This window comes from Colias croceus, chromosome Z, assembly GCF_905220415.1.
Source record: "Colias croceus chromosome Z, ilColCroc2.1".
In the NCBI taxonomy this organism is placed as follows: Eukaryota; Metazoa; Arthropoda; class Insecta; order Lepidoptera; family Pieridae; genus Colias; species Colias croceus.
Window position 1 is genome coordinate 1,650,711 of NC_059568.1, and position 71,230 is coordinate 1,721,940.

The following is a 71,230-nucleotide window of genomic DNA, read 5'->3' on the forward strand; positions in this document are numbered from 1 at the left end:
TAATTTTAATTTTAATATAAATATTTGTTTATGAATTTTTTTTTAATATTGTAAAAATTCTTTTGTTAAATTTTTAATTAAATAAATTACATAAAAAAATGTTTCAAAATTACAATGATTACCTATATTATTTTTTATTTTCAAAATATGTATATGAATGCGGATAGCGGTAGTTTTTAGTCTGGAATACGGAACATTTTATTTTTAGAAAGAAAGAAGGAAAAACCATTTATTCCAATACGAACAAACACACAACAATAGCATTGTAAATTATGAATAATAGGTAATAGAAAACATAAATTTATGTATGGTTGCTTGCGCCACTCAGGATACCTGAGGCATAATACCTTAAAACTGATTTTCAGTGACATCTTACGACACCACATTGTCAGCTGCTTTACTGGATAATAAATAAGTAGATATAATTCCTGAATAATAATAATTTTGTCATATCCATCACGGAGTTCAAATGAATTAAATCGCGGGCGAAAACGACTCTGACGTTTATCAGCTATATAAAAGTAACAAAAAAAAAGTATTATGCTTATTAAAATTATCTTATAATGATCATGCACTACCTCGAAATTCTTTTAACCATTTTACCGTTTTACCCATAAAAATGGCAAATTCATTTTCAAAATACTGGCAACATACGTTGAAGTTTTGTATTCCTTCGTATATGTAAAATTATTATTTGTATACAAAATTAAATAAGCCAAATAATCTACAGAGAACCTGTAAAACGATATTTTATCTTTTTGTTTGTTTTCGGGAAAAAATTTTACAGCGTTTTAATATCACAAGACAGCATTTTTTTACTAAAATAACCCCAAACCCCTTTTGACGTATTGCATGACACTAGAATCGCTATAGCACTGGCGCAGCGACGTATTTGCTTTTGATTTCGTATTTTCTTTGACAAGGGCGACGGGCGGTTGTCGTGCTCCATCTGTATTTTATTTTGTAATCTAAGGGGGGGTCAGTGTGAAGCTATCACCAAGTTTGTGGGGTCGCCACCCTTGTCCCACGGCCGCCATCTTGAAAATAGCGGTTTAAATGGTTTTTACGGTATATCTCATAAACTATTTATCTGATAAAAAAAAATTGTAAGCATTATTTCTTGCAAATTAAATTCTCTACAACTTTGGTCCCGTAACTTTTTGTCGAAGAACTATAAATAAAAAAGTTATGAGCGAAAATGTTCAGAAATTAGAGCTATTTATATTTTTCAATAAAACTTTTTTTTTTATCATTTTACAAGAAATGATATCAGACCATTTTTACCCGACTACGGCAAAGCAAAAGGAGGGTTATGATTTTGACAGGCTATGTATGTATGTATGTTCATCTGTTCCCTCGTAACGTCTAAACTACTTATCAGAATTTGACAAATGACATATCATTAGAAGCGTCTTAATTGTCCGCTGGTTATAGGCTATATGGGGTTTCACAAAATCTAATGTGGCGTCCTCTATCGGACAAAACATACAGAGTAAAAAAAATAAAGTTAAGATAAATATCCCGTGTTTGGTATCATTTGAAAGCGCTTTCCTTGTACATTTTGAATATATATATATTACTAGCATTTGCTCGTGACTTTACCTGTATTCATGGGCTGATTGCATATAATTCACATCTTTTCGTCCATAGCTTCTTTATTAGTTCATCAGTTTAACTTTTGTAAATATTATGCCCCCAAATACACTTTAACACCAAAATAGTACAAATAATATAAAGTGAAAAACCGGCCAAGTGCGAGTCGGGCTCGCGCACAAAGGGTTCCGTAGCAGCAAATATAATAAATTACAGTTAAATCAACCTATCTCAAAAACTATAAGAGATACTTTGATCAAACCAAAAATCGTTGAAAGAGTTAATTAGCATGCATCACCTCTATTTTTTTTAGAATTTTATACCCCGTAGTTATAAAAATAGAGGGGGGGGGACATACTTTTTACGACTTTGAGAGCTGATATCTCAAAAACCGTTCACTTTAAGAAAAATGTTTTTTAGAAAACTTTATATCATTTTAAAAGACCTTTCCATTGATACCCCACACGGGTATGTACATCGAAAAAAAAAATTTCATCCCTCAGTTACATGTATGGGGGGCCCCACCCCCAATTCTTTTTTTTACTATTTAGTGTCATATTTTTGTAGCGGTTCATACAACACATATTCCCATCAAATTTCATCACTGTAGTACTTATAGTTTCCGAGTAAATCGGCTGTGACAGACGGACAGACGGACAGACGGACATGACGAAACTATAAGGGTTCCGTTTTTGCCATTTTGGCTACGGAACCCTAAAAACTAAAACCCAACTACGACAATAACCGGCGCTGAAAAAGTATAAAACAAGATTTCAGAATACTGAACTGAACAAAGTTGCTAATGTAGTTGCAAGTAAATGGACACAGTAGACTCTACCAAGATGCCTTCGTTGTAAATTGACAATAATGTCATACAATACTATTCTGAAGTATGCAATATTCCACTATGTAAAGATAAATTTTCATGTTTGGAAAGGCGTAGTCACACGTTGTTGAAGTGCTACGTATATATATACAGGTAAATTAGCTTGGAGAAATTTTTGCATATGTAGTGGTGTGTATATTACTCAGATCTTAGAGTGCGTTTCCACTATATCGTTCAGGCCTATACAAAAATGTTTCGATATCCTAACATTACTATTTAATTTTATACTTATTCCTAGCAACACTTTTGTTTTCAATAAAAACAACTTTTAATTTGAAAGAAAATGGTTTTGACTTTATAAAAAAAATATATCATTCAATTTCACGTCCTTGAGCAAACGACAAGGCGACTACCGTGAAACAATAAAATATCGTGTCCATTAAAATTTGTTTCATAATTAATATTTGACCATAATAATTACGAAACAAAACAAATAAATAAATCGTCACTTGATAGTGGAAAGTGGAAAAACGCACAAAACCAGAATAAACCAGTTTACGCTGTCCGCAGGTGCCAGATGCAGTTGTTTGGTACCGTTAGAACATAAAGCACACATTTCATTCAAAAATTATAATTATTATGTACGTAGTTTAATTGATAAAGGAGAATGACCACGGGTGGTATCGGTAAAATTTGAGTTGTGCCACGTATTCGTGATATTGTTAATTCCTATTTGTATTTATAATGATCATAATATGTATCACTATTAAGTCTTAATTATACCGAATAAATAGAAATAATATTAAAAGTTCGTGTTTTGAAACATGTATGACCACGTATGGAATCGGTAAAATACTAATTGTGTCACGTGTTCGTAATATTGTTAATTCCTATTTGTATTTATCACTATTAAGTCGTAATTATACCAAATAAATAGAAATAAAAGTAAAAGTTTTTGTTTTGACACATATATCTATCTCTCTTGAAAGCGTCCTGCGTCTTATGTCATAGTTTCTATTTGAAATGAATCTTGAATGAATGTGTTCGACGCAATGTTCGACGTAATTTTTTTTTGAAATAGGTAATGTTTATTACGATTTACTTTTCACATTTGTCTTGTAAATTAAAATATTACCTATGTAATAAATGTAAAACTTAACGTTCATCGTTAGTTTAAACTCGATAAAGTATTTTTTGAAGTGTTGAATAAAACTATTGTTTTATTTTTATTGTCGCGAACTGCGGCTTATTTATATAAAAACTTTAATCGTTTCTAAAAGTACTAACATCAAGCTTTAAATTTCCTGATTCCTGATTTTATAATTAATATATATATACATATATAAAATAATAACTAAAAATAAAATGTTGTTTTATTTTATTTGCTGACCATACACTACTACAAACGCAAAAATTTCTCCAAGCTAATTTACCTGTAGGTATAGGTATATTATGTAACGTGTGACTAACGTGCGCCGGTTATTGTCGTAGTTGGGTTTTAGTTTTTTCACTTTATATTATTGTAGATTGTTTTTCGAGGAACAACTTATAGCTACAACATTTTTTCATTAAGTAAATGGCTAAGGTTTTACAGCGCTCCGAAGTGAGTACTATTTTTCAGTACTCTTAACTATACAGTATACATATATTATGTGTGTACTAATCATAATTTGTCATCAGTAATTGTTTTTTTGTTTTGTTATTATAATATTTTTAATAATTAATTTTGCAATATTATTAACAATTAATTATTGACTCTTTTCCCGACCACCGAGGAGGAAGAGTCTGGAAGCGCGTTTTTTTTATGTCGAAAAGCAGGGCTGAAATGTTCTGCGGTGTTCTTCCATTGTTCTGGAGTCTGGGAAAAGAGCCAATAGCCAATATATTATGTATAGTTAGAACTGAAAAATAGTACTCACTTTAGAGCGCTGTAAAACCTTAGCTATTGACGTAATGGAAAAATGTTGTACATAAAGTTGTTCCTCGAAAAACAATCTACAAAAATGGTCTGATACCATTTCTTCGTAAAATGATAAAAACAGTTTTATTGAAAAATATAAATAGCTCTACTTTCTGAACATTTTCGCTTATAACTTTTTTATTTATAGTTCTACGACAAAAAGTTACTGGACTAAAGTTGTAGAGAATTTAATTTGCAACAAATAATGCTTTTTTATCAGATAAATAGTTTCAGAGATATATCGTAAAAACCATTTCAACCGCTATTTTCAAGATGGCGGCCGCGGGACAAGGGTGGCGACCCCACAAACTTGGCGATAGCTTAACACTGACCCCCCCTACACATCAAAAAAATAAAATTGCGTCCTCTAAAAAACGCAAGGTTAGGCCTAAAAAATGTAACATTTCAATGGACTATATATAGATAGCATGCGCTAATTGCCGCTCCCCCGCACCCTGCATGTTGTCTGAAACGTATCTTCGTAAAAAAATAAGACATTAGATGTCTATTAGGTTATGACGTCGTTGTTAAGGATCAATCTAAGCTTGTTCAAGTTAATGATAGCAAGGGGCGAACAAACTGTCTATTTACGAAGTATTTTAATGTTTAACGTTGCAATTATTTTTGTTTAACTATAAATCAGTATCCGTTTTTCGGATTGACATTTTTCAACGAATTTTTTAATTTGTGGAATAGCGTAGTTAAATCACCAAGTTTAGTTTCCAAGTATTGAAAAGTTTTTTAAATAAAATATAAAATGATATTTAGACTAAAAAGATAATTAACTTACTTGCAAATGTCTTTGCCAAGACTCAGACAAATCAGACAAATCGGCTACGCGTTGGCCTAAATCCTTTAAAGTTTAAGGAAAGGTTTGCTTCGGCTTCTCGTAGTTTGACAGCTATTTATTCATCCTGTTTACAACCAAATACATTAAATTTAACGTAACATCAAAGTGGATTTAAATATTGTATAATTACTACGAGCGTTTTACACCTTTTTATTATATTATAAAACATAATCATGTAAAACGCTGATTCCCCATAACTTTCAAGAGAACATTGAATACAACTAATACGAAAACTGAGAAATGATTTAATCCACTTAGGTACATATTCCAACACTACATACTATAATTCTCCCATAAAAGACTAAAATTAATTATCATGAATAAATCCTTGGAAAGTAATTCAGAAGTTTGGTCAATTCGATAACAATAATTTTCAGCTACAAACACTGGTTATTTTGAATGCAACATTCGAATTATTGCAAGTGAGCCACATTGTTGTTGCCAGATTGCTTTCTGAGCATTTTGTTGTCACTTTCCAACTCGGCTATTTTAGCAGCGAACTCGCGCTGCTTAAGCAGGCGATTCTCTTGATGGAGACACATCAGTGTCTCCGTCAAGAGAATCAGGACAACAATATCGTTACGACCCGTTGCCGTCAACACGGTTATGTAGCAAGGGCGTGCGGCTAACTTCATGCGCCGTGTTGTTAGTGGTGTAGTGCACGCATGTTTTTCACGACCGGCAGTCTCCACACCAGTCAGCGTATCGCGCAAATGCGTGATCTATTATACTGTACTAGTAAAGTAAATAAGAAGTAATCACATTTTTGTACGTATAGGTAAACCAGAATCTGATGGCAATTAGGGAAATCAAAATTTTGAGTGTGCAACCCTAGGGAAAATGAACTGAACGATCTTGATACTGCTTATTTTTTATTTTGTCCTCAATATCATTAGTCGTACATTACATAAGTGGACAATACTGTACATACGTAAATATTATGTAGGTACATACTTACATGTATACCTAATATACAATTATACATATAACTTTTATACAAGTAATACTAGTTCAGGATACATCCCCCATTTTTGCAAGTGACTACTATCAAGCTGATTTTCCGTTTGTAGCTTTATTTTGATGAGACACCGAATAATTTCGTGTACGAAACTCTCGATTGTGGTAGCTAACAGAGATAACAAGGAAAAAATTTTTTGATTTGATGGTTCTCAAATATTTCTTTTAGCACTTCTTTCTCATTATTTACACATACCTACCTATATTTGTATATTCATTACCAGTATCAGTATGCGATGTGAAATTATCGATATAATGATAATGTAGATCAAAACTGCTTATGATTTTTTATAAAATAAAATAAAAATAAAATAAAACTATGTTTATTTTCGTAAGTATTAACAGATACAGACATTATAAAATTGACTTGGACAGCTTGGACTTGACGAATAGCCGTATTGGAAACTCCTGTAATAAGTTTTCATAAATTTATATTCTAATCAACAAACAATATTATAGTTACCTACATATAATATTTTTTAATTTAAAGTATCAAAACGGGTAAGTCCAATTTACCAATAAAATCTTCAAAATTGAAAATTGTGATGTGTTTGACCCTTCTTCATCGAATGTTTTTCTATACACATTATAAACAACACCTCTTGCTTGTGATCGCATCGGCTTTTTCGACATTTTCGAAGATTTTTTAGACAAAATCCTAAAAATTATTCATCAACTGCAAAAAAGACAAATAATTTGACAACCAATTTGATAGTTGTCAAATAAGTTGCCACATGAAAATCTTTTATTTCTTAAATATAAATATGCCATCAGATTCTGGTAGACCTATAACGAATGTACTAAAAATCTGCTCAATGAGTTTTAAAATGTTTCAATAGCATAATATTTAAGATGCAACATATTATGTATATATTATATAACAATTGCTTTTATTTACCACACAGCACCAAGCCGCGGGCAATTCCTAGTATTAAATAAAAAAAGAAAACAAACATAAAATATACTCACTCTTAAAACAGCGATATCCTCCTGCTTCTTTCTCTTTAAAGCCCTATATTATTTTTCAAATTTTTTTCATATTTCGGGGCGGTACCACAATAGTGTAGGCCATATTCATGAAACTGTCTTGATCTGCCTCTGCCTCTGCCTCTGCCTTTGCACGAAGTTCATTTTGTATGTACTGTTAAAAATACCCAAAATATTTTAGGCAACTACTAATGGATCTGTAGAACTGATAACTAAAGAATGGTTGAACGTATGTTATATAATCATTTTTGGTTTGTCACCGTATGGATTAGGATAAGAATATTTATTTATTTTCTATAAAGCTAGTCGTCGTTTCAGCCGTGGCACGTCCACTGCTGGACAAAGGCCTCCCTCAAGGTTTCCACCGCGACCGATCACCGGCGGCCTGCATCCAGCGGCTCCCTGCCACTCTGACCAGGCAGTCTGTCCACCTTGTGGGGCGGTCGTCCCACGGTTCATCGCCCAGTACCTTTCGATTTGGGAACTTTTTTGCCCCAACGGTTCTGCGGGCTATGTGCCCAGCCCATTCCCACTTCAGCGTGGTAATGCTAATCCGGCGAGCTATGTCGGTGACTCCGGTTGTCCTCATTTCTGATTCTATCTCGAAGGGAAACTCCGAGCATAGCCCTTTGAGACCCAGACCCAGGGTTAAAGACCACGCTTCTGTACTACGGTACAAAAAGGTGGTCTCTTACCCTGTCGTCATACGCGTCATCACTGGCAACACACATTGCTCGAAGGCTGTCTTCAGACACTGAGGGATTTTGGACAAAAATATGTTATGTAACTTCCCGAACGCTGCCCATCCGAGTCGGATTCGACGATTGACCTCATTCCTGAAGTTGGACCTGCCTAATTAGTCCGTTTGTCCTAAGTAGACATATTCGTCAACAACTTCGAGAGTAGAGTTTCCAACAGAGACTGGAGTGGGCACAACATGGACATTCGACATGATTTTCGTCTTATCCATGTTCATGCTAAGGACCACTTGTTGTGAAACTCTGTAGAGGCATTGCATTATGGTCATCCAGGGATTCTGCCGTATGCCGATTCTGGTGGCGTGTTCGTACTTCGTACAAGACTTCCGATGTACCGATAGTCAATACGGCACCGCTGGAGAGACCATAACACGGTCCAGGCTTCGATCGAATCGAAGGCTTTTTCATAGTCCACGAACGCTAAGCAAAGTGACAAATTATACTCCTCGGTTTTCTGTATAAAATGTCGCAGCGTGTGAATGTGGCCTATGGTGCTAAAGCTTTTACGGAAACCGGCTTGTTCGGGAGGCTGAAGTCATCTGACCTGCGTTCGAGACGATTCGTTAAAAACCTTTAAAAATTGGTTATAAACATGACTCAAGAGTGATAACGGTCTGTAGTTATTCAATAGGGTCTTATCTCCCTTTTTGAAGAACAGAACAGTCTTTTACGTCTAGCACAACTTCAACGAAGTGAATTTGTACAAATGTACTAATAACTACTGGTCCGATTTCAAAAATTCTTTCGGTGTTAGATAGCCTATTTATCGAGGCAGGTTATAGGTTATATATCATTACCCTAAGACCAACAGTAGCGGAGCAATGCGGGTGAAACCGAAGGGCACGGCTAGTTATTTCATAATTTATAAATTAAGAATAATTTATTCATATTATTTTAAGTTGTGATATTATTCTTATATCATACTAGCAAACCGGGCGAACACCGTTTCGCCACCAGGGAGCCCGAGACCTTTCCAACATATGCAAAATGCAAAACCGCGGAAATCGGTTGGTGCGTTCTGGAGTTATAGCGTCAGGAATTAAAACCCGACTTATTTTTATATAGTAGATTATACCTAAGTATGTATATAATTATTAATTACTATTTTTTATTATGTAAAAGCAGTACACAATGTCTGAATATAAACAAAACTAAAAAACAAATACTTATTTAGATGTTTTTTTCACTATCAAATCACAGAACCACCAAAGCACACTTGAACGTGGAATAATAATATAGGTAAATACAATAATGATGATGCGATAAAGCAATTATCGGTTACTATCTCGTAATTATGATTTGTATGATAAGCTGTATAAGTGTGAAATTGACTGAAGCATCTGGACATTTGGATTTGAGACAAAAAAAGAGATTGATAGAATGAACTAAAAGTACATTTTTCATTATTCAGGATAATAAGATAAATTCATGGTTGTTTTGATGGTAAAAAAAGCTGCTATTTTGTCGAGAAGTGTAATTTGACACCTGACAATCTTTAAGTTGTTTCTTTATTCTGTTTATAGAAAAAAAAATTGCTGTTTGATTAGACTTTTGTTTTTATAATAATAAAAAGAAGTTAAATTTTCAAGAAGTGTATCAATACTACCCTTGCTATCAATACATTGCTCTTTTATTAAGTTATAGTATCCTTATTTGTACTTTTTTTGAGGTAGACAAAAAATAAATTTAGATTTTTGTTGTTTTTACCCCCACCTTCAAAATATTCTCCATATCCAACGACAGCATGTCATCTTTGCCCAGGGTGAGCATGGCTAGGGCCACCTTAAACACAATCTCTATCCCTTCAGACAGGAACACGTTCACAGCTGCTGGCGTACATTGATGTGCTGAAACTCTGTGGAATGATAACCAATTAAAAAGGAGATTCTCAATTTGACTGGGGAGATATTTGGAAAGGAATAGAGGCAGGATCTCAATTTGACGGGATGTGGTGAAATTCTGTGGAAACATTTACAAATCGACTTCAAAAAAGGCAGGATGTTCTCAATTAGACCATATTTCTTTCGATATCCACAGCGCCTGAGAAAAGAGCCGTAGGTTATGATTACAGTAATGGCTTAGTTCCGAAGCTAAATAACAATCATTTTTCATATAATGTTTAGTATTATGGAAGTGACATATTCGACTTACAAAACGGACAAATTTTTATCTCTTTTAAAAAAGCAGTTCAAAACGTATATCCCATACCTGTGACTGGAAGTGCATATACAGATCCGGCAAAAGTTCCTGTACCAAGTTCTCCAGTTGGAACATTGCACAGCCCCAGCTCCGCCATGCTTGGCTTGAACATATCTCGCATTCTGTGCTGCTGCATTATCTTAACAAGTACTGCAAACGCTTCTTCTTCTGGCATCTGTAAACAATATATTTTGTTGCAAGTCTTGAATTGGATTTTATTACAAGTTAAAGATTTTAATTAATTTTTATATTATTTCTTTCCTTTGCTGTGCACAATAAAGCATTCATTCATTCAGTCATTTAACGATAACTATGTGTCTCTTCTTCTGGCATTTGTATACATTTATTCTTGTTATATGTGTCTTTAGTCTGATTAAGGAAAAGACCTTAGAAGTTAAAGATCTCTATAAATAGAGCACCAAGTGTCTCCTCTTCCGGAATCTGTATACAACATTGCCTTGAGTTTGATTTTACGGAAGATCTTACGATATTTATGCTTGATCACATCGTATATTGTTTCACAATCGACAGCTATATTTTATACAAGAAAAAAAGTAAAGCGCGAGCTATACGTTTACAAGCACAGATAACAAAAATAGATTTAATCTGTAAATGACGCGCGAGCTTCGTTTCACACACCAACACTTGTAACGTGTCTTGAGTTGGTCTTGAGTTTGATTTGACAACATAACATAAAAGTTAAAGATTTTAACACACTCTATGTGTCTGTCCATGACTACGCTTGTTGTGTAGTATTTGAAACATCCACAAAAATGAAACAGTACCACAGAATATATACTTAATAGTAGCTAATGCTAACAGTACATAAACATCGTCAAATACCCATTCATTTGCAATCTTTATTTTTATTTAATTATTGTTGCTGTTTATTGGCATCATAAGTAAGCGACTATTTAAGATATATATTATATGACCCATAATTCCGACTTTTATCTTAATGTCCCATTTTCTTTATAAAAATAATTTCCTTTATGTTTTAATTTATTGCTGTCTATATAACACATTAAAAGATGATTTACCTGCATCAACAGCAGGCCAACAATGAACCCGGACCCTTGGCAGTACCCAACTTCCCTGTCGTGCAGCTTACTTACCTACTTACGTTGAAGAGAGACTCCTGTCCCAAGCCATCTTTCTCTTTGAAGAAATCATGCTCCGGATACGTGCATGCTATGTCTCGACGTATCACCTTCTCGCACGCTGATTTGGCCTGTTGAATTAAATTATATTGACTTTAAAAAAAAACATGCTTTAATAAGATAAACTCGGTCGTCGAGTCGGTTACAAACAAACATACAGCTAATATAAGCGTGTTAAAAATAGTAAAAAAGACAAATTTAAGAGGGTTGTGTTTTGCTATTTACTTATATTATCTATTCAATCATTATAACCCACAACATCAAAGCAAGACCTTCGGAATATCAGATCAAGATAATTACCTTAATATACGAAGCATACAACCTCTTCTCTGGCGAGGAGTCCACTCCCGCCAGCAGCTGCCACACGATGCCTCTAAAATGATGTGGCACTCCCTGCCTCACGAGATCACGCACGAACTGGTTGCGTTTCCTCCACTCTGTCTCCCAGTTGGTGACCAGCCGGCCCCAGAGGCCCCAGAGATCCTCCTCTCCATTGCTCCCAACTCTGGCCTCTTCATGGCTTGAACTCGTCGCTTTAATGGTCGTTAAATATAGGTATAGTTTATGTAATTTATGTCGATAAAAACTGATTGAAGTAATCGCAATTTTCAGGAAAGAAAATATAATAATTATATAAGAAGAAAATCAACTTTCAAACACTTAAGAACAATAAAAATATATTAATTTTTTATGTACATATAAATTTAGAGAGCAGGGCAATATCAGTCCAAGACACAAGCAAGAGCAAAAACATGACAACATGACGTGTATGTTCCCATCCGTATGGATTTAGAATACTACCTAGAAAACTTATTTGATGGGAACTAAGCTGTGGGAACTAAGGCATTTCAAATAAAATTTCAATCAAAAAGGAAAATTTCATTCAACTTCACTCAACAATCAAACAACAAACAACAAATCACTCATCACTGGCACAATAATTAATAATATGACATTTACAATTGCCAGCTACCTTATATAAATAAAAATGTTATTGATTATGTAAGTAAAATATGTTTTTATTTTATAGAATGACCTAAATAAATTAAGATGTGTGTTTAAAAAGTTAAGTTTTGCTTCTGATTTTTATATTATAGCATTTGAATTCAATAAAACTAAAAATGAAAAATAAACATTCATTAATACGAATGTCAATGAAATAATCTATATATTTGACTATTTTACTCCTGACAACACTGACATACCTATCTGCTTGATAATACCAGTAGTGAGCGAATTATCTTTTTTTTTCAAAGATTTGTTTTCCCACAGAATCAGAAGTCAATATTTTACAAATAATTATTAAAATTAACATAATGAATTTTAAATATATTATTTTTTTCTGTAACAGTTAGGCCCAGTTTCGCCATTCTCCTTTCTTAGTTGAGGTCAATATCACTCATAAATGAATGAAAAGTTTAACTAAATTCGTAAATAATGTATGAATAAAGTATAAGGTGAAGACAAATATTTCTCCAACAACAATAACTGCAACTTTATAAAAATAATGAAAACCTAGTAGCTTTTCATCTCTAATAGTAAATAGAATAAGAGCCGGCGCTTGTTGCTATTTGATTTCGAATTTAACAATGGAAAATGCGCGGCGCTGCGCCTCGCCATATCTGCGCCGGCCCTAAAGCTTAACGCCAACTGTAGTACACAAAAAACCTGTTAGAGTTTTAACGGACTGTCTGTCTACTGCAATCTCGGGTATTGATCTAAAATCTTACCAGAAGCCAAGGATATTTGCGACGACGTGTCCGAATTCTTCCTACTATGCACCGCTGTCAGCGAGGGGCACTTGGCGTCCGCCTCGATCTTCTTGTTCTCTGCCTCCAGCTTGGCGAGCAGCGCCCGGTCGGGCGTGGGCCGGATGTCCGAAACGGTCTCAGGGATATCTGAGGATACGGATCGGGTTTACGATGCGACGTCTTAATGCAGTACTATTTGTGATGATGGTTGAACGACCATTACAGTTCTGTATTTTCTCACACTGGAATAAGCACTGCTTTAAGACATCGACGGATTGTGAATTTGATCGTGTAGAATAATAATGTACCTTAAATTTTCAAGCTTATACACATGAAAGTAACAAGACAATACAAAAAGATATTCATAAAAACTTATCGTTCGAATTACCTCTATTGTTCATAGCAACAAGTGCATTTGAATTGAAACGTTTCGTTGATTGATTTTGAGTAGTCGAATGCTTTAAACTTTATAGATTTATTCATACTAGAAAAATGTGTATCTCGTAAAAAGGCTAAGTAAAAAGGCTTCGCATTTAGAACGCATAAAACCCCTTAATTGATCATAAGACGGCAACTCCATGTTAGAATATTTTTCCTCAAAATCGCGGCGTAAATTCCTGTCTAATTTTGATAAAATATGGTAAACTAAAACGAAATCCCAACGATCTATAGGTAACTTCTTGATCATTTCACGAAATGGTCGCATTTCATAAAATGGCCAACATAAACTCAAAACAAACTCAAACAGAAGCACTTTTGAAACGTCAATACATATTATTTTTTAACATTTACCACCACAGATCTAGTTTTACCACCGATTCGGAAATCAGTATCTATGGAGAAGAATCGGCAAGAAACTCCATACCTAGTTGCTCTTTTAAATCATTTCAGCTAAGCATTTCAGTATTACAATTTAATTTTACAAAATATGTAAGTAACTGTACGTATAATATTATATTAACATAATATAATCATAATAATAATTAGGTATGCCATAGTTTGATCATCGTTTTAATCGTCAATGTTTCACCATTTGGCCAGCTAGATCGTATAAAATATAGCGAGTCCATAAAACAATTAGGTATAAATATAGTAGGATTGCATTTTTATAAAGCATTATTAAGCATTTTTTCTTCAATATAAGATATCCGCATTTTCCATAGTACTCGAACCTCTTCGAAGTAAATTCTTTGCTATGACTTTCTTCATATTGTAATTAAACGAATTATGAAGTTTTTAACTGCGAATAATTAAATTTTCGCCAACGGCCGCCATCTTATTACATAAACACAGCGCTTGCAGCGCCGCTACAAATAATAATTAATGTAATTATTTTACGATAATATGATCAAATAATTTTGATAATTTCATGAAAAAACCTCGCGTTTAGTTGGCCATATCGAGAAACGATTTCTTATCATTGATCTGCTCAAACCACATCATGATGTGGCCAATAGACATTCGATCATTTCATGAAATGCGACCCTTTCACGAAATGATCGATCATAATATTTATTAGATAGATATACCTAGTAGATCATATCGTTTTTACAGTGTGTTTATGAAATTGAAACACAGGGCATGGTTGTTTTAAATTTTGATTCCATATCCAAATCTATTTTTAATAATTTTTATACCTAGGTACGTACTTTTACTACGGTAGATTCGCGCCGGTCCCCCGATCCCGCCTTGTACTATCCTCGCAAATTGCTAATGCGCAGGAACCTTGTCACAGTAAAAGCCACGTGACGTCATCCAGAATTGAAAAATACAGCTTGCAAAAAAAGAAATGCGGAGAAAATAAATTTAATAGGTTAATTATAATTAAGTTTGACAGATTTGTAATGACATTTATTGTAAGATTACATTTTACGAAAAAAATTACATTTGATGACATTTAAATAATCTCACTGCTTGGAAATAGGTATCTATCTAAGAAATAAAAATGTTTGAGTGATTTTCAACGTTTATTAGGACAGATTATTAGTAATATAATTTGGTTAGATTTTGATACAATTTAATCAAAATCTAACCTAATTCTTCAATCCCACTCATACAATCTAAATCAGATTCAGAATTGTTTTCTAACTCTGAGTCTGTTGTATCTGATTCAGAATCGTGCACGGCTATTAATTATTTTCTTATTCATTGTAACAAAACTATAACAATATAACAAAACTTAACAACGATAACAAACAACAGAAAAAATAACAACAAAGAAAACAACAACAAGAAAACAATCAAACAAAAACGCGTAGGTACTCGTCCGTCGCAATTCGCATCAGCCAGAATAATGCTAACGGTACAGAGTGTCTAATGTCAATGTCAACAAAATACGTCACCAAAATGGCGGCCAGGCGCATTAGCAATTTGCGGGGATAATAAATCACCTAGCAAGGTCGCTAGCCCCTATTAAGGCCTTAATCTTCGATGTAATCTAATATATAAAAATCAATGCCACTTTTCGTTGTAATTCCATAACTCGAGAACGGCTGAACCGATTTCGATAATTCTTTTTTTATTATATTCCTTGAAGTACGAGGATGGTTCTTATGTAGAGAAAACGTTAATATGTACCACGGGCGAAGCCGGGGCGGACCGCTAGTTTTTTAAATAATGAAATAAAATGAAACAATGAAAATATTATTTCACCTTTACGCATATGAAGTTAAGGATGAAAATCGCGTGAAACGGTAATGTGAATGAATACAGATTATAATTTGCAATAACAAGTTATGTACCTATCTATGATGATGCGCTGCGCGGGCCGCTAGAATGTTCGACGTTCGATTTTCAATTTACCCCCGCGAGTATTAATATAAAATAAAATCATTTTTTATTAGGATTTAACCTAATATTAATTACGTTTTAATATTAGTTATGTGGTTAGGATAAACTGTAACGTGAATTAATTATCTTTTGGAATGTGAAATTACTATAGGCCGATGTAAAATAATTTAAGCACCGATGAAATAATATGTGATTGCTTAACTACCTAGTTCCTACAATAATGAAACACTTTGAAGTTTGACTTGTACTTCTGAATATATATTAAGTTTTAGAATATGAAATTGTTTTAAGCCGATTGAATTTAAGCACCGATAAAATAAGCGTTATAACAATTTCCTACTTTGTTAAACAAAGAACCTACATAATACGAACGGATTTGATTTTAGATTATGAATTACGTGTGACCAGTAATACCATAAGCTTTAATTATATGATAATTGATAGGTACGCAAATTGCCGGGTTTCGGAACCAAAAATAATGTAGAATCGCACCAAGCCGAAAAGCGGGTGGCTTCTACTACATTAGGGAAAATTACGTTAACACAAAATATCGATGTTCAGTAATAGTGAGCAGCAAAACAATGCACCACGTACCTTAGAGATGCTGCAGCACTCGATGAATTTACGCCAATTATTCGATTTGCTATACACGTGTTTTCAAGGGCTCATCTGCCGTGCGCAAGCGCCGGCGCACGGCAGACGAGCGACCAGGTCGAAGGCGGAAGTACTTACGTAGTAACTAATACTTAATCTGTGGGAAGTACAAGTGTCCGTCATAGGTGTCCGTGGGTCGACACTTTAGAACATCGTTTTGGTTAGGCTTCCATTATCAAGCAATTTTAAACTTCATCCAATTGACATACAGTTCAAATTATTTTGTACTTTTCAAAGACCTAAGGGAGAGTCTGTTCTGCCATCTTTTAGACAAAATAAAAATATTTCTAATGTTGGCCTCTCCGATGTAATCATTTAATATTAGATTTAATATTTTAGTTTTAATTATTTATTATTATTTCTTATTTTTTTTTAAACCTTATTTTTGTACATTTTAATTTTAAGCGAATACATTAATAAATTATTTCTTTCTTTCTGCGATTTCTTGTCAATGGTTAAGACTTAAGCATAGACAACCTCTTGATGTTGATTTGTTCATTGTTGTTTGAAATTTGAATTCAAAATGGCGTTTTATTAATTGTTTTGGTGGAAGATAAACAAAATCTGTTCTTCGTTTATCGTAGATTTTTTTACTTATTTGCTCAGTTAATGTACAGTTCATTGAATTTTTTAATTTGTTATATTTCTGCCAAAAGTGAAAGGAGAAGAATAAGTGTTATGTGTAAACAATGTTAAAATCTTTGTGTAGATAATAATTACCTATTGTGATTTTGTGACTAAGTATTTGCAATATATACCCAATGACTGTTCTATTAATTAAAGGAAGATATAAAACATAATAATTTTTACGAGAAAACTTCTCTATTACGTCATGTTCTGGCTGTAGAATCAATTGGAGAGGAGATATTATTGTTTTGTCCAAAGAAAACAACGACGTCTTTGACAACGACTTCTTACAATTCCAATATGGCGATCCGAACGGCAATGATAATTGGAAATTTAGTACGAGATTTTAAAATAGAAATCCCGCAAAATATTTCAAGGAAAAGTATAAAATGTGAATATAGTTGTATTCACATAATATTTAAGCCGAATTAAGTCCTACATGCCTAAATGAAGATATTCAGTAAAATTCAAAATTCAAATGGAATTATCCATTTTTGCTGATAATAGTGAGTTTTAATATTATATAAAAATGTTATTATATAGGTAATTATTATTATATTATAATAAACTTATTGATCTACATTGGTGTTTTATTTTTAATTTCCTATAAATTTGAATAAGGATGAGAATTAGTAGTGATGTTACCTAGCATCGAAAATTTTATCGATATCGATATGAAGTTTTATCGATAATGTGCACTCAAAGAGACATCACTAGCAACTTCAACTTTTAAATGTTGGCAGCAATGTCGATCATTTTTGACGTGAACTTTTCATAGGTTGGTATATAAGATTTAACCTAAGTAATACATGCATATGTGTGCGTGAGCTCGAAATCGAAGTACTGAGTGCCGTCTCGTCTCTTCCTATATTACTTGCTCTGTGCAAGTGTCAATTTGAGTGTCAAGTCCCGTCATGTTCAGTGTTGCCAACTTTTTTTTTCCGAACCCACATATATCATATTATGGTATACCTAGCATCTCATAGACACAGTTGACAGATATATGTCGTGGTCATATCGTAGATTTGATCATTTCATGATATGAGTGGCCATTTCACGAAATGGTCGCATATCGTGAAATGGCCAATTTAGTTTGGCCACATCATGATGTGGTTTGGGCAGATCAATGATAAGAGATCGTTTCACGATATGGCCAATTAACGCACGGTTTTTTCATGAAATGATCAAAATTATTTGATCATATCGTAAAATAGTTACATTAATCGTTGGTAGAGGCGCTGCAAGCTCTGTGTTTATGTGATAAGATGGCGGCCGCTGGCGAAAATTAAATTATTCGCAGTTAAAAACTTCATAATTCGTTTAATAACAATATTATGAAGAAAGTCATAGCAAAGAATTTACGACGAAGAGGTACGAGTACTATGGAAAATGTGGATATCTTATATGTATTTAAGAAAAAATGCGACTTAAATAAAATAATTTAAGAAACTACTACTATAATATTATTATAATTGTTTGTTTTTTAAAAAGCGATCCGCTTCTGGCACTCGCCGGCCGCTGCCGCGGCACGCTCGCTTTGCTCGCTCGGCTCGTGCGTTGTTTATCAAAGTCTAACCTAACCTAACCTAACTGTTTTCTATTGCAAAAACGATTCGCTTCTGGCTTTCGCCGGCCGCTGCCGCGGCACTAACTTAAATGACATTAAACAAGTTTTTAGAATATATTCTGAAATTTTTTAATATTTTATGGACTCTTTATATTTTATACGATCTGGCCAAATGTGGATGACCAAATCGTGAAACGTTGACGATTTAACGATCTGATCAAACTATGTTGGCCATTTCACGATATGCGACCATTTCGTGATATGGCCACTCATATCATGAAATGATCAAATCTACGATATGACCACGACATATATACTACGTACATACAGTTAGGAAACTAAGCGCCCCCCCCCCCCCCCCATGAAATTATGACGTATAGCTATAGGGCTGTTACTTTTTGATATTTAACCGACTTGAAAAATAAAGGAGAAGGTTATCAATTCGGCCTGTATATTTCTGTTTGCTTTTTTTCACAGTTGATTTTGTGGTAATTTGGAGATTAAAACCCGTTAAAATACAAAAATGGTGTAGCCTAAATATGAATTTACAAGAAGAAACAATCCGAATTAATACAGCTTGTAAAAGTAAACACGTTTTTATCAGTGCTATATTTCGAAATCTAGTTTTGTTATGGACGCCGAAGGCTATATTTTAATGTACCTAAATTATTTATAATGCTTGATATTTGTATTATACATAATATATTCAATAATTATTTTAAACCAGAATTTACAATACTTGTATGTAGGTAATAGGTATACCTACTAAATTATTTTTAAAACGATAAATTAAATTAAAATAAAAAACACAAAATATGCAAAAATGCAAAAATAAATTAAAATTATTATTATACGAGCATAGAACCTCTACCTTTTTGTTTTAGGAAGAAAAAGAAAATAGTTTGACAGGCTTAGTGCTTGATAAAGTGGAGACGCCACGTATCGATAAAAATACAATAATTATAATATCTATCTTTTTCTTCCCTAATATTTACGTAATTATGCACATAAATTTAAACAAGATTTTTTTAAGGTTTCCTTTTTTTATATTTTCGTGCTCTTCTAGATTGCGTAAAAATAGATGCGACCTTTAAACAGACTGGTCTCTTAATAGTGACTATTTGTAGCTATCATTTTGGTAGAAAATATGTCAACTTAATTTAAAACTCATGCTGCCATATCTATAGAAATTAAAAAATAGTCTCTTTTTAACTTGTAGTCAGATACGGTATTTACAAATATATTTATTGAAAGGGCTACAAACTGAAACAATCGATATTTATTTAATGTGAATTGACATCACTTTAAACTTTTTTCCATACTATATTCAAAATCTATGGATGTGTCACCCGCTACTATCGATCCCCCTCAATACCCTCGAAAACACGCTTGATGGGGGGGGGAGCCATTTCGAACATTTTGTATGAAGTTTCCTTACTGTATGTATCTGTATATTGTGTCATAGATGAGAAACATGCTGAATAAAATAAGCTAGTTTTTATTTCAACCAGTGTTTCCACATTGAGGGGAAATTCCCCTTTTAAGGGGAAATTAGCGTCAAGAGGGGAAAGAAAAGGGGAAAGACTATAAAAGGGGAAATTGCGGGAAATCGTAGATAAATCCTTTCGGAAGTTATTATTTATGGACTGTGCCGTGGACTAGTGTGTTATCGTAAAAAAGAAACTGCGATAAGCGACAACATAAGCAGTTGGCGTATAATAATTACCCTTATTTCAATTTTGTTTGAGGCCTAAAATATTATTCTGTGCCAAAATGTATGCGCTGACAGCGTTGATTTGAAATAAAAAAATAGTATACAACTCTAAGTTTTTATTTTATTTCTGGTCAGTTAGTAAATAAAACACAAATCGTTTTGTTATACTTTATTCATGCTAAGTCTAATGTTTTTCGATTGGCTTGTCGTTGCATTTGACTGCACAAACTTGAGTTGTGGTATTTCCAACTGATTTTTCATTAGTTGTACAGAAGTTGTTCCCGTTCTTTTCAAGCCAGATTTTACACAAAGGATTGATGCAACCGTAATGTGCAAAGTCAACAAATTTTGATTTTGTTGACGAATTTTGTGTAAATAATAATATTAACACAGCAGACTATAGAAGAAGAACGATAAATAAAAGATAAATTTTAGGTGGGGTGTGTGGTGTCAAAACTACAGCAAAATAATTTTTGAGGGGAAAAAATTCCGTGGAAGGGGAAATCTGAATTGCCGTGTGGGGAAAAGAAAACATTCTAGTGGAAACACTGATTTCAACATTTGTCGGGTAAAAAAAATTGTTTAGTATAATGACTACCTTCAAAAAACATTTTTCTCGAATAGGTATGACGTTTTTAATGAAAAGATTATAACTATTTGTATTATTTTAATAGAATATGTTTGTTTTTAGGTAAGTAAGCAAAAATGGACGAGGAACTTAAGAAGCTAAAGTCTATTCTCCGCGCTCTTGTTGTTTCAAGCCCGGTAACAGTGAATATGACCTCTTTGCTGAAAGACTACCGGAAGATGGTTGGCTCCCCACTGCCTTTGACCAAATTTGGCTATAGAGACCCCCTTCAGTTTTTACAAGAGCGATGCAGCGATTGTTTTATAGTGAGTATGATATATTTGGATTTTGGAGCATTAATAAAACAGACTGCTGTACTTTAAATTACAGTTAGGTATAGTGTGTAAGGAGTTCCTATTTAACTTATTCTGTTGGTAATAAATTATTTTGTTTCTATGTTACAGCTATTATTTATGAGTTATAAACACTCATAAAATACTACCTAATACGTCTGTTGTCAAGAAGACAATATATAGAATGAGAAACTAATTTCAATTATAATTTATTTTCAGTTTCTAGGACCTCCCAAAAATCCAGAATTAATGTTAATAGTACCAGACTCGTTGAAACATATTGATAAGTTTGTACAAAAGCAAAGGACATCACCATTTGTAAAATTGTAAGTTTTTTTTTAATTATGGCCATTTTATAGGTATTGTATTCCACTTCCACCATCCACTTTCCAATATTATAAGTATTGCAATAAAAACAAGATAAATGTATAGCTGCATACTCAATTAACCATTTATATCTATTAAAAATTTTAACTATTTAGAAAATATATTTTACAGTAGGGGTAAGAGAAGAAGTGTGTTAGAATCGAAATTAAAGCCAAATAATGTAGAAACAAAGAAAGAAGAACAACAAATGACTAAAAGCAGATTAGTAGAAGAGGAAAGAATGGTAATTTCATGTATTCTATTTATAAATAACTAGCTGTCCCGGCAAATGTTGTTCTGCCTTACTCTTCATCATTTAGACTTTAGAGGTATGAAAAATAGATGTTAGCCGATTCTCAGACTTAAACGATATGCACAGAAAATTTCATGAGTTTTATATATAAGATTTAAAACCATGTTTGACTGGTATTTTCTAGTATTTAATTTTATTGGAGTATTTAGAAATTAAATTCAATTTTTTAAAGTCAATTCATTTAGAAATTAAAGACTTTTTAATGGATTTTAAACGCGTTTTAATCATTATATTATTTTCCCGACGTTTCGAACACTTTACAGCGAGCGTGGTCTCCCCGTGACCGCATGACCGTTAAATCGCGTTTAAAATCCGTTAAAAAGTCTTTAATTTCTACATGTTTGTCTGTCAATTCACAATTGTAAGCTGTAAGTGACATTTGCAATAACTAAAAAAAATTATCAAAATATGTAACATCAGCCAGAAATACAGGAAATGAAAAAGCCAGAAAATGAACCGAAAGTGATGACCAATGGATATCACACCCCTGAAGTGGAACGCAAGTTGATTAACAACGTCTCCTTCAGAGAGTGCAAAATGCTTGTGCACGATATTGCTTTCAGATTCCTCCAAGAACACATATCTCACCATACCTAATCATGCATAACCTACTTAATATGAAAAACCGTCAAAAACTTTACTTTGCCAGTCTCCTTTTTGATGTTATTAAATTTAAAAAACCTTCTTATTTATATGATAAACTTTTATGGAGGACCTCCAAAGCCTCGAGTGAATGTAGGTCATGCACAAATATTTTTTCTGTGCCTAAATACAAAACAGCTGCCTTTAGAGGAAGTTTTAGATTTCTTGCTACGAAGTGCTGGAATGATATCCCGCCTCCTATTCGAAATTCTCAATCAAGGGACACTTTTAAAAAGAAGTTGAAAGCATATTTTCTCGTTGTTCAGAAACAGTCTACATAAATACCTATTGTAATTTTCTGTTTAATAATATCTACTATAAACAATAATTTACTTGATATTCATTAAAATTGTGTCCTTCTTTTACTTCATCTATTTTCTACGTTTTATATATTATTGTTCTGGAAAAGATGTCTTTAACTTCTTCTATCTACTTACTTGGCGTTGGCAATATAAATTCATAAATTACACTTAAATTCTTACACACTATTCATTTTTAATTACTGATTCGTTTCCTCTCAACTCACTCAGCCGATTTTCCGTCTGACTGGCAAACAATGATACATACTTCATACATCTTTTCAACCTTCTTACTTTATAATATAATACATAGCATAATTTAGTCCGTTCATTAAAATTATACCTACTCTTATTAGTCACTCCTCTCTACTTAATATGGTGCTGACAGAATAACAGCGTTACAGCCTCAGCTGTAACATTCATGCTGAGTCAGTATTCCCTTTCCCTGAGGTGATACAGATATCTTATATATAAAATTCTCGTGTCATAATGTTAGTCTGCATACTCCTCCAAAACGGCTTGACCGTTTCTCATGAAATTTTCTGTGCATATCGGGTAAGTCTGAGAATCGGCCAACATCTATTTTTCATATGTACCACGGGCAAAGCCGGGGCGGACCGCTAGTAATATAATATTATTACGTCTTCACATATTGTTTTACCCAGTTATACCTTGTTTTTTAAGTTATAAGTATTTTCTTAATGTACTGTATCATTTTTTGGGAATAAATGTGTTTCTATTCTATTCTATTAAGGATCTGCCGGCATTCCAAAGCAATCAGAATTCTTTACATGAAGTGGAGTCCAGCAGATCACAGGATCATCTTAGCTCTGGACGGCTGACATCATCTAGTGAGTTTATTTTTTTTTTCCTAGTTCTGGCAGCAGTTTAAGTACTTTTTGACATAGTTATTGATAGCATGTTTTATTGTTTATTTTAAAATATTATTGGCAAATTTAACTGTCAGATAAGTTAAACAGAATGTATGGAAATGTAATTAATAAATGAAATTGCCTTTTTAGAATTAAATTTTACATTACATGGTTGGCAAATATGGATGAAGAGTAAAATGTTGTAGATGTAGTAGATGATCTTAATTATCTTAAAGGTGCTTCATACTGATTTGTATTATAATAGTATCTTCATTAAATAAAATAGTATGACGTAAACTGTACTTATTACATTTTTTAAATATTTTCGTTTTATGAAATACTTTAAGCCCATACATGTGAACATGTTACATAATACATAATATATGCAATGTTACGGTTACAGGTGGTAGAAGTTTGAAGGAAGCGTTAGAAAAATTAAAAGAAGAGCTGAAAACTCTTATCTGTGAACAACCAGAGCCAGTTTGGTGTAGTGACTTGTTGGACATGTATAAGTAAGTTTTTTTTTAATTTATGTAGTTTTTATTCATATTTCAAGCAGTTTAAAATATAATTTTGTAGAGTTTTATGTTATGGTGAATATTATGGAAGATGTAACTGCAAAATTTACGAAATTAGTTTTTGGCACATTAACTTATGTATTAGTGAAATAAAATTTATAAGTATGTATTTTTATAAAATTATTACTTTTAAATCCAGTTAAAATGGTGATTACTGTTTACGATCATTTATATAAAAATTTACAAACAAGACAATTTTTTAAGAATAAAAGACGAAGTCGCATCTTTCGCCGCACTATGGCAAATTCTGAGCTCGCAGCCGTCTCAGTGATTGATTTCTCATTTGTTAAGTACTAGCTTTCCGCCCGCTGCTTAACCTGCTTCGTCTTAATAAATTTTATGCTAAAAGTCTCATCTTGTTTCATTCTTTTTTTTTAAATAGTAAACAGTAAGTGTAATTTTAAAGATTAAAGCATACATAGGGACATATGGACAGAGAAAGCGACTTTGTTTTAGACTACGTAGTAATTGAACACATTAAAACTAAAATAAAATTTAATAATATGTGTGTGTATTCAAGGAGTGTTTTTCTTTTATTAAATTTTCACTTCATCCTTTCTTCCAGAGGAAGGGACTGTTGTACTAGATTGATATTTTTTTTCCTTTTTTTCATGGTTTTTTTGTTTGTATTTGTTCAGGGAGCGTTACGGGCGCGATCTGAACTTCTCGCGGTTCGGGTTCTGGAGCGTGGCGGGCCTGGTGTGCCAGCTGAGCGGCGTGCGCGCGGCGCAGGCGGGCTACGGCGACTGGCGCGCGTGGCCCGCCACCGCGCCCGCGCCGCGCCCCGTCCCGCTCCCGCCGCGCCGCCTGCCCTCGCCCGCCGCGCCGACAGACGACGCGCTGCCTGGTGTCCCTTACGTGAGTGCAATGCATTAAAGTGTCAAGTTAAATACACATAAATATTTGTATACCGATTCGTTGGCGTCATAAGGCTATCATTTAATTCCTACTCTAGAAAAATAAGAATGAACAAGAAAAAGAAAACATTAAATACGGACAGTATTTAATTTTTTTTTTTTTTTTTACTTATATACAGAATATTTTGTTACTAAAATACAGAAGTGACAGAAATAAACAGTCTCGCAACAAACATTCATACACACGGTATTATAAAAATATAACACAGGGGATACTTTTTCTTCCTCTTTTTTTCAAATGGCAACTCCCGATCCTAGTGAGGACGGATTCTGGCAATGTCAGGTTTTGAACGGAGACGGTCTGTGATCAATATGTGACATTGACATATTTGACACTGACACACGTGATGATACTGACCAATGACTAAGGAATCCTATGGACAGGGCATAATGTTCTATACAAACAACTGATTATACAAATATCATGCATTTCGATACCGAAATAATTAAACGAATACTGTCTCTTTCTAACTAATGAATATTCTGCTAAGTGAAAATATATGACTATAGGTACGTCAGTCAGTGCTAATTCTATACCGTTTGACATTTGAAGTTAGCTCAAACTTACTGTGGCCGGGCGCCATTTTATGTTCTCGTTATTATATGATGTACATGCTCTGTCATTGCTCCGTAGTAAACATTGAAAAATATTGAATATTTTTGTGATTGTGACAAACATTTGTGTCTAAAACATATAGAGTGGTCAAGGACAAATAGTGGCATAATACCAAAGCGCAGTATTGTGGGATGTGGCTCCGGAAAGAATGAAAACTAGAAAAGTTTGTCTTTGCACCGGTATGTATACGTTTTGACTGAAATATTAGTTATTACTTTGCTGATTTACTTATTTTCATGTATATTGAATTGAGGAGTATTAACAGACTATGTTCAGTGTAAAATTGTTACCAAATATAGCTTTATTTTGTATATTTTCGTTCTAGTAAAATAATGAATTTGGGTGCTAGTGATGACTTATAATATCGACATCAGCAAAATGTTCGATGAAGACGTGCGTCTCCCAAGGCTGTGTCATTAATCTTAAGAATAGTTGCTTTGGTGAATACACTTCCAAAATAACAAATTAATTTTGCCAAGAGCAGCAGAAGGAAAAATAAAACACTTAAATTTACCTAATATGAATTTTAACTTAAGTAAGATTAATCGCTTTTATAGTAGGTACTTTAAAAATGTATTTATAAATAAGTCAGGTCAGGACTAAAATTATAATAACCTAAAAATTCATTTTTTGAAGGTTACCAAGAAGTGAAAATAGAAAAGGAGAATGGTTAGAAGCAATTGAAACTGAAAATATCAAGCCAAATGTAAAGGATATAATATCATAGTATGTTCCCTACATTTCCCCGAAAGTGCTTTCAATAGAACAATGGATATGATTAGTCTGCACGATGATGCTATACCAGTATGTCTGCCGCTGCATTCACACAGGGTGAGGTTTTTATCTGTAGACACGTGATGTCTTCCAATTTACTTTTGGTCTTTTTATTTAGATTTAGGGCTGTCATTTATAATCTAACGTGTCTCCTATTTTGAAGGAGGCCTGTGAACAAACTGAGATGGTTTTATATGATTTTTTGAGTAAAAACTTGGGTGATATTTGGTTGTTGAAATGTTATTGACTGAGGGAAAGTGCAATTTACTGTAAATACATGGGGTGTTTTAAGTTATTTTTCTATTCTTTATAAATTTATATTTATAAAGCATTTCAATGCCATAAAACCAAAAATATAAATTCAAGTTCCGCTATTGTAAGCCCTAATGTTGATATTAATTTCAAACCATCAGCGTTGCCCTTTTAATTAAAATGTATTGCATTTTAGTTTAAATGTAAAGTGAACAATGCTAGTTAATGTAAACTGTGACATTTCATTTCCAGGTACCAGTTGAGCCTCAAATCCCGTACTCAAAAATGAACAGAGTGTATCCGAGTGCATTCCAGGCTGCACAAAATAGTTTAGCTCTATAATTTTCTCTATTATTATATATTATTGTTTTTTTTGTCTATTATTTATAAATAAATAAATACAATTACTGTATATTGTGTTGTTCATCGTAATAAAATACTATTATATACCTATATTAGTATATATGTAATGAAAAATATATTTTTCATTAATTTGAATTCCCGCGCAATCTGACCGAAACATCAAAACAGTAATTTATAATTCTATGTTTGAGTCTAATCTGTGGTAAAGAAAACTTGAAGGTAATCTATGGATCTCACAAAAAGCGCTCGTCATTGTGGATAAAATTACTATTGATCCTTTATTGTGATTTAATTAAGAAACGACACAATTATAAACATTAAATGTTGTTTCTTTATTTACAGGTACGATCTTGTGTTAATACTAAATGTGAAATTCAACTAATGAATACTAAATGTGAACTATGTAAACTAATTACAATAAAACTTTATTTACAGAGAAACTCAATTGTGTTTTGTGTCGCCCAAAACTTGGGAAAATACCTTATAAAACAACATTTATTGTAAGAAGATGGAAAAATTAAAATTTATGTTCCAAGTAAAACCAACAACAGATGGAAAGTCAAACTTTATTGCCATAACCTCAATTGCCACGCAAGATGACAAAGTCTACTTAATCCCTGAAGAATATCAAACAATATCGTTTCATAAACATATCTTAGCCTCGAAAAGCTTCACCACTGTGAAAAATACATTAAAAAAACGATATCAAACCAGAAATGTTTGGATAAAAACTACAGAGGATATTTTAAAAACATATGTTGATGAGGACGGCAACATGATTTTCCAGGACCAATTTCTAGAGGAAAGTACCCAAGAACAATTATCTTTTGAGAGTAAAAAGTATTCTGAAGATCCTGTAATAAAAATTTTAGAAAAATTAGTTGAAGATCAACAGAACAAAGAAAAACAAAGTGTAAAAAAGTTAGCCGAGAGATTTGTTATTGAAAAGTTTGACGGAAGAAACTCAAGTGCATATGAGTGGATGAATGTATTTGAAAAAGAATGTACAAGGTTTGACATAATAAAAGATGAAGAAAAAATTGAAATCTTCCGACTATTTTTAGAAAAATCATGCACTGATTGGTATTCTTCCATGATGATAAAGTTAAGTCTACACTCCGAATGGTCAAAATGGAAATCAAGTTTCTTGCAAACTTATGCCAATAAAGGTTGGACATCTAGCAAGTATGCTTTATCGTTCAAGTATCAATCAGGATCTTTACTAGAGTATGCAGTGAAAAAGGAAAAACTTTTACTCGAGATAAGGAAAACAATGGATGAAGGCACCCTAATTGATATAATTGCTGCAGGCTTACCAGATTTTATAACAGATAAAATTAACAAAGAAGAAATTTTACATACAAGCAATTTATTCAATGAACTAGGCAAATTAGAACATCTGGTCACAAAGAAAAAAAATATCTTCAAGAAAAAAGAGGATTTAAAGCCAATTAAAGAAAAATGCAGTATATGTGAAAAATTAAAAAAAGGCATACGCTTTCATTCAGAAGATTCCTGTTGGTTTAAACAAAAGACAAATATTGAAAAGGATAAAAAGCAAATAAAACTTATAAACAATTCAGAATTAGAATGTGAATTACAGTGTGAAGACCAAAAAAACTAATAGTGCCGCCATTGATCAAAATAAAATTAGTACTCAATGAAAATATTGAAGTATTCGGAATCTATGACTCGGGGTCTAATGTCTCATTGATAAACTCAAAATTATTAAAGATAAAGAATGAGGATACCGGTCTCTCCAACAAGACAAATTTAAAAACGATTAATGGCGTTAAGAAGGCAAATGGAATAATTACTCTTGATGTTGGCATATTTGATTTAAAAAAAAAAATGAATGTTTTTGTAATAGACAAAGAAAATTTTGATTATGATTTTTTAGTGGGACTAGACTGCATAAAGGAATTTTATCTAGTTCAAAATGAAAACTTGGAAATTAGCCAGAAAATACCAATACAAAGAAATGAAATTGTTTCTAAGGAATCAAATAAAAGAAATACGGATTTTAAGAAAGTAAAATCCGAAAATTTAGTAAACTTCAACGAAGACTTCAGTGAAGAAAACTTCAAAATTTGTATTAACCATCTGGACTATCTGGAAAAGGCTTTGATTGATGAATTAATATCCAAAAATAAAACAGTGTTCGCAAAGGACAAATATGACATAGGAAAGGTAACTGATTATGAAGCACACATTGATCTGCTAGTAGAAAAATATTGCAGTAAAAGGCCATACCGTTGCACAATGGAAGACAAAAAAGAAATTGAGAACCAGGTAGCAAAATTATTAGAAAAAAATATTATAGAAGAATCATATAGCCCATTCGCAGCACCAGTCACATTAGCATTTAAAAGAGATGAAAACAAACGATCAAGATTGTGCATAGATTTTCGTGACTTAAATAAAATAGTGGTACCTCAATCACAGCCATTTCCTCTTATTGAGGACCTCATAATAAAAACAAGAGATTGCAATTATTTTTCAACTCTTGACTTAAATTCAGCATTTTGGTCTATACCTTTGCGTGTTTCAGATAGACACAAAACTGCATTTGTGACACAAGAAGGTCACTATCAATGGACCTGCTTACCATTCGGATTGAAAACTTCTCCAGCCATCTTCCAGAGGATAATGTGTAATATAATACGGAAGCACAAGCTCACAGAGTTTACGGTATGTTTCATTGATGATATTTTGCTATTCTCAAAATCTTTCTCGGATCATGTCAGGCACCTAAAACAACTATTTCAAGCAATTAAAAGTGAAGGTTTAAAACTAAAATTCTCTAAATGCACGTTTGCAACAGACTCAGTTAAATACTTGGGTCATGTAATACAGAATAACTCAGTCAGGCCACTGAAAGATAACTTAGTATCAATAAAAGATTTTCCAACCCCAAAAACTCAAAAAAATGTGAGGCAATTCTTGGGGAAAATAAATTTCTACCATAAGTATGTGCCAAATATAGCAATAAAATTAGAACCATTACATAACCTTTTGAGAAAAGGACAACCTTTTAACTGGACGAAATCGTGCCAAAAAACATTTGAAGAAATGAAACAAATATTGTGTTCTCAACCAATATTAACAATCTTTGACCCAAACTTACCTATTCACATATACACAGATGCCAGTATACTAGGAGTGGGAGCTGTCCTAAAACAACCACAAGAAAACAGCGAAGAGAAACCAGTAGCATACTTCTCAAAGAAATTGAATCAAGTACAAAAAAGAAAGAAAGCTGTTTATCTGGAATGTCTTGCAATTAAAGAATGTGTAAAATATTGGCAACATCTATTGATAGGTAGGAAATTTATTGTCTTTTCCGATCACAAGCCACTGGAGAATATGAACATAAGGTCAAGAACAGACGAAGAATTAGGTGATCTGTCATACTATTTATCACAATATGATTTCCAAATTAAATATTCTCCTGGAAAATACAACACTGAAGCTGATTGCCTGAGTAGGAATCCAGTCCTCGAACCCCATGAAAACCAAGATGAACAGTTAAAAATAGTTAACACAATAACACTAGAAGACATCTTAAAAGATCAAATAAAAAATGAATATATACAGTGCAGAAAAGATAAGTTACAAATAAGGAACAATGTTTACTACAAGAAAGTAAACAAAAAAGAGAAAATAATTATATCGGAGAAATTCAGCTTAGAATTTATGAAAAATGTCCATACAGATCTTGGTCACATAGGAATTAAACAGATGCAAAGAATGATTAGCTCAGTGTATACAGCAGAAAACATGTCAAAAAATATAAAAAGTATCTGTGAAAATTGTATAGTATGTTTAAAAAATAAATCAAGAGGACAAAATAAATATGGATTGATGTCCCACTTGGGTCCTGCTACAAAACCTTTTCAGATATGCTCTATTGATACCATTGGGGGTTTTGGAGGTTCTAGATCAACAAAGAGATACTTACACCTGCTATCAGACCACTTTACTAGGTATGCATATATTTTAACATCAAGCACTCAAAACGCAAATGATTTCATCAAACTGATAAGAAACTGTGCAGAAACAGATGAGATTGAATTGATACTCTCAGACCAGTACCCAGGTATCAATTCAAAGGAGTTCAAGAATTTTTTGGACGAAAAGAATATTTTATTAATTTTTACTGCAGTGAACTCTCCTTTCTCAAATGGCATAAATGAAAGACTAAACCAAACGCTAGTCAATAGAATCAGGTGCCGGATAAATGAACGTGAAACAAAAATAGCTTGGTCAACTATAGCCCACAACTGTGTAAAAAATTACAACGAAACAGAACACACTGTTACAGGGTATGCTCCAAAATACCTACTCTATGGCACAGATGTGACAATTTTACCAAATGAGCTGAAGCAGGAGAAGACAGAATACAATTTGTTCCAGGCTAGGAAAAAAGCTCTTGAAAATACAATCAGATCACATGATTACAACAAGACAATTTATGATAAAAATCGCAGACATATAGACTTCAAAATTGGTGATACCGTTTTTGTGGAGAATGGAAACAGACTTAATAGGAAGAAGCTTGATGTATTAAAACTTGGGCCCTACAAAATTTTAGAAAAAATATCAAAGTCAATTTACAGGATAAACACGGATCATAGGAAGTCAGAGTCAAATTTTTTCCACATCTCGAAACTAACGCCAGCCCCTGGCTGCACTTGAAGAGTATGTATGTTAAGCTCATTATTTTCTCTTTGGGAGGGAGATGTAATGAAAAATATATTTTTCATTAATTTGAATTCCCGCGCAATCTGACCGAAACATCAAAACAGTAATTTATAATTCTATGTTTGAGTCTAATCTGTGGTAAAGAAAACTTGAAGGTAATCTATGGATCTCACAAAAAGCGCTCGTCATTGTGGATAAAATTACTATTGATCCTTTATTGTGATTTAATTAAGAAACGACACAATTATAAACATTAAATGTTGTTTCTTTATTTACAGGTACGATCTTGTGTTAATACTAAATGTGAAATTCAACTAATGAATACTAAATGTGAACTATGTAAACTAATTACAATAAAACTTTATTTACAGAGAAACTCAATTGTGTTTTGTGTCGCCCAAAACTTGGGAAAATACCTTATATATATTATGTTATTTCATTATATTACATTCCTCAAAACTGAAATTACCAAATTGTAAGTCTACCGTAATCCTTATATCGAAGTCAAAATTGAACTGGATTTATCAAATTATACAGGGTTAGCTATCTTGTCCGGCGAGGTTGCTGGTGTTTTACAAGTAACCCTGTATAGGTGTTACCGTCACGAGCAGCCATCGTCATACTTAATTTTATTAATTGGCATTGTCATTTTTTCCATTTGTAATTTTACTTCTATGTTTTGTACAATAAAGTTAAAATAAATAAAAAAGAGTGTGTGTTTATGTACACGCGTTAGAAGTTACGCGCCAAAAGAAGTATAACTTCAAAAAAAATATATTAATATTATTTTTATATCGATAAACATAATAATGTTTATCGATATATTCTCGGCACTAAACACCGCCATGTTTTGTTACAAGCAATATGGCGCCGGCCACACTTTTTTTGTAGGTATGTCACTTCCATGTGATTCCTTATTCATTGATACTGACAAACGTGATAAAGACTGACACGAAATATATGTCGTGGTCATATCGTAGATTTGATCATTTCAATTTTCATGATATGAGTGGCCATTTCACGAAATGGTCGCATATCGTGAAATGGCCAATTTAGTTTGGCCACATCATGATGTGGTTTGGGCAGATCAATGATAAGAAATCGTTTCACGATATGGCCAATTAACGCACGGTTTTTTCATGAAATGATCAAAATTATTTGATCATATCGTAAAATAGTTACATTATTCGTTGGTAGAGGCGCTGCAAGCTCTGTGTTTATGTGATAAGATGGCGGCCGCTGGCGAAAATTAAATTATTCGCAGTTAAAAACTTCATAATTCGTTTAATAACAATATTATGAAGAAAGTCATAGCAAAGAATTTACGACGAAGAGGTACGAGTACTATGGAAAATGTGGATATCTTATATGTATTTCAGAAAAAATGCGACTTAAATAAAATAATTTAAGAAACTACTACTATATTATTATAATTGTTTGTTTTTTAAAAAGCGATCCGCTGCTGGCACTCGCCGGCCGCTGCCGCGGCACGCTCGCTTTGCTCGCTCGGCTCGTGCGTTGTTTATCAAAGTCTAACCTAACCTAACCTAACTGTTTTCTATTGCAAAAATGATTCGCTTCTGGCATTCGCCGGCCGCTGCCGCGGCACTAACTTAAACGACATTAAACAAGTTTTTAGAATATAGTTATTCTGAAATTTTTTAATATTTTATGGACTCTTTATATTTTATACGATCTGGCCAAATGTGGATGACCAAATCGTGAAACGTTGACGATTTAACGATCTGATCAAACTATATTGGCCATTTCACGATATGCGACAATTTCGTGAAATGGCCACTCATATCATGAAATGATCAAATCTACGATATGACCACGACATATACACTAATATTATCACAGATCTAGAACCACTAGATTCCGAATATGCGTGGCCACCTCAGTGCATTTCGCTCTATCTTCGAGTGTTGCCATTTTATAAACTTTCCTGCATTTTAGGGAAAATTTTCATTAAAAATACGTCCTCAAATTCACTCTTACATTAATTATTTATTACAATTCAGTGTAATAAATAAATAATGTTAGGTGAATTTGAGGACGTATTTTTAATGAAAATTTACCTTTGTAGTTTTTATATACATAATATACATTCGAGAAGGGAAGACCACAAATAAAGGAATATTAAATTCAGATACAGTTTCAATGTGTTTTATTATCATAGGTTAATTTACACATGTATAAATTTCTGTGCTAAGGGCCGATTACAAATATTGGAACATAAAAATCAAGTAGGTACAAAATCTACGTAGCCCGATGTCGAATGTTTTTCGTACGTTTTTGGGCTTATGAAATTTAGACATAAGGAAAAGTTGCGTGATTGGCTTGAATATCGTTTCCTTGAGTTTTAGAAAATCTTTATTTCCGTTTTCGATGCTGCGGAGAACTTCTGTTTCTTCCATATTTATAAGCATTTAACAAGCAATTTGTTAAGACGATTAGCTGATATCTGTTTTTGCTTCTGCAACTGAAAAAATAAATTGTACCTCTAGAATATAAAATATTTTTTGTGTCAAGGCCATTATATTAATTATTTTAATACCAATATATTGATATCAAAGTATAACATTAATATACATATATAGCAAATAATTAGAAATAAAAATACTTCAATATATTAAATTTGAAACTATGGCATCAAAACAACTCTGCTTTTAGAAATAAAAACATTTTTTAACACGTTAAACGCTTTAAGAAAAATCGAGTATTTCCATTCAGGCCACAAGGCTCATCGGTGAGCCTTATCATACCGGACCGTTCGAGCCACGGTGGTCACCCGTGAGCCGCGTGACAGGTCCAACGTAAACGCTTCCCACAAGCCACAGACTGCAGCTATGAAACAAAACGCGTATGGAAGTGAGCCGCGAGGCCCAGTAGCCGGTACGGACTGCGTGGTTTTCAAATCCGATGGAAACTTACTAGTTTTATCCGGGTTTTTGTAAGAATGCTAGGGTTGTTGTTGTTTGCGATGCTTTCTAACTGCGTTAGCTCCTCTTGAGTTAGTTCAAAATCGAAAAAAGCGTAACCGATCCTCACTACTCGACGTAGCGCACGGAAGTGTCGCGCGTGAGCGTGCGGCGCCGTGGGCTGTGCGGTGACCCCGCGGCCCCCCGCCAACGGAAAATACAAAATCCTTTGCATGAGGCCACGGGACTCACCCGTGAGCCTTTTACAATATCTTAAAAACTAGACGGTAAAAGTCGCTTGTTATGATTTATCATACGAATTACTTAATTTTATGAACATTGGGATTACAATTTTAAGTTGATGAAAATTACCGATTATCTGATTACGGCTTGGCTCGAATGGAAAAGTAAGCTGGGCTCACCGGTGGGTCGTAAAGCGTGCAACGTGTTAAAGAGAAATGCTAACAATTAATGGCAAATAAAATGGAATTAATGCTTAATTTACTCCGGTTATAAATTTTTATCCATTATTAAGTATGTATTACCAAATAACTTGTTATTTTTATTAATTAAGATGTATTTTTTAGTACAAACCAGTTTTCGAGTTTTAGCACCTGGGGACACATTTTAATCATTTGATTTCTGTCTATTCCTTTTAACTCCTCTATAGCTCGTTGATGGTATTGGAATTTGGATCATCATTTTGTGTTGCCGATACTGACTGCACAGATTCAAACTAAAAAATATAAATTCTTAGATCTATATTTTTAGTTCAGGATACATCGCCCATTTTTGCAAGTGACTACTATCAAGCTGATTTTCCGTTTGTAGCTTTATTTTGATGAGACACCGAATAATTTCGTGTACGAAACTCTCGATTGTGGTAGCTAACAGAGATAACAAGGATAATTTTTTTTGATTTGATGGTTCTCAAATATTTATTACGCAATTTGTAGGACAATATGTCTGTTGAATTATATAAACATTAACTAAGTGAAAACAAAAAAATCAGCTTGTTAGTAATCATTTGTGATGACCTCGTTATCGATACACTTTGGAAAGAGGGACTCTTTGAACCAACCATAGATTTTGTAGGACAAATATTTTTTCGAATAATTTAGGTAATTATCTTGAGATTGAACAAAAAAAAATCAGTGAGTAATAAATATTTGAGAACGATCAAATCAAAAATTTTTATCCTTGTTATCTCTGTTAGCTACCACAATCGAGACTTTCGTACACGAAATTATTGGGCGACTCATCAAAATAAAGCTACAAACGGAAAATTAGCTTGATAGTAGTCACTTGCAAAAATGGGCGATGTATCCTGAACTATTTACTTTTATTTTACTAGAGAGTTAATATAAAAAGCAATTTAATATGTAACAAAGTTTAATAAACGCATATGAAAATAATCTATCTTAGGGTTATAGGAAAATCTAACAATGGAATTTGATTATGATTTAAAATCAACTTCTTAAAATGTAGATAAGTAATTACATTCATGCTTATTGTTGGCGTAGCATTTGACTCAAGGAGAGATAATTTAGGTTTGCAAACAAAAAAATTGCGTTAAAATTCTTTGAACATATTCTCGCTTTTTAGATGGTACCCAATTTTACCGACTAGCATCAATCCATATTTTACGAATGCCAGAATATGTTGGAAAACTATGGGACAAACATTTTTTTGCAATTTTGTGGACTTTTTTTCCCATTTGCAGGCAACATTGTGATTGAGGTTATCTTACACTTAAAAGCTAAAATTACCACGAAATATTAACAATAAGAATGATCAGTTGATAGGAAACAGTCAATTATAATGATTCTGATATTATGTATCTTTATTTAATTGTTTACTTACGAATGAAATGAAATTCCATCTGCGTTTGTTTCCGTGCGGCTGTTATAGCCTAATACGCTGCAACCACCCATAATTATAAACACTCAGTTCACGTAGTACATTCAGAACACTTTTATAAATAACTTCCAAATGTATTTATCATCAAAAAGAACAGTAGACACAAGAAAACTAATTAAATATCAGATCTGCTTTGTTTGTTTGGCCCAGCTTTGATAGTAGGCCATCAAAAAAGTGGCCACGAAGATAAGGTAAAAAAAAACGTATCTACATCCCCGTATCTTCTAATGATATGTCATTTGTCGAATTCTGATAAGTAGTTTAGAAGTTACGAGGGAACAGATGAACATACATACATACATACATACATACATACATACATAGCCTGTCAAAATCATAACCCTCCTTTTGCTTTGCCGTAGTCGGGTAAATATTATGAAGAAGGATTAGGTTGTTATTAGTCAGTTCAATAAAGAAACGAATCTTCAATGGCGGCCAAAGCTGACTTTGACAGATGGCAGGATCAGCAAAAAAGAAAATAAAAATAACGTAAATTGATAATTATTTTATTAATTATTTCAAATTGTTTGTTGACAAACTTTTTTGTTATTGTATTTGTGTATTTATATGAATTATCATATTTACGTATACAGAATGTAATAAAATTCCCATAATACGTCTTGTAATAAGCCCATAAAACTGAACAACTTTTCCCAAAGAACATATTTTGTCAAATTCCATTAAAACATTATTTATTTTCGCAAATGCATAATTGTTATTGTAAATTTATGATAAAAACTATTATAGGGAAAATCAAATACATTTTAGTGATTTTATTTTTCCCTTTTTTTTTGCATACCGTACGGCCGTGTGTGAGCGAGAGGGAATGATAAGCGCCGCCATTGAAGATTCGTTTCTTTAGAGAACTGACTAATACTTTGTGGATTGTTTTGTACGATGTATTTTCAATTATTGAACAAATAATGAAATTTTGAAACTAAAAATTTTGTCCACCGTATGAATGACGATATTTGGTGATTGTGACAATTTAGAATGATAATATTCTAACTCAAAAAGATGAATAAAAAACCTCAAAATATTTACGGGTATAAATATTTTGACAGATACACATTTATCATTGATTTAGTTTTGTATGTAGTAAGAGAAAAAACAAGTAGCTGAACATTTTGCAAAGTTTTAATTTGCATTAATATCTGTCAGGAGCCGGACGTGTTCCCCGCGGACTGCATGCAGCTGGGCGAGGCGCTGGGCGCGGCGCCGCTGGGCGACGTGCGCGCGGGCGACCTGCTGGAGGTGATGCTGGGCGAGGTGTACTCCCCCTCGCACTTCTGGATGATGCGCCTGGGCGACGAGTTCGACATCGCGCTCGACGCCGTCATGGACGAGATGACGTGAGTGCTGCGTACACGCACTTAACACACGCCACTATAAAATGACACTACAAACACGATACTTTACAATCGAAACTTCAAACATGACACTTCACACACGACACTTAACACAACACACTTTACACATGACACTTCATACTGACACTACAAACACGACACTACACACAGACACTTCAAACACGACACTCAAACACGACACTCAAACACGACACTTCACACACGACGTTTCACACACGACACTTCACACACTACACTTCACACACGACACTTCACACACGACACTCCACACACGACACTTCACACACGACACTCAAACACGACACTTCACACACGACACTCAAACTCTACACTTCACACACGACACTCCATCCAGTCACTATAAATACGACACTCAAACACGACACTTCACACACGACACTCAAACACGACACTCCACGCACGACACTTCACACACGACACTCCACACACGACACTTCACACACGACACTTCACACACGACACTTCACACACGACTCTCCATCCAGTCACTATAAATACGAAACTCAAGCACGACACTTCACACACGACACTTGACACACGACACTTCAAACACGACAACAATTAAATAATTTCCATCTGATTACATGTAGACAATAGATTATTCTTATTTTTTCTTTCGAATTGAAAAACTAATTTTGATTGACCTTTTTTTATTTAAAAGCTACACCTACCTACCTACGTAAATTTTGTCTAGTTCGGACAATTTGAATGCGATCTAGTTTTAAGTTAAAAATATTATTTTGTTTATTTCATCTTAGTTCAATGTTATTTTAAGTAAGAAGATTTCTATTTGGAAATGAACTATTGACATAATTTTGTATCCCGTGCAGCAAGTACTACTCCCGCGGCGAAGGCGCAGGGCGGCGGCTGGCCGTGGGCGCCGTGCGCGAGGGGCACTGCGTCGCGTCCTGCTACGACGGCGACTGGCACCGCTCCGTCATCGTGCGCATCATGGATTGTGATACTGTCAAGGTGAGATCTCACACACACACACACACACACCTTTTATACACACATTTTTCATGCGGTATACCGTTACATTAGAGTCGCACGTGTGACACGTCTTAATACTTTTTGAAATTTTGCTAATAATTTGTACCAAAATATAAAAATTATGAGTGTTGGTGTTTTTTTATGTGATAATGCGTTTGCGCACTTTAAAAAAAAATATTTCAAATTTTAACTAAAGTACATTCACGAGTTACAAAAAATCTCATATTCGTTTAATGTGATTTATAAAAACCGTATTTCACTTGTTTTTTTTTTTTTTAATGTTCACTCGTGTGTTGGTGTCGCGTGCAGGTGCGGTACGTGGACTACGGCACGGTGGAGGCGTGCGCCGTGTCGGGGCTGCGGCCGCTGCTGCGGCGCTGGGCCGCTCTGCCCGCGCAGGCGCTGCGGGCCCGCCTGGCCGGCGTCGCGCCCGCGCACAGCCGCGTGTGGCCACTCCCCGCCGCCGCCGCCTTCCTCGCCGCCGTGCGCGAGCGCCGCCTCGTGGCGCACGTGCTCAGCGCGCCACAGGTATGTACCGCGCCCCCTCCAGCTCCCCCCCGCCCCGCCCCGCCCCTCCGCAATCGATAAATAAGACAATTAAAAACTCATGATGTATTAACATTGGATTTATCAACAGTCATTTATAGGACAAATATGCTATAACTATATAACGATAATCTTGTAATTTCCAGGAGGACGGGATCCTCGAAGTACTTCTAATCGACACATCAACGGAGGAGGACGTGTGCATCCACTCGGAGCTGATCCGCGCGGGCCACGCCGTGCTCTGCACCACGACCCCCTCCGTAAGTCGCTCCGACCCCTCCAACCCCTCTAAACCCGGCAACCCCTCGAACCTACAGCCGCGGCTCAGACGACACGTGCTCCGATATATCGGCCTCCGCCTCAGAAGTGGCCGGTCCTCGCCGCATACCAACTTGGGAATGTGATGATAAAGATAATAATAACATCAAAAGTGCGCGCCTCTCAAAGATCAAGGCGATCAACGATAAATTAGCTAAAACTAAACTGACTAAGATTAGTGAAGTTGAGAGCGTGTGTAAAGTGTAAAGCGCTGCAGAAGCGTCTCGAGTTGGCAAACACTATAGACTTTGAATTCTCTAAAGGCCGCTGCATACGTGACGGGTAAATAGTTCGGACGGGACGTGAGCAGGACGGGCACGTGATTGCCTCGTCCAAAACGGGAACGTAGTGCAAACGCATACGCACCGTGGCATTGGCATAAGTTTTTCGTCGTCCATTTTCGATAGGTACTTGGATTGGATCAAGGCATCACTACTTATCTCTCCGACGCGAACGGAGCGACTGTGCATACGTAGCGAAATCACGGGCGGGACGGGACGGGGACGTGCTAAACATCGTCGCCGACGATATTTTTCCCGTCCACGTTCCCGGCCCGTCGATGTTCCCGTGACATATACGTTTTTGGATACATTTTGTATGCAACGATGTTTCCAAAACTTCCCGTCACGTCCCGTCCGGATAAAAACCCGTCACGTATGCAGCGGCCTTAATGAACGTATTCTGTATATTTCTGTGACTTTCTTTATATGTGTATACTTATGTGTATAAAATTTGATTTGATTGACAACCTTTATCATTGATGTAAATTAAAAATAAATTTGGACCTAGAATAGACCCCTGTGGCATAAGAAATTCATTAACAAATTCATTAACAAATTCAACAAAACGAGCCTAAACTTGGCACACCTAGCTCTACTCGTCTATTAGTTCCAGTAGCAGTCTTCGAAGTACACCTGCAGGTCACTCCATCAATTCCGGTGGCAAGGTCTCAACGTAACTAACAAAACGAGCCCAAACTCGGCACACCTAGCTCTAATCGTCTATTAGTTCCAGTAGCAGTCTTCGAAGTACACCTGCAGGTCACTCTATCAATTCCGGTGGTAAGGTCTCAACGTAACTAACAAAACGAACCCAAACTCGGCACACCTAGCTCTACTCGTCTATTAGTTCCAGTAGCAGTCTTCGAAGTACACCTGCAGGTCACTCCGTGAAGTTAAAAACTAAATATGAAATTTAAAATCCCATAAGTATGAAAAACTATAAATACAATCTTTCCTTTTTGTGCCTTGGTTGTCGGTGCAGAATGCGTCAATCTTAGGCGTCAATGATCAAGTTTATTAGGTCAAATGTGGGTCAAATATTTTATATACGTACAGCGATCTTTTCGTAAACGAGGAGCTGCCTACAAGCGTCACAGCGTCTACTCACAAAGGCGTCCGAGCGCCGAATAAATTACTAAAATATTTCATTACAAATTTTTGTACAATAAATCAAGATAGTGATAAATAAAATAACCCTTATTTCCATGCAATAAGTATCACGCGTTACAGTTAAATATGTGAAAAAATAAGATTTTATTTTAATTTTTTTCTCAGCTTATTTGTAACATTTTGATAGTTTTATTTAGTACCTTTTTGAGATAGACATGTCTACTTACTTAAAATATTTTTTAATAAATTAATTTGTTTTAATAAATACAAGAAAAATATTCGTTTATTCAGCACGATATTGTCAATTTTGTGTGAAGAGGCAACGGAAATTATTTTTTTCAATATTATAAACCAAAATTTTCGACTAAAAAATTTGTACCATTTAAAGATTAAGGATTAATCTATTTATGGTAATTATTAGTTAAATTTGGTTTTGTACTATTTCGCCGCAAAATGCACCGAAAACTGCTTATTTTAGTCAGATTCGTAAACGCGTCCTTAAATTGAGTATTTTCTAAAGTATATATAAAATTAACGAGTCGGATCGGTTTACAGAAGTCGGAGAGTTACCTGTACCCGACGTTCCACGCGCTGGAGAACGGGCTCACGCCGAACTACGCCGGTATCAACGCGTACATCCGCGACGGCGTCATGCTGGACTTCGTGGAGGAGTACCGGCGCCACGTGCCCGTCGCGCTGCCCTCCCCCTCCCCCTCGCCCTCCACCTCACCCCGCACCTCCCCGTGCCCCAACCCCTCGCCGCCCCCCTCGCCGCCCCCCTCGCCCCTCCCCTCCCCCTCCCCGCCCGCGTCCCCCCCGCACGTGCAGGCCGCCCCGCTGCTGCCCTCCATGCCGGCGGCGCCGACCCCGCGCCTGCCGCGCTCCGCCAACCACCTCAACTGCATTCCTCCACAAGTCAACAAGAGCGAAGCGTACACGAACCGGCATAACATGCGAACACGGGCGCACAGGCCACAGCGGACGTCGTTCCCGCCCGCGCCTCCGATGCCGTTGCCGCCGGTGTTCGTGGGCCCGTTCCCGCTCATGTACCCCGCGTTCCCCGCGCCCTTCCCCTACCCCTACCCGGCGCCGTTCCCGGGCCAGCGCGCGCCCTACCCGCCGCACATGCCGCACGCGCCGCAGGTGCCGCCCACGCCGAGCGGGGCGGTGAGTATCCCGGCGTCGGAGTGCGAGATCTTCGCGACGCTGAGCCGCGTGGACCCGGCGGCGGCGCAGCGCTACATGCTGGCCGTGATCGGCCGCGCCATGGCCGGCGCCGGCACCGGCACGACGGCGGGCGGCGTGCGGCCGCGCAGCTCCACGCTCAACCCGCACGCGGCGGAGTACCGCTCGGTGGCCGCGAGCCCGCTCAGCGGCGGCACGGGGCAGTGCGGCCGCCCGCCGCCCGGCTTCGAGAAGAAATGACCTGTGCAGTGTGCGTATAGTTGTATACGAGTACGTTTGTACTTTACTTTTTGATAAACTTTTTGCGTGTAGCAGGTATCAGTTTTGCGCATATCTGGCCCTGTATTATTCTTTAAAAAAATAAATTTGATCGAATGTCGAATTTCGAGACATACCTATATGGCCAAATAAATATATGTTGCTGGAATTAATACGGGTGTGTCCTAAGGGTTTGTCGATTTCTACGATAAAGATTGAGTGACATATTAAACATTGAACTAACGCAAATAAATATTATTTCCGATTCTTATTATTTTTTATGACATAAAAAATATCTCGATTCGACCCGACTTCGATGAGTAGGTACGAACGATATAGTACTGTTGTAAAATTATTTTCGTTAACGCAATAAATGAAAGCGACAGGCAGTTAGTGATTTTTGTGATTTATATTTGAATTTTCTATTTTAGTTTTAAGTGTTACATTTATTTTATATTTAGTCTTTAAGAAAACTGAATTTGATATTTCTGTTTTTTCATTTTTATTTTTGTAGTTATAACATACTTTTATAATGGTACATTTATTATAGTTTATTGCATTGCGAGTATTACACTTACAGTAGTACTTGAAAATTTGACTAATTCAAATAAAATATATCTATTTTTGTTTACATATTATATATCTATATGTGTGACTTGACTTTTTCGCTCGGTTTCTTACGTAACCAAATGTTGACTCCAATAATACATTTATAATAATAGGTCTCACCCACCGTGCTTTTATTATTAAGTTCCTCATATTCTAATAAGTAATATCGTAGCTGTAGCGTTATTTTGACCTGTTTTAAATGCTTGCAATACATAAAATGTTTGTAAAGTAAACGTTTACAGTAAGGAGTTAGTACAATAAGGAAAATATGTTAAGACTCTGTGATATAAGCTGTCTTAGAATGTTGTTACAACAATAGCTATTTGCTACATCCATACTTTAAATAATAAAATGTGAAAAATCTTATGTTTGGTTTTTATTTCAATTAACATTTTTCCTTCCCCTTATCTCTAAATGAATGATATAGACATTGAAGTATAATAAACAGTAGTAGTAGAAAATTGAATGAAACTTTTAGGAAAACATATATTTATATTATTTTCATAGTCCATTGAAATTTTTAAGATCTATACCCGGCGCGGCGAATGATGATCCCTATGACAGTTCGTCTTAGTGATTGCTCGTATGATGGGTCGTGTCGATACTTTACTATTTTATAGGCAAAGGCGTGGTTTGCATTCAGCCACGTTGGTAAACATGTTTTTACAAATATTATAAAATTCATTTTTAACGTCTATTATGTTGTTCTGTGATGTTGTTGTTGTATTAACCCCTCAGCTGTCGCGGCGCGCCGCCTCAAAAAGGTGCTGTCTGTCGGGCAAATTCGAGCGTTCGGCGCTGATTTGCCGATTTTTTTCGATATTAAAATTTGTGATATAAACTTTAACCTGTGAGACTCTAGTAAATTTTGATGCTAACTAGATAACCAAACTATATATTAGTTACCTTACTTACTCCCTGGCATGTTTATTTTACTTATTATAAGCAACGAAAAGGGAAGAAATCCCACACATTTTGAATAAATGTGACATTGTAAAGAAAAATACTCATAAAAAAATAATATCAAGGTATTTTAGATTTTTATTTTTGTATTTTCATACTAGAACAGACAATCTTTTGAGTGAATATAACAAAAACATAGGTTTATTTAATAAAAATTCGAGAAAGTTGATTAAGAATATCATCGTTTACGCATGAACATAAGCGGGCGCGATCTCCAATCATGTTCATACAAATAGGTACAGACTTTAAAGGGTGCTCCAAAATTACAACATTTCAAAATTTTTGGCTACTTGTTTTTATTTTTATTTTAATCAAACTAGATAAAAGCTAACAGTAATTTTTACTTTTTGGAAATATTTAGGTTTTTATTAATGTTTAAAAATCATCTTATTCCTAAATGACGTTATTCTTATAGTGGGCTTTGTTCTTACGTCTGTATGTATAACGTCTCCACATCAATTTTAATTCTAATTTATTTTCTCTTAAAATTTGCGATTAAGAAAATATTTTTTGTGGTAACAATAGCATTATGAAGAAATGCTTTTTTTTTTCTTTCATGCTCTTAATTATTATCTATACTTATCATCATCATCATCATCAATACATATAATAAAATTCTAGAAAAGTCGTGTCTGTACAATCAAAATATATAAAAAAAAATTAGCAGGTACTATTATTAAATCGATCCCAAACCCAAAACTGTAGTTAAAAAAATTTTTGTCTGTTTGTCGGTTTGTCTGTTTGTCTGTATGTTCGTGCACGCTAATCTCAGAAACGGCTTATCCGATTAAGATGCGGTTTTCACTAATATATTGTGGTAATCTTCATTTAACATTTAGTGTTTATTTCATGTCAATCGGTTTATAAATAAAAAAGTTATGACCATTTAAGTATTCACGGCGAACATTTGCTAAGGCATTCTATACACTGTACGATAAAACGTAAGTTATCTGTTACAATTATTATTCCTGTAAATATCCAAGTGATCATATCGAAAGTGCCCAAGGGTGGGGAGGGGGGGGGGGTTGGTCAAATTAGAATTATTCTTACTTCTAGGTAAATTTTATACATAAAATGTCCTTTAAATTATGTCGTATTATATTTTTAACTCCCGACGCAAAAAGATGGGTGATAAGTGTTTGATCGCTATGTGTGTCTGTGTGTGTGTGTCTGTTTGTGCCACCGTAGCTCGCTAACAGGTAATCCGTATTAGATGCGGTTTTTTTAGTTAGGCAGCATATTTTCCGACGCTGGTTCTTAGATAAAGTGTATCAAAATCGGTTCATCCATTTATTATACCTAGGTATATTATTATAGGGGTAAATGTGGGAATGAAAAAAACGAAAGTTGTCAAATATAAGTACCTAAGTGATATATTAAATGAAATTGAACGACCTATCAGTAACAAATCGGTTCATCCATTTATTTAATATAGGTGTAAAAGTGGTAATAAAAAAATGAATTTGTCAAAAATATACTCAAGTGACATATCATATGAAAGGGCATGACGTGTAAAGTTTAATTAGACATGTTTTATCAAAATCGGTTCATCCATTTATTATACCTTTTTATGGGTAAAAGTGGGAATGAAAAAAAAAACGAATGTTGTCAAATATACCCAAGTGACATATCCACAGATCACAGAAACTAAAGATCACAGATCTCTATGGACATATCAAATAAAAGTGCATAACGGGTGAAGTATCTACACTTAGTTATATTTTTATCCAATTCGGTTTATCCATTTATTAGATTACAGCGGTAAAAGTGGGAATGAATAATGTGGTCAAATAATATACTCAAGCGGCATATCAAAATATGAAAGGGCAACGTGTGAATTACAATTAGTCATATTTTATCGAAATCGGTTCATCCGTTTATTACATTTAGGGCTTTTTAGGGGTGACAGTGGGGATAAATAAACCAAATGGAGCATCAAACTACAGGATATGACGTGTACATATAGGTACAATAATTGTACCTATATGTATATTATTAGATATGGTTTACATCAAAATCGGTTCTGCCATTTACTAGGGATGGAAAGGGAAGGGTTGAAAGTCTGTGAAAGAAGAGGGGATATGGGAGCGAGAGGATAGCCACACCCTGGAAATTTTGAACTCTACTCAAAGCTACATAGGCCTGGCCCTTGGCAATATTTTTTCCTAAGTATACCACTTCTTTTGCCACTGTGGTCCATTACAATTTGTGCACGGTTACGGCCCAACTTAAAAGATGTCAAGGAGCAACAAACATATAGATATCAATATGATGTACCTAAGTAGGAATGTAATATGGAGGTAGAGGTAGGTCTCGCTCACTTGAAAATATTACATGAAAATAAGAAACCGAAAGGAATAAAAAATTATTTTACAAACTTCCCGACGATCTTTTGATAATGAGGTATATTATGATGATGTTGGCATGGCAGCCCCGATGACTTTGTTTTTTTTTATAAATATTTAAAATGGTATTTATTTTTAAAAATCTTCGGGAAGTTTGTGAAATTATTTATTCCTTTTTCTATGTATGCACTTTTCTTCGTAGCGCTGTTATTTTTTTATTTAATTTTTATTGCACGGTCTAAACGGTTTAGTTACTACCTACAGGCGTGAGACAGGATTCAGGAAAGATCTGATTTGGATTTTGTGCTGGATTTGATAAAAACTGAGTACCTATCGATTAAGCTGATCAGTTGCTGCACGATACATAGTTAAAAACATCCATACAAGGAAGGAAGGAAAAGAAATTTGCTCCCCTCCCCCCTGGTGCCTAAAAATAATATGACATAATTTAAAAGAAATTTTACGTAGAAAATTAATAAGGCATTTTTTTTGTATTGTTTAGCTCAGTTTAGTAATAAATTTAAGATAAGTAGTAACTACTATGCAGTCACTATTCCACGCGGACGAAGTCGCGGGCACAGCTAGTACATATAATAAATCTGTAGAAGGGTCAATTCTGTACATTGAAAATATTGAAAATATAAATAGCAGGGGGTGTTACTGGATCGATACCAATAGATAGGGAGGCGAGGTAGCTAAATGGCGTAATTAAACGGCGCCATCGAGACTTATCAAAATCGATAGATAAAATAATTTCGAAAAGAAAAGCTTCTATGGTAAAAACCATTTTAGCGGTGGGTTTGGCCTGTACGGATTTTCAAAAATGTAAAAAAAAATAGTTACTTGGGCATTCTCGAGCGCGTCAGATATTCATACTACGTATGCCCCAAGTGCCTCTGATAACAACGGTATACTAATCTGCCGGTTTGCGTGGTGGGGCTAGGCATATTAATTCGTCAAAAATGCACAAAAAAAAAATTTACTCGAGCGCGTCAGATTTTCGGAAGGGGTGTTAAGTAGGCCCCAAGGAAGCTCCCCTTAAAAAAACTGACAATTTCGGCGTGACGATAAGTTACGATGAATTTTTGAAAATGCAGAAAAAAAAAGTCCTTTTGAAATACTCGAGCGCGTCAGATTTTCATAGGGGAGGTTTATCTCTGTCTCCTGAAAGCATATTTTCTTAATCTGACAAAAATGTTGGTGGGTTCTCTTAATCTGACCGAAAAAGGTTTGAGAGTTTCTTTTTTTTAATCATCGTTATTCCATATCAATTTTTCTTAACATCCTCAGTTTTCGAGATATACTCAAAAAACCGGAAGTTTGAGTTTTTATGATGCTTCAAGTCAAAAAGTTTTAACTTTGGACAAAAATGTAAAGAGACCTTTTTTGGGTAAAATAAAATTACCTTTTTTGTTTATTCAAACTTTTTTTTTTGTAAAATGTATCGTTCGCGACTTATATACTGCAACGCGTTTTTCGGAAGACGAAATGGCTCCTCCAGACTTCCGGTCACGCGGAAACCGGCAGATTTTGTATTTTTAGTAAGTTTTAGATTATATTCTTCAAAATAAAAATAAAAACAATCGCGCTCGAGAATGCCGGATTAACGTTTTTTTTTTACAAGTTCGCGACCCTATAACTTGGCGGCGTCAAGGACTTATCGTCAGATTAGTTAAATTTAGTCTTAAAACACTAAAATCAACCCCCAATATCTTAATCTGACGCGCTCGAGTATTTCAGACTATCGATTTTTTTTTACTAATCTGATCGTCTATCCTGGGCGCGCGTCACTACTTAAAGAGCTAAATAGTTAACAAGGTTGTTCTATTAGGTCTAAGGTATCTCTCATATCTTAAACTGCCACGCTCGAGTATTGCAAAAAATTCCCCTCTTCGCCTCCCTATCTACAAGCCCAAATATGTGATTTAAAAAATTTTTGTCTGTCTGTATGTGAAGGCATCACGTGAAAACTAACGTTTCGATTTCGATGAAACTTGGTATAATTACTTATACCTTATTATCTTGGGCGTAAAATAGGATACTTTTTATCCCGGAAAAATACGTAGGAAAAAAAATCTTAATTTTTTCCGTGCGGACGGAGTCGCGGGCGGAAGCTAGTAATAGTATAAAATGGAATGTTGTCTAACTACCTACAAATCGAAAGGCACTGTATCCATTCAGAAAAATGTCTAAGCTGTACAAATGTGAAATCTACATTTTACCTTAACTTAATTATAAACCGTTACATTTAATTTATAAATCAAAAATTTACGGAAATTTGAGTTTGAAACATTTTTTATAAAATAAATATATATGTAAAGAAAGGATTAAAATCAATAAACTTAAAGATTCAGAATAAATAAACAATTACATATAAATGATATACATCTAAATGTGACTACAAGCCCGCATAGGAAAAAAATATGGGTCAAATGAACCACCAGGGGACACATCTAGAACGATAGAAGAGCATAAAATAATAAGATTTCATCACTATGCCGTCACTTGTAAGCTGTCCAACTGAGTGCAGATGAGAATTGAAAAGTACAGGTAGCCTCGGTAAATTTTGGTCATATATTTTTGTACAGCATTCTTAACCATCGATTTTATTTATTTTTATTTATTTAGCCTATAAAATCCATGACATTTAGATACAGTTTACAACAAAAGATACATAATACACGAAAATATTAAAAAATGCAGTTAGGTTAAATGTCCTGGCCCCTTTCGGGTATAGGCCTCCTCCAACTGTCCCCATTTCCTCCTGTTTCCAGCTGCCTTCATCCAGTCTTTGCCTGTCAATTGTAGAATATCATCAGCCCAGCGAGCCCTTGGTCTGCCTTTCTGTCTCTTGGATCCTGGGCCTATCCATTTCGTGACCCTTTTTGGCCATCTATCTTCGGAGTAGCGGGCGATATGTCCAGCCCATTTCCATTTTAAGCGCTGTGCATGTTGTAACACGTCTATTACTTTGGTTTTTGCTCTGATTTTTGTGCTGTTGACTTTGTCTATGGTCTTGATGCCAAGGATACTTCTTTCGATAGACCGTTGGCACGTGCGTATTTTTGACATGGTAATGTGGTTAAAGATCCAAGTTTGGGCACCATATGATAAACAAGGCAACAGGCACGAGTCCATTACTTTTTTCTTTAGCTTCATTGATAGTTTTGATTTTAGTATTTCCTTGTTACTCCAGTATTTATTCCACGTTAATCTGATTCTCCGGTCTATTTCGTCTAGATGTCTTGTCTTTTCAAATGATATTTGTTTTCCGAGGTAGATATAGCTCTCTACGTATTCAATAGGTGTTTGATTTATTCGTATAGGTTTCTTTATGCCATTGGTAGCTACTTTTGTTTTTGAGGTATTCAGTTGTAGGCCTACATTCGCGCTTGCAGCGCTTAGTTCTGTTAGCATTCCCTCTAGTTGATTTGGTGTTTTAGCGAAAAGAACTATATCATCCGCAAATCTTAGGTTACTGAGGTTTTTTCCTTCTATGCTTATTCCTTTACCTTTTTTGTTCCATTCTAGGTCTTTCATTATATTTTGCAGGACAGCTATGAATATTTTTGGCGATAGCGGGTCTCCTTGCTTCACACCTCTGCGGATATAAAATTCTGCGCCTATCTAATTTGACACGGCTTGTACTTTTTCTATATATATCCTTGATGATGTTAATGTATACATGTGGAAGGTTCTGATGCTCTAATGCGTCCCAGATACTCATATGTGATATGGAATCGAACGCTTTTGCGTAGTCGACATATGCTATGTATAGATTTTGATTATATTCAACATATTTTTCTATCACTTGTTCTAAGGTATGTATGTGATCAGTCGTTGAGTATCCATGACGAAAACCTGCCTGTTCGACTGGTTGGTGCATTTCTATAGTTGGCTCTATTCTTTTTACCAGACACATAGCAAATAGCTTATACATTGTTGGAAGTAGGCTAATAGGTCGGTAATTATTTATATTAGCTGGGTCTCCTTTTTTGTATATCAGGATTATCCGCGATTTTGCCCATTTGGTAGGAATTTCTTGTTGTTCCAGTATTTTAGTGAAAAGAATAACGAGTGGACCTATCAGTAGATGTTTTCCAAGTAGTAAGGCTTCGTTCGGTATATTGTCAACACCCGGGCTTTTATCTTTTTTTAATTTTTTAATTTTTGACAGTATTTCTTCTTCATTGAATGGTTGTATTGACAATGTTTTTTCATCTGTTTCTATACACTTTTTGTAGCTGTAGTTTGTGATAGATTTATCATCGTATAGGGTTGTGTAAAAGTCGGAGGCAATTTTTACAAGGTCCTTTCTAGTTTGCTGTTTCTTTGTAACTTTTTGCGTATTCAATGTCGGGATCCAATTTTTTTCTGAATTTAACTGTTTGTAGGCTTTCTTTTGGCTTCCCGAGGCTAGTAGGTGGTTTTCAATAATATCCAGTCTGTAATTATCATAATCTTTTTTAAGTAGTTTGTTTGTAGTTTTGTAGAGTGCTGAAAGTTCCTTTTTATCTTTCTTGTTTTTTGAAGGTTTGTGTTGGAGTTCTATGCGTTTTTTAATTAGGTTTTTAGTTTCTTCAGATATTATTTCTTTCTTTGTTTTAATTGACGTAATTGTTTTTAAACTTTCTAGTATGGATGACTCTATTTTTTGATAGTATGATTCAATGTTATCGTTAGCTTCCCAGTTGATTAATTTTATTTTATTTCTTAAGGCAGATAGGTATGTTTCTTGTGATTTCTCATTTGATAGTGTGATTGTTGGGGTTGTATCAAAATTAGCTCGGCTTTTCTTTTGTTTATCCAGAGATACTGTTCCTCTTAAGAGTCTGTGGTCGCTCGGAAACGAGAGTTTGTTAATGACTTCCATGTTGGTAAATAGTTTTGGATAGTTACTCAGAATATAATCTATTTGGTTTCTATTCTTTTTATCTGGCGTACTAATCCATGTCCATAAGTTTTTTGTATTTTTCTTGAATACTGAATTAATTATTGTAAATTTATTTTTTAGAGCGTATTGGACAAGTTTTTCGCCTCTCGAGTTTCTTTTACCGTAGCAGTATGGGCCTAGTATTGTACTCTCTTCCGGCTTTCTTTGACCTATCTTCGCGTTCAAGTCTCCCAATAGAATAACTTTACCGGTTGTGAAACTCCTGGCTTTTTCTATATCATCATAGAAGGCATCAATCTCTTCTTCGTTTGCATCAGAGGTGGGTGCATATATTTGTATAATAGAGATTTTCATTGCTGTAAAGCGTAGATTTAGCAAACAGACTCTTTCAGATATGCCTATGTAATTATCTATATTATTTTTGTATTTTTTCTTAATTAAGAAACCAACTCCATGGAGTCCTTTAGATTCTCCGGTGTAGCAAAATATATGGTCATCATCTTCAATAATGCTATTGCCATTTCTCCTTACTTCAGCAAGACCAATGATGTCATATTTTATTTTTTCTAGGGAGTATTTTAACAGTATCATTCTTTGTGGTGATAATAGGGATTTCACATTATATGTACAGATATAGAGTTTGTGACGTGTTGGAGGGTTATAGTCTAGATCTCTCGCGGTGACAAGCCGTGTTGGGAGATCGAGAGGGGGGGGGGGGGCGTTAATAATAATTGCTATTCTGTATTTTGCTTCGAGCCGGATGGAGAAGGAATTTTATCTCCAACTGTAAGCGTAGGTTTTTTTAAAATATAGTTATTTAAATTATTAGTCTTGTTTATCTTTGTAGGCTGTTTTTGAGGCTGCTTTTGAGTTATTTTATTTGGATTATAAGAGCAAGTTGCCATTTCGTCCCCTTACTGGTAAAAATGATTATCTGCACAAAACATAAACTGGAGTTATAAGCATTTGAAAGTATGACAACATTTTAAGATGTGTAGACATCAGTAATCTAGGTTATTAGTGGTTTGTTATGATAGGCCCATTATTCAGGTAATGTTTTATCAGAAAATAATCTAAGAAATTGCAGAAGAATTTCAAGAAAAATGAAGAATACGCTGAGGGGGCGCTTGTAGTTTGTTTTATCTGAAGTAATTTAAAAAGCGTGAAACTAATGTAATTCAGTAATAATGTACTACAATCGGATAATTTATTTTACTTGCCTCAAAAAAGGCAAAAACGCTAACTAATATTCAAGAAAAAGTAACTAAAGCTTTTTAACTTTTATTTTATGAAGTGTTAAGTAATCAATAATTTTGTAAAATTTAAAGAACCACAACCAACTAGGTACTGTAGGATAACTGGTTTTAAATGAATCGTTTCTATGTATGATGAACACAAGTGTCAATAAACGAAAACGTGTTAAAACGCGAAACATTGTCTTAACAGATACATTTTTTAAAATAATATCCTAAAGCAATTTAATCGTTTTTTATAGAAGCAATTGTGGAGAATCATGCAAGAAAGGCTGTTTTAGCCGAAGCTAACTTTGTAATTACGCACCGTAGAAGATAACGGGTTTTACCTGAAGATAGATCTTTACGGGACGAATCGATTGGTGTATATAACTTAATTTTGTAAAAATGTGCAGTTAGTCAGTTTTACCAGTAAGGGGACGATTTCAGGGGATTCAGATAAGCTCCTTTTTTATTTTGGGATTTTTGAAATTCGGAATGTTGCTCTTTATTTTTTAAAATAACAACTTTATCATATTTTATTATAGCATTTTTTCCTTGTTCCCTCAACATCGCTATTTCTCTTTGAAGTTCTTTTCGTTTATTGAGCACATCTAATGGAAAGTCTTCTTTTATGTAGTAGGGTGAGTTTTCTAACATCTTTTTGTTTCTTAGGATTTGTATTTTCATTCCCATAGTAACTAAGTAGAGTAATTACAATGGGTCTGACTTTATCGCTTCTAACCATCGATAGATCCATTAAAAATAATAAGAAACCGCTCAGTGCCGTACAAAAACGGTGGTCCACAAAGTCGGAATTTTTATTTAAATTCCGAGAGTTACCGAGGGTAAATTTGGTCATTTGACCATGTACGGGAACTTTTTTTTTAACATGATATTGTAAAATTCAATTGTTGTATAGTATTGCCGTTCAAAAGAAACCGTTCTAAAAAAAGTTATAGAGAAATGCAAAAACAGAAATTTTGTAAAAGTTTAAACATCGTAGATTAATGAAATATAATAGTTTTCTACACTTTATTCGTTGTTTTAAATAGTATTAACATAGATATAAATTAGGAAAAAACGATGCCGTACATTTTTGTGCAGACCACATCTTTTAGGCTGATGAAAGCGACGAAAGCTACAATTTTAAGGGTGCTTTATGGCCATACGGCACGGCATTAAAATATTTTTACCCAACTACGGCAAAGCAAAAGGAGGGTTATGATTTTGACAGGTCATGTATGTATGTTCATCTATTCCCTCGTAACTTCTAAACTATTTATCAGAATTCGACAAATGACATATAATTAGAAGCGTCTGAATTGTTCACTGGATAACCAGCGACCAGCTAGCTAAAGGCTATATGGGGTTTCACAAAATCTAATGTGGCGCCCTCTAGCGGACAAAACATACAAAGTAAAAAATAAAGTTAAGATAAATATGTACCGTGTTTGGTATCATTTGAAAGCGCTTTACTTGTACATTTTGAATATGTATATATTACTAGCATTTGCTTGTGACTTTACCTGTATTCATGGGCTGATTGCATATAATTCACATCTTTTCGTTCATAGCTTCTTTATTAGTTCATCAATTTAACGGAGTCCATTCCACCTGACTGGTGATAATTAACCACCTCGAGCTTCTTAATATTAATATATATTTATATTTTATTATCAAAATATAAAGCAAACATTTCGTTATATGGATTTTTTTCTTTTTCAGATTTTCCCCCTTTGAACCAACGAAAATGTACGGCACATGAAAAAATATTATCTATGCATAAAATACTTTAAAAATAAATTTATTTCGTGTTGTGTCAAATGACCCCCTGGAGTAGGGAAAGAGAGGGGATTACAACTCTCGATTTTTTCCCCTTGTCCCCATGATTTTTGTACGGCGTTGCGGAATAATGGATTAAAAGCAGTATAGGCATAGTATGACACAGATGCCGTACATGGTCAAATGACCAAATTTACCCCCGGTAACTCTCGGAAATTAAATAAAAATTCTGACTTTGTGGACCACCATTTTTGTACGGCACTGAGCGGTTTCTTATTATTTTTAATGGATCTATCGATGGTTAAGAATGCCGTACAAAAATATATGATCAAAATTTACCGAGTCTACCTGTACTTTTCAATTCTCATCTGCACTCAGTTGGACAGCTTACAAGTGACGGCATAGTGATGAATCTTATTATTTTATGCTCTTCTATCGTTCTAGATATGTCCCCTGGTGGTTCATTTGACCCATATTTTTTTCCTATGCGGGCTTGTAGTCTAATATATTATTATAGAGAAATATATTATAAGTTACATTATTATAATAAATAATTTAGATATTAAACATTGAATGTATTATTTTGCATCTGATCACCTATAAATTACAGTGATGAATTAAAGCACGTAAGTAGACTGTACAGCTCCTCAAAGACATAAGAATGTCTGAGAACTGTAATATCGTTACCACACATCAACACTAGCGATACAACTCTGAACTCTCCCTTTTTTAAGAGAAGTTTTAGACTTTTAAGCTTGAGTAACAATGTACCTTTATAGGTGATAAATCATGTAAGTTGACCAGTAATCTATACATATAATAAATTATAATATAAATACTGTTAAAAATAAATGTTGTAATTATTATAGACCATGATTTTTAGTTTTTTCTATTTCGAACCAGCGTGGTCACCCCACATAACAAAAACATAACCGACGTCTTTCAAGGTCACATTTTTTTGCTTCACTGCAATCTCCAGTGTTTTACATAATATAAGCTTCTCGATACAGTATCATCCGTTGGTACAATCTCTGAAAGAAATATTCATGACTTTTATCATTCCTGATATAGCGAGCCTTTAAAATATGCTCATACTTTTTATGCTTCATAAGAATGTATGTATTATTTATAAAAGGAAGCTTAATTAAATCGGGCTTTTTTAAATAATTTATCTGATTCTACAGTAGGTAGGTAGGTATATTAACTATATTCTTATGAAAAGTGTAATCTGTTTCCTAAAAACATGAATTAACTCACATGAATTCATTCTCCTTCATATTATTATTAAATATCATGCAATTGAACACCAATATGATATCGAAAGGGATTTTTAAAGAGGGAAGTTTACAAAAAAGAAAAAAACCAAAATATTTAAACACTACTTTATTTCCTTAAAATAAAATTCAATACAGTTGATCATAATACGAAAATACGTGACATATGAGGGATTTCAAATATTATGCTAGAAACTCGATGTATAAAACGAAAGTTTAAAAATTCCATCACAATACAAATTACTCGAAACGATATAACTACTGCTAAATTTTAATATTAAATCATCTATTGCTGCTTAACTACCAACGCGATATGAATTGAACCCGTGTTCGTGTACATCTAGCGATGAATGAGCAAAGTGCACTTAATTCGATTATTTACTGATACTGTATATTCCTAGATTATAAAGTAATACCAGTCATAGGCCTTGGCATCGATTCCTCGGATGGCGATCGAATTCTGGACCGATTTCTCAATAAACATACGTATGTTGCAGTATTGTTTCCAACGTGGAAAAATAACTAGCGTCTAGCGCCATCACCTTCCCGCACTGGAAGTAATACTGCTATTCGATGATGTTATAACACTGTATCATTTATCCAAAACAAAATACGCAGCTTAAATAATCACTTAGTTACTTCTATATTGAGAAGATGGTCCAACGTCTAGTCGTACATTAATATAATCGAAATATTGCAAACTAAAACCTGTGAATAGCATACAAATTATTTTCTTTACGGAAGCGGGTACGGTACGGCTTTACGGGTCTATGGGGAAAATAAAATTTGTAGGCGTGCTGAGCAAAACAATAAGTATATTATTAAAAAAAAGTTTATTACATTTAAGTCATTATACATAATATAACAAATTAAACTTTTGCACAGGTCAAATAATTTTAAATAATGTGTCAATTATGTAATAGGTATATTAATAGCTTTTTTATCATTGAACAAAATAATTAACTTTTTATAGCTGCTCAAATTCCTTTAACAAAAATAAAATTCAACTTAATAAAAACAAAACTAACGATATATTAAACTTTATTTGCAGTTAAATACAAAACATTTAAGCCGCTGTGAGTGAGGAGTACCTACATAATTATTATACAGGGTGTCTCAAAAGAAAGTTTATATTTTGTGGATGAATAAAAAAAAAGTAAGCAGTGTATTGAAAAAATGTTTATTAATTATTAAAGTGCATAATATGGGAATTTATTTCTTAAAAATAATATTGTCCAAATGCAGTCCATTGCGTTCACGGCACTCATTTAATCGAACACTAAAATTATTTATGACAGCTCGGCAGGTAGACACAGTGATGGCTGCCATTTCGTGTCGGATATTTAGTGCAAAGGAAGTGATGTCTTTAGAAGTGATTTTAAGCTCCTTATATAAATTATTGCTCCAGTAACAAGAGTAAGCCTAATTAAGAATAAAATGGAATGTACGTTAATTATATTACATGATAAGTAAGTGAAATTTAAAAAATACTCTCAGAAGATTTGAAAAAATATAATGTATTTGAGATCAAAGGTTATTTAGTTTGGCATATAGTGATCACAAGGGTTTGATGAAAGGGTACGATTAGTAGACGGTGAAGGTCAGAGGCGGCTCGTCCTATTAGGAGCGCTGGTGCAGTGAACTCCCATAAATAAATATAATAAAGTTATACCTGCTCATTCATATAATAATCAATATCACTATTTAAAATCTATAAAAATCCAATACTAATATAAATAAAATAAGTACCTTTACACATTACAAATAAAATACATCATTACATACACTCTTGTTCATTTCATAAATAACCCGCGAAACGGAGCTTACGGAGCGCTCTCGATTGCGCTCCTATGAAACAAGATTCAGTACATTGCCAAAATACGAAATCCAATAAGAGTGAAAGAGAAATTTCGCCACAGTCCTGCGCGTGAAACAAAAGATTTACTATGGAAAAATAGCAATTTTCGCGACGTTGCCGACGAGACGCGGCCGCATCGCATGACAGCAGCAATTGCGCGCGACGTTGCCACTCCCGTATTATAAACAAACACTATGGATACGCTCGCGAATGCAAATTATTCGTTGATTTACTAAATATTAATTGATAATCATTGAATTCGTTTTGAAACAGCCTGAATTTTTTGTGTTTAAATAGACATTTATAAAATGTGGTGCTTATTTTTTTTTTTATAAATTATCCCGCTAACGCTATTGTATTTTCGTTGTTTTATTTCAAGTGAGCACCCATACAATTTTGTCACGAGCCGCCTCTGGTGAAGGTTCAAAACCTGTTTATTCTACTCACTTATCGGTTACGTCAGCCGTATTCGAAGCTTAATTGCACCGAGACGAGGTAGCCCCTGGGCCCTGCGCGAGTCACACGGTACCAGCTCTATACTATGATATAAGTCTATACAGTCAAATACAGTTACAAAAAGTCAATATCAACACACTAAACGTCTATGTCGTAAGTGCACATCTACACTAATATTATAAAGAGGAAAACTCCTTTTCAACTAACCCGACTGTAATGAAACAATAGCAACTAAGCCTAAATATAAATCAAATTAACAAAGAAACGAAACAACCTCCCCCAAGCCGACCGGTCATCGTGGGAGAAAATGACCACGACCCTCTAAAGACAAAAACACTTACATCGGATATATATTATGTATATAGCTACTTTTAATGCTCGATCACTACGAACGACGGAGAAACGCCTTGAACTCGAATTAGCCCTAGCAAACATTAAGTGGGATATAATAGGAATAAGTGAAATGAGAAGATATGGAGAAGGAATTAATGATTACGGAAACTATATCCTATATTATAAAGGTGAGACACAAGGTCAGTATGGTGTGGGATTTTTGGTCAAAAAGAATCTTGCTAACCGAATTGATGAAATAAAGGGAATTTCTGAAAGAATAACAATATGTACTTAACATAATGTTACCTTTAATCCCTCAGCCGCCGGAATCACAGACACAATAGAAAATCTATTGTGTCGTGGTATCATTGGGCCGCTCGGTGGTCAATGGGTTATACTTATAAAGAAGAAAAATGGTCAATCATCCAGGCTTATTCACCACCTGAATCAAATAAAAAGAAGGACGTTGCAAACAAAAATTATGACTAACGCTTCACAGGCCTATAACATAACAGTAAATACAGAGAAGATAGAATATGTAAAAGATTATGTATACCTAGGTCAGCTTATAACGGTAAAAGATACTATGCACAATGAAATAGAAAGAAGGATAACAAAACATGGAGAAGATATTGGTCTCTTAGCGAAATAATGAAAAATAAATATATGCCAATCAAAGAGAAAAGGAAAGTATACAATACTTGCATTCTACCATGTTTAACATATGGTTGTCAAACATGGGCGCTGACTCTTGGCGCTGACAGACAAACTTATGAATAAGGTGATGGTATGTCAGAACGGAAAAGAAAGAAGTGTAATAGGTGTCAAAAGAAAAGATAAAATAAAACTAGAAGAAATAAAAAGAATAACTAAATTTAAAGACGTAAAAAAAGCATGTAAGATTTTAAAATGGCGTTGGACGGGGCATATGCTAAGGGAAACAAATGGGAAATGGACAAAAACAATAATAGAGTGGTATCCCAGGAATGGGAAAAGAAGTAAAGGACGTCAGATGAAACGTTGGGAAGACGATCTGAAAAAAGTGGCCGGCTCAGAGTGGATGCGAACAGCGAAAGATAGAGAGAGATGGAAGTATTTAGAGGAGGCCTTTGTCGAAAGACAAACTGTTAATTATTGAAACCCATTGATAGGAAAAAAGTAATTTGTTTAAGAAAATTGTAAATATTTATTGTAAAAGAAACTACAGTTGTAACTATTGTAAAATATTTTAACAGTAATAAAGGCTTATTTTATTTTATTTTTTTAATAATTATCGTAATATGTAATGTAAAAGGCATCCACCTAAATAAAAAAGGGACCAACTTACGGAGCCTAGTCGTTAAAAAGACGCAATTAATGCGAAACAATGAGTTATAGATGATGAATCTTGTATCCTATTGCGAATGTCAATACCACACGAATGAAGAAGTATGATAAATGTGAATATTTCCAATTCCTTATGTCATTGTAAATGAAATAACATACAGTTGGCATTAAATGGATGGAACTAGCCGTGGAACACTTAATGAAAAAGCTAGAAAACACGAGATCGAGGTATAAACAAATATACAGAAAATAAGATTATAAGATGAAGATTACATACACAAAAAGAGTTGAAAAAGAAAAAAGATTGTCTCCTTGCTTAATAGATTGAAACCACCCGAAATATTAGTATTTAGGTATAAGGTCGTGTATTACAAATCACTCTAGAATCACCACTCTTGTTCTACGCATAGTAATGTATTATCTGTGCATTAAAAACAATCAGGAAGGGAAGATACGATTCCAAATACAGTTACAAAAAGTCAATATCAACACACTAAACGTTATAGTCTGTCGTTTTCACGATCCGACTCCGTACAAATCTATAATTGCTTACAAGTGCACATCTACACTAATCTACACTAATATTTTAAAGAGGAAAACTTTGTTTGTTTGTTTGATTTTAATGAATACGCTCATAAACTACTGGGCCGATTTTAAAAATTCTTTCACCATTCGAAAGCTACATTATCCACGAGTAATATAGGATAGGTTTTATCCCGGAAATTCCACGGGAACAGGAACTATGCGAGTTTTTCTTTGAAACTGCGGGCGGAGCCGCCGGCAGAAAGCTAGTTTATAATATAGGAGTGGCAACGTCGCGCGCAATTGCTGCTGTGATGCGACGCGCAACGTCGCTTGAGAGCGGCCGCGGTGCTCCGAAAATGGCTACTTTTCCAATTCCATAGTAAATCTTTTGTTTCACGCGCAGGACTGTGGCGAAATTTCTCTTTCACTCTTATTGGATTTCGCATTTAAGCAATGTACTGAATCTTGTTTCATTGGAGCGCAATCGAGAGCGCTCCGTAAGCTCCGTTTCGCGCGTTACTTATGAAATGAACAAGAGTGTATACGTAATGATGTATTTTATTTATTGTAATGTGTAAAGGTACTTATTTTATTGATATTAGTATTGGAGTTTTTTACGAAAGATTTTAAATAATGAGCAGGTATAACTTTATTATAATTATTTATGGGAGTTTACTGCACCAGCGCTCCTTAGGACGAGCCGCCTCTGCCTACAATACCAATAACCTTGTCATTGACCTTCAGTGTACAATACAGACCTACGACCACACTACGAGTTGCCACACAATAATAATGAGTAATAAAATTGTTTACAGAAAAAAACACACAGATTTGTAAGGTCAATAGTTTTATTTTATTGTTTTTTTTTTTTAAAGATTGGAAATGAAATTACTCAATTATTGCAGTTAGAACTTTGATTTATGAGAATTGTATGATAACGAGCACGAACGCGCACGACATGTAGCGCGTCAATGTTTAATCATCGCCTTTCGTTTGCTTATCAAAAGTCACGCACACTACTGTAGAAGTGTCAAATTTTGCCGGTATTTTCCTGTTGTTTTTCGCAGTAAATATTGTAAGTTATTGATTAAAAAAGTCGAACGCGGACACATTTCATTGTAGAGAAGTGATAAAATGATTAGTTTTAAAGAAATAGTGTCTGTGTTAAAAGTGTTTAGAGGTGATCAAAAATGTATGGAGGGACGGGCGGAACATTCACCTTGATTCAGATTATACATCTATATTTTGTCAGAGAAGTCCTTAGAACTGTTGGTATTACAATTTGTGCGTAATATTATAATATTTTACATTTATACGAAAATTTCACCATAAAGGAAGGATGTATAACTGAGAACTTGTACTTCCGCCTTCGACCGGGTCGCTCGTCTGCCGTGCGCCGGCGCTTGCGCACGGCAGAAGAGCCCTTGGAAACACGTGTATCGCAAATCGAATAATTGGCGTAAATTCATCGAGTGCTGCAGCATCTCTAAGGTACGTGGTGCATTGCTTTGCTGCTCACTATTACTGAACATCGATATTTTGTGTTAACGTAATTTTCCCTAATGTAGTAGAAGCCACCCGCTATTTCGGCTTGGTGCGATTCTACATTATTTCTGGTGCCGAAACCCAGGAATTTGCGTATCAATTATCATATTTAAAGCTTATGGTATTACAGGTCACACGTAATTCATAATCGAAAATCAAATCCGTTCGTATTAGGTTCTTTGTGTAACAAAGTAGAAAATTGTTATTAAAGATCTATTTAAACAAACACTTATTTTATCGGTGCTTAAATTCAATCGGCTTAAAACAATTTCATATTCTAAAACTTAATACATATTCAGAAGTACCTACAAGTCAAAGTGTTTAATTATTGTAGAGCCAATTTAATAGGCAACATTTGACGTCTATCAATTTTATCTTCGAAGAGAGGTAACCTGCTTAAAACTTAAATTGATCATCTGTTCAAAACTTGACATTGGCAGAATCCGTCTTCTCTGGGATCGGGAGTTGCCATTTATAAAAAGAAGAAGAAGAACCTGCTTAAAAACATCGATTAAAGTGAATTAATCGGTACGGATTTGAAACATTTGTCAATCGAATTTACTAATTTATGATGATTTTTATTCACAAGTAATCAATGCATTCGATTCTAGATGTCAGATTTCGATTTTTAGAGCAACATCTCTGGTATTTAAAAAGAAAAAAGGTTTAATGACACAAAATTGTAGCGACGTCAGTTCTTCAAGTCAGAAATTGTTCATTATGTTTAGAATGGTTTATCAGTAAAATGAATTCTTAAAATTACTTCTATCGGTCATTATTACTAATATGTAATCGTAATTGAAAAAAGTTAAGCAAATGTGCAGATCTAACAAAACGAAATATCATGTTATTCTATGTCGTCGTTACTAGGTTACGTTTTTGAATTTAGTTGAACTGTCAAATGTTGCCTATTAAAATGGCTCTGCTATAGTTAAGCAATCACATATTGTATACGTACAAATAAATTTTGAAACCGTATCCACCTTCTAAGGAACCGGAGAGAAAGAGTACATTCCCGCTTTACAGGAGAACGGAGAGTAGAGAGATATCGCTACGTCTTGTTAGAGTCCAGGGAGGCGGAGGATTCCCTCCGCAGCACGAGTTTCAGTTTGTCGTCCTCCTCCAGGTCCTCTTCTAGTGACTCGCTCCTCGTGAGCGTGAGACCGAGTGCGCGCGCCTTCCACGCTTCTAGCCTCATGACCTGGAATTGTGCACATTGTAAACGATTAGTGCGTTGTTTTGTACGCTACAACGTATACGTACGTACGTAGACGTATGCGTGCGTACTGCGTATGTAAGGAATCGTATATGTATGTACGTTCCTACGTGATAAGTATGTATACGTTGTTATAGGTGCACACAGAAATGAGCGCATAAGACTAGCTCATATTACGTTGTTGGAAAACATATTATAACGCCGTCTTGGCTTTACCTAGCTTATATTATAAAAACTAGGCAACACACAACACATTTAAATGTTTATGATTTAAAAATGGATTACTCAGATATAAGACAATCACAATTATTTTTCTTAATGAAATGCAACACTATCTTTTATTACATGCTCGAAGTTATTTGAGTAACACGAAAAGGTCTCAACCGTAATAAATTGAGAGCTAGATTTTTAAGAATGTGTTTTGTAGCGAAAAAATTTCGCTTGCGCGATTAGGAGCGAGCTGTCGCTACAGTAATTATATTTCAATTTTATCTTTTTATACCTGGTAGAACTGGCCGACGAATAAAAAAAATCGTATTAGAATAAATTAAACAATAAATTACGGAACAAAAAAAGGATTGTACCTAACTGAATTAGGTACATGTTTGTTTCTGGGCGCACCGTTTTCGACGACGCGACGCGCGACGTACAAACGGAGTAGAGTATAACATATAACATATATATATAATATTTAGGTACCTACTTTGCTAAAACAAACTAATAAAATTGTGAGTCTGTCTGAAAACTCGGAAAAGCATATTTTGCCAATGTTTGCAAGTTTGTGATTTCTTTGATAGTTAACTGATTTATAATAATTGTAATTGTAATAATTATATATATATATATATATATATATATATATATATATATATATATATATATATATATATATAGATATCTCCATGGGCACTATGTTGATCAAACGTGCCATATAGTTAGTAATTATTTGATCCGTTTTCACTTGTTGATCCGGTTGGTATTTGTGGATCCATTGCCAAACCACCGTTCGTATGTGGATCCGAACGGAGCCACAAGTGTCACCATCAGTAATAATAATAATTACGTGCTTTTTATACAAATCCACCTTTTTGGCGTTTTAGCTCTTGTTGATCCGATTCAAATGAGCCAATCAGAGCCCACCGAGCTCAGCCATTGGTCGCTTGCGGCCTTAGCCATTTGAAGGTTTAAAGACATTTATTCCCGTTATAGAAACGTATGTTGCCGTTCGCCTTCCATAATTTGTTCAGATCTTCGGGAGGGCAAGATAGCTAGCTCGTCTATTAGGATAGTGGCGATTTGATGTTGAGATTTATGATATTTGTATTTATGTTTTTATGTAGCGCTTTGCGGATGAACATACACGTATTATAAAAGTATAATTGTTTTAAATTCATTATTTTAGTGTCGTCGTAGATTTTATTTGTAGAAGTTAAAAAAGGATAGTTAAAGATAGTTTTAATGATTTTATTTTGTAAAATTTGGGGTGGCGCTAATTTATTTTTGTAAGCACTCCCCGATACTTCTATTAAATACATTAGGTGCGGCTTTACTAACGTGTTGTAGATGGTGTGGCGTAATTTATGAGGAATGCAAGAAGTAATATTATGCAGAGATCTAGGAAGTGCTGATAATTTATTTTTTAGGTGGTCGATGTGATAATTCCATTTCAGAGAGCTGTCGATTCGCAAACCTAGGCATTTCTCGTGGGTTTTATGTTCTAATACAACACCGTTAATTTTAAGTGGAGCGTGTGGTGGAATAATTTTGTTATGAGCTTAGAATTTAGATATATTTATTTTTAGTAGATTGCTTTTATTTATTTAATTTATTTAAATTATTTTGTGCTTGCGCTATCATGTCATGTATAGAGGGACCAAAATAAAACAGATAGGTGTCATCCGCATAAAGTGTTAGGTGACCATTTAGCTTTAAATCTTGTAAATTATTAATATAAATTAAAAAAAGCAATGGGCCTAGAATCGAACCTTGTGGTATGCCACATGTAATTGGTAAGGGAATGCTATCATGGTTATCTATTTTAACTATTCGTGATCGATTTTTTAAATATGATTTCAGCATATCTAGTGCTTTACCATTAATGTTAATGGATGCTAATTTCTTTATTAAAAGTTCGTGAGAAACGGTATCAAAGGCCTTTTGTAGGTCAATAAACACTCCCAAAACTATATTGTTTGCGTCAATGTTCTGTTTTATTTTAATAGTTAGGTCCATAGTCGCTGACAGCGTGTTACTTTTTGGCTTAAATCCGTATTGACGCACTGAAATAAAATTAAATGAGTCTAAATATTTTTCTAATCTCGTGTGTAAAATCTTCTCCAATATTTTTGAAAATACTGGCAAAACCGAAATTGGCCTATAGTTACCAGGTTCAAATTTTGAGCCACTCTTATAGATAGGAGTTACCTTCGCTATTTTTAACGAGTCCGGAAAACGTCTTTGACTCATGGCTTGGTTAAAACAGTCGCTTAAGGTATGATTTAATTTTTAACCGACTTCAAAAAAAAGGAGGAGGTTATCAATTCGGCCGGTATGTTTTTTTTTATGTATGTACACCGATTACTCCGAGGTTTCTGAACCGATTTAAGTGATTCTTTTTTGTTCGATGCGGGATGGTGTCGAATTGGTCCCATAAAAATTTTATTCGGATAGGCCCAGTAGTTTTTATTTTATGAGCATTTTTGTCTGTATTTGTAAATGTTGCAAGTGCAAGTTTGAAGTCGGTTGTTTTTAACGCAGTTATCTACTTGTTCTTTGATGCATTTAATTGCTTTTGTAGTAATACCATCAAGACCTGTACTACAGTTTGAATTAAGGTTATTTATTATTATATTTTTTTTTTTACTGGCTTCGGTAGGTCTGAACTTATTAGTGAGGTAATTTTTTTAAATTTCGTAGTTGTCTTTAGATTTCCTCTCCTTTGAGTTATAAGATGTCGATTCTGGGAAACCAGTAAAAATTACATTTTTTTCCTTCGTTGTCGTTCGTTTGTTCCTTGATTAAGTTTTAAATTATATGAAGTTGATTTTTAGACGTAAAACCCGATGGATTGGCTGACTGATTTATTGATTAAAGATTTAATTCCAGTGATTTTATTTTACTCTCACCCTAGTTTATCTGGGATTCTAATTGAGAAATAGTACTCTTCAATATGTTTTGTTCAGTAATTATCATACATGCTGATGACTTAATTTCATTGATTTGATTCGTATTTTGGCGAATTAAATTCAAGGATTGTTCGTTGGACGATTTACTTTCGGTAATTTGTGTTTTTACCTCAGAAATGTTTTCATGAATTTTGTTTACTATTTGTTCATTTGAGCATACATATTTTTCAAGTAATGTACTAATACGGCTCAACTCCGACCGAATATCCTTCATATCATCACTAAATCTGCAATCTTGTTCTAGCGGTTGTTTCCGTTTTCCGTAAGTAATTTGAGTATCAGTTGGCGTAGAACTCGTAGAAAACGAACTTAGCTTTGATAGATCGGGATGCGATCCACCGGCAGTACCCACTGCACCACTGCTGGTTAAACGTGTTGGCAATGGATAATTTGTGCAGGAATATGAGTCGTCATTTGTTTGACCTAAATCTAACATTTTAATTTTTTTATCAGATTGATATCAGAATCAGGGCATAGGCGAACGCTACACGTCAATAAATATTATGATAATTATCTTGATATTTACTGATGATACAAGAGGTAGGTTGTTATTTGAAGGATGCATACTACTTGAGAATTATCACCGTCACTGTATGACGAAAGGTTCGTCCAAATATCTATCTTTTTAGGGTTCCGAATTTTAGTTTCGCAACGTTTTCTATAAGTTTCAATTGAATTACGGTCGACTTCTTCAACTTCCATAAAACTCAGGAGATTTTTTGTTAGCCCTAATTTCATATCCCCATGTCAATGTCATGCAAGTGCATATAAATGGAACAGATCAACATACGACTTATGATTTGGTATATAAAACGGAGTCAAGAAGTGTTTGAGCATTTCAAAATTTGAACCGTTACGGAGTCGAGTTCGTCTAGTCTAGGCGGATTTAGCAATGTATGGAACATTAACTAACTATAATATGTTTGTGTACGGAGCCAACAAATACTGCAGTGTTTACGAAAAATTAATCTACGTTACTTAATATACAGTTTCGTTTTGTCGGATCAAATAAAGCTGTAATTTTTATAATATAAATGGATCTGATCAACATACGACTTTGGATTTGGTATATAAAACGGAGCCAACAAGTGTTTATGGGTTTCTGAATTTCGGCCGTTACGGAGTCGATTCAGTTCGAGATCTTAGCAATAAAAATGTTGAGTATATCAATTTCTCCACGAATATCTATATTTATATATATATATATATATATATATATATAAATACCAACTTGGGCACTAAGTTGATCCAGCCCGACTGCCGTGCATTCCTGACTCCACCTTTTCCCCGATATTACTCGACTCCGGTTGCATAGATCTTGCCCGGAGTGGCAACGGCGCAAAGTTTTGGGCGATGTTGCCAATCGTATTCATGGAGAAATTGATATACTCAACATTTTTATTGCTAAGATCTCGAACTGAATCGACTCCGTAACGGCCGAAATTCAGAAACCCATAAACACTTGTTGGCTCCGTTTTATATACCAAATCCAAAGCCGTATGTTGATCATTATCATTTATATTATCATAATTACAGCTTTATTTGATCCGACAAAACGAAACTGTATATTAAGTAACGTAGATTAATTTTTCGTAAACTCTACAGTATTTGTTGGCTCCGTACACAAACATATTATAGTTAGTTAATGTTCCATACATTGCTAAATCCGCCTAGACTAGACGAACTCGACTTCGTAACGGTTCAAATTTTGAAATGCTCAAATACTTCTTGACTCCGTTTTATATACCAAATCATAGGTCGTATGTTGATCTGTTCCATTTATATGCACTTGCATGACATTGACATGGGGATATGAAATTAGGGCTACCAAAAAATCTCCTGAGTTTTATGGAAGTTGAAGAAGTCGACCGTAATTCAATTGAAACTTATAGAAAACGTTGTGAAACTAAAAATACGGAACCCTAAAAAGATAGATTTGGACGAACCTTTCGTCATACAGTGACGGTGATAATTCTCAAGTAGTATGCAGCCTACAAATAACAACCTACCTCTTGAATCAGGGCAACTCTTTGGCGAACGCTACACGTAAGATCCATATTGTGATCCGTCAATATTTACTATCGGATTACGATATTTATTGACGTGTAGGGTAGTGTATTGACGGATCACAATACAGGGTTAGTTTTCAATGACCAGCCAAAACTTAAAATTAAGATCTAGATATTAAACCAAAGGTGCATTTGAAACATTATTGTCGAATAAAATTAAATAAAAATAATAGCATTCATTTGAAAATGTCTTAAAAATTTTCTAAATCGTAAACACCCCCAGAATCAATGCACTTGTGTGCGTGCGCGCATTGCCAAATTTATGTGTGTGCTAACTTCTACCTATCTAGGTTGTTGAACTGAATTGTTGCTTTTGTAATGTCCACACGTTCGCTTTTTAGTGGTGGACAGGAATGAAATCTAATTTAAAAAAAAAAGTTTTTTTTTTCATTCGTTCTAAAATGTTATCGATTCTGAACCATTTCTGAAAATTTGGCCGGTCATTGAGAACTAACCCTGTATATCGCTGGATTTCTGGAACTCCTTGTGATGTGATCCCAGGACCTACATCGCAATATTTATCTTGCCGTCATCACGTCTGGCTCATACAAAGAACGTTTCAGTACTGACGCGATACGTATTGATGGTGTAGGGTGTGCTGTGATCCCTCCCAAGATACATCAGTAAATATCAAGATAATTATCATAATATTTATTGACGTGTAGCGTTCGCCTTTGCCCTGATTCTGATATCAATCTGATAAAATAATTAAAATGTTAGATTTAGGTCAAAAACAAATGACGACTCATATTCTTGCACAAATTATCCATTGCGGAGTAAATATGAGTGTACGCAGATCGCCAACACGTTTAACTAGCAGTGGTGCAGTGGGTACTGCCGGTGGATCGCATCCCGATCTATCGAAGCTAAGTTCGTTTTCTACGAGTTCTACGCCAACTGATACTTAAATTACTTACAGAAAACGGAAACAACCGCTAGAACAAGATTGCAGATGTAATGATGATATGAAGGATATTCGGTCGGAGTTGAGCCGTATTAGTACATTATTTGAAAAATATGTATGCTCAAATGAACAAATAGTAAACAAAATTCATTCAATTAAACATTCATTTCAACATTTCATTCAATTAAACAAAATCATTTCGGCGGTATGGCGACCATTTAGAATCGTCTGAAAAGTATGGCGATGCATGGCGATTTTCGTAAATGGCTGCACGACGATGGTTACCTGTGCAAAAGTTAGCCTGGTACCAATAAAATAATAAATAAAATAAAATTTATTAGTAACTTCAAATATAACATTACAATATTGCTCTGCCTTCTGAACTAGGTAATTCATATATCTCAGAAGGCAGTGCCTTCCCTTGCAAATTCCATGTTACAATATATTTGGCAAGTTAACAAAATAAATTTTAGTGACTAATGATAAAGGATACAAAGTAAATGATTAAGAAAATAAAAGTATACGATTTGAATTGCACAATACAATGGTTGAATTGTTTTTTTTTAAATCAACGCATTCGCGTCGGTATGGCGGGCTTTATGTCACACCGGAAAAGTATGGCATGACACTACCGTCTACATCTTTTTTATGGGCTATCGGTAAATTCTAAAATTTTTGTGTTACAAATCGTTTGACTTTCGCTATTTTTCCGACGAGTTTGACTAACGCCCACGCGACTAAGTCGCCGGTACCAGCGTTCACACCATCATTTTTCTTTCTGTCATTGCGTACTAAGACCCCTGTAGAACCGCCATCCTGTTACAAATGACTCGAAATTTTGTGTCAATGACTCCCGATCTACTAGGTTTGCGAATCGACAGCTCTCTAAAATGGAATCATCACATCGACCACCTAAAAAATAAATTATCAGCACTTCTTAGATCTCTGCGTAATATTACTTCTTGCATTCCTCATAAATTACGCCACACCATCTACAACACGTTAGTAAAGCCGCACCTAATGTATTTAATAGAAGTATGGGGGAGTGCTTACAAAAATAAATTAGCGCCACTCCAAATTTTACAAAATAAAATCATTAAAACTATCTTTTACTATCCTCTTTTAACTAAAAAAATCTACGACGACACTAAAATAATGAATTTAAAACAATTATACTTTTATAATACGTGTATGTTCATCCGCAAAGCGCTACATAAAAACATAAATACAAATATTATATTCTCAACATCAAATCGCCACTATCCTAATAGACGAGCTAGCTATCTTGCCCTCCCGAAGATCCGAACAAATTATGGAAGGCGAACGGCAACATACGTTTCTATAACGGGAATAAATGTCTTTAAACCTTCAAATGGCTAAGGCCGCAAGCGACCAATGGCTGAGCTCGGTGGGCTCTGATTGGCTCATTTGAATCGGATCAACAAGAGCTAAAACGCAAAAAAGGTGGATTTGTATAAAAAGCACGTAATTATTATTATTACTGATGGTTACACTTGTGGCTCCGTTCGGATCCACATACGGACGGTGGTGTGGCAATGGATCCACAAATACCAACCGGATCAACAAGTGAAAACGGATCAAATAATTACTAACTATATGGCACGTTTGATCAACATAGTGCCCGTGGAGATATATATATATATATATATATATATATATATCATTTGCAATGTGGTGAAAGTTCATAAAAATCA

The 71,230-nt window shown here is 34.5% G+C and overlaps 2 protein-coding genes, 2 long non-coding RNA genes and 1 pseudogene across 4 annotated transcripts; 2 read left to right on the top strand and 3 right to left on the bottom strand.

Moving 5' to 3' along the window:
* Nucleotides 1-9,733: 9,733 nt before the first annotated feature.
* LOC123705589 (ecotropic viral integration site 5 ortholog-like) lies at nt 9,734-13,600 on the bottom strand. Its single transcript, XM_045654447.1, has 6 exons — nt 13,490-13,600; nt 13,081-13,248; nt 11,651-11,883; nt 11,314-11,421; nt 10,200-10,365; nt 9,734-9,846 (listed from the first exon to the last, which is right to left on the bottom strand). The coding sequence occupies exons 1-6, from the start codon at nt 13,500-13,502 to the stop codon at nt 9,812-9,814; spliced, it is 723 nt and encodes a 240-aa protein (XP_045510403.1). The 5' UTR covers nt 13,503-13,600; the 3' UTR covers nt 9,734-9,811.
* Nucleotides 13,601-21,028: 7,428 nt separating this feature from the next.
* Nucleotides 21,029-43,971, top strand: LOC123705365 (tudor domain-containing protein 5-like). Its single transcript, XM_045654108.1, has 12 exons — nt 21,029-21,077; nt 21,145-21,347; nt 21,594-21,700; nt 21,873-21,984; nt 23,749-23,845; nt 24,270-24,378; nt 25,083-25,302; nt 38,076-38,266; nt 39,136-39,277; nt 39,608-39,826; nt 39,991-40,104; nt 42,109-43,971. Exons 2-12 carry the CDS (start codon nt 21,159-21,161, stop codon nt 42,976-42,978), a joined length of 2,370 nt encoding a protein of 789 aa, XP_045510064.1. The 5' UTR covers nt 21,029-21,077; nt 21,145-21,158; the 3' UTR covers nt 42,979-43,971.
* On the top strand, nt 26,116-27,415 carry LOC123705601. The gene is made up of 3 exons (XR_006753318.1): nt 26,116-26,156; nt 26,614-26,808; nt 27,256-27,415. It is a non-coding gene; the product is annotated as an uncharacterized LOC123705601 (long non-coding RNA).
* Nucleotides 34,226-37,087, bottom strand: LOC123705599. The gene is made up of 3 exons (XR_006753316.1): nt 36,858-37,087; nt 35,589-35,730; nt 34,226-34,555 (listed from the first exon to the last, which is right to left on the bottom strand). It is a non-coding gene; the product is annotated as an uncharacterized LOC123705599 (long non-coding RNA).
* An 18,991-nt stretch (nt 43,972-62,962) lies between the features above and the next one.
* LOC123705372 overlaps nt 62,963-71,230 on the bottom strand; it is a 22,506-nt pseudogene continuing 14,238 nt past the window's right edge.

Excerpts from the sequence above, each read along its gene's own strand:
- LOC123705589 (XM_045654447.1), bottom strand. Across the intron at positions 11,422-11,650 it reads TGTATGCTTCGTATATTAAG|GCCAAATCAGCGTGCGAGAA; the intron begins GTAATTATCTTG and ends TTAATTCAACAG. Across the intron at positions 9,847-10,199 it reads ATATGCACTTCCAGTCACAG|AGTTTCAGCACATCAATGTA; the intron begins GTATGGGATATA and ends ATCATTCCACAG.
- LOC123705365 (XM_045654108.1), top strand. The coding sequence starts at position 21,159 with ATGGACGAGGAACTTAAGAAGCTAAAGTCTATTCTCCGCGCTCTTGTT. Across the intron at positions 21,985-23,748 it reads TAGTAGAAGAGGAAAGAATG|GATCTGCCGGCATTCCAAAG; the intron begins GTAATTTCATGT and ends TATTCTATTAAG. Across the intron at positions 25,303-38,075 it reads CGCTGCCTGGTGTCCCTTAC|GAGCCGGACGTGTTCCCCGC; the intron begins GTGAGTGCAATG and ends AATATCTGTCAG.